At 38.4% G+C, this 72,089-nt stretch overlaps 1 protein-coding gene across 2 annotated transcripts; it reads left to right on the top strand.

Moving 5' to 3' along the window:
* The first annotated feature begins 40,293 nt into the window (after positions 1–40,293).
* Positions 40,294–69,707, top strand: CUNH4orf17 (chromosome unknown C4orf17 homolog). 2 transcript variants are annotated; one of them, XM_039225367.1, is made up of 9 exons: positions 40,294–40,534; positions 46,309–46,526; positions 54,511–54,720; positions 57,515–57,579; positions 62,751–62,894; positions 64,998–65,079; positions 66,470–66,656; positions 67,820–67,863; positions 69,329–69,707. In XM_039225367.1, the coding sequence occupies exons 2-9, from the start codon at positions 46,400–46,402 to the stop codon at positions 69,529–69,531; spliced, it is 1,062 nt and encodes a 353-aa protein (XP_039081298.1). In that variant the 5' UTR covers positions 40,294–40,534; positions 46,309–46,399; the 3' UTR covers positions 69,532–69,707. The 2 variants fall into 2 exon arrangements, with proteins under 2 accessions (XP_039081298.1, XP_039081299.1); XM_039225368.1 differs by lacking the exon at positions 40,294–40,534 and adding an exon at positions 43,512–43,538.
* The last annotated feature ends 2,382 nt before the right edge of the window (positions 69,708–72,089 follow it).

Raw genomic sequence — 72,089 nt, 5'->3', positions numbered from 1 at the left:
ATCCTACACACATCTGGAGATACATGTGAAAGATGTAAGAAGGAAAATATAGGTTAATAAATATGTAGTGGAGGTTTGTTCTCCTTGGTTATAAAAAGACTTTTTTTTTCTAAATAAAAATAATGAGATATAATTCTCTATTAAATGGACAATGACTTTTTTTGAGTATAGTTGACCCAGTGTTACATTAGTTTAAGGTGTACAACTTAGTGATTTGATAAGTTTATACATTACACTGTGCACACAAGTGTAGCACCCATCTGTCCTGTTATGTTGCTATTACAGTATCACTGACTATATTTCTTACTCTGTGCCTCTTATTCCTGTGACCTGTTCATTCTATAACTGGAGATATTTATTCCATATCTCCCACTCCCCTTTGCCCATTTTGCCCAATTCCCCACACCTCTTATATTCTGTATATATAGGTCTGATTCTGCTTTTTGTTTGTTTATTCATTTGTTTTTTTTAAGATTCCATTTATGACTAGAATCATGTGATATTTATCTTTTCCAGTCTGAATTATTTTACTTAGCATAATACCCTCTGGGTCCATCCATGTTGTCTCAACTGGCACAATCCCATCCATTTTTATGGCTACATAATATTCCCTCCCCAATCTGTGTGTGTGTGTGTGTGTGTGTGTGTGTGTGTGTGTGTGTGTACACCATTGCTTCTTTATCCATTTGACTTACATTGCTTTCCATATCTTGGCTATTGTAAATAATGCTTCAATAAACATAGAGGTGCATATATAGAGTAATTTTGAATTACTGTTTTCATTTTCTATGGTTAAATATCCAATGGTGGAATTATTGGATCATATGGTGGTTCTATTTTCAATTTTTTGAGGAACCTCCATACTCTCTTCCACAGTGGCTATACCAATTTGCATTCTCCCCAACAGTGCACGAAGGGTCCTTTATCTCCACTTTCTTGTCAACCCTTGTTATTTCTTATAATGTTGATTTTAGCCATTCTAACTGGTGTAGGGTGATATCTCATTGTGGTTTTGATTTGAATTCACCGATGACTAGTGATGCTGAGCATCTTTTCATGTGTCTCGACCATCTGTATGTCTTCTTTGGAAAAATGCTTATTCAGATCCATTGCCCATTTTTAAATCAGATTGTTTGTTTTTTTTGGTATCAATTTCTATAAAGTCTTTACGTATTTTGGATAACCCTTTATTGGGTCTGTCACTTGCAAATATATTTTCCCATTCTGTAGGTTGTCTTTTTGTTTTATTGATGGTTTTCTTTGCTGTACAGAAGCTTTTTAGTTAGCTTACTTTTGCTTTTGTTTCTCTTTCCTCTGGAAATATATCTAGAAAAATGTTGCTATGGCTGATGTCAGAGAAATTACTGCCTGTTCTCTTTTCTAGGATTTTTATGGTTTCAGGTCTCACATTTAGGTATTTAATCCATTTTGAGTTTATTTTTGTGTATGGTGTTAGAAAGTGGTCCTATTTCATTCTTTCACATGTAGCCATCCAGTTTTCCATACATCATTTGTTGAAGAGACTGTCTTTTCCCCATTGTATATTCTTGCCTCCTTTATCATAGATTAATTGACAGATCATATCCTCATGGATTTATTTGTGAAATCTTTATTCTGTTCCATTGATCTGGGTGTGTATTTTTGTGCCAGTACCATACTATTTTGATCACTATAGCTTTGTAGTATATCTTGAAATCTCATATCGTGATACTTTCAACTTTGTTCTTTCTCAACATTGCTTTGGCTGTCCGAGATCTTCTGTGGGTCTATACAAATTTTAGAATTATTCTAGTCCTGTGAAAAGTGCTGTTGATATTTTCATTGGGATTACATTGAGTCTGCAGATTGTTTTGGGTAATATAGGCAATGAGTTTTTACTTAAGAAAACACAGTATTGTCAGAGGTGTGGTGAAATGGGTTATGCCATTTATATCAACACCTTTGTAAAATAATTTGCAGTGTATATACATCAGGATACTTAAGAATGGTTTTTTTTGGTAGATGATCACATTTATTTCTTTTAGCAACTTTACTAAGATATCTTTGCCATATGAAATTTGTGTATGCTTAAAAAATATAACTTGATGTTTTAATATATGTATACATTGTGAAAAGTTCACCAGTCAAGTTAAATAACTTATCCTTCACCTGTACATTGTTACTATTACGTGTGTTTGTTTCAAGAAGATATAATGTAAAGCGTATTCTCTTAGCAAATTTCATATACACAATATAGTATTATTAACTACCATCACCATGCTGTCTCATACTTCCAACTCATTCCTCTTGCATAGCCAAAACTTTGTACCCTACTTAGGAGGATTTTGGCCCTTTCATCCTATAATTCTGTTTTAAAAATCTTCCCTAAGGAAATGTTAAATTCAGAAAAATCTTAATATATATTAGGGGTCATCACAGCATTACTTGTAAAGGAAAATATATAAACAGTATGTGTGAAGAAATATGTAAGCAGTAGAGAGAAATGATTAAATACATTGTGGTAAATGTAGAAATTAGAGTCATTTAAAATGCTTATAAATGGTAATAAATTTGGAAAGTACTTATATTAGGTTAGAAAAATAGTGAAAATATTTTTATATATGTGAGTATAAGTACATACATTATGGATGAAAAAAATGTGAGGAAAATATAAATAAGAATGAAATCAAAGGTAGTCTTTAGGATATAAGACTATAGTGATTTTTTTCTCCTTCACATTTTCTGATTATTCAAATTTTATAGAATGATTATGATTATGCATTGAACTATGTTCCCCTAAAATACATATGTTGAAATCTCAATCCCAAGTCCCTTGGAATGTCTCTGTATTGGAGATAGTGTTGTATGAGGTAATTAAGTTAAAATGAGTTCATTAGGTCAGTAGGGTGGTCTGTACCATTAGGACTTATATCTTTATAAGCAGAGGAGTTAGGACACAGGCATGTACTGAGAAGACCATTTGGAAACAGAGAAAAGACTTCATTTGGAAACCGAAGAGAGAGCCTTCAGAAGAACCCAACCTTGCCAACACCTTATTCTCAGTCTTCTTCTAGCTTCTAGAACTGTGGGAAAATCAATTTCTGTTGTTTAAGCCATTTAGTCTGTGATACTTGGTTAGGGCACCTCTACCAAACTGAATAATCATCTTTTGCTTTTTTAATTAAAAAGGAGAATATTTATTTAATAAAGAAAAAGAATAATCCCCAATGTAGAGAGAACCCTTCCTTTCATGAGCCACACTGAAACACCAGAGCAACTTGGGATATATATATATATATAACACTAATACAGACCACACTCTCGCACGGCTATCTTTATATCAAAATTATATGGCTCTTATGTTGTATCTTAAATTATATACTGTATTAATTATAATTATCAAATGCTGCCTTGAGGCTACTGAGTTCTCCATCATTGGAAATGTCCTAACAGTGTGTGCACAAACACGACAGTGCAGGGCAGAAGGGAAACAAATCCAGCCTGTGTACTAGCTTTCAAATGTCAAAGGGCTTTCATTTATTTTTTTATTTTGTCAAAGGGCTTTCATTTACTTGGGCAAATGCTTAGCTTTTCAGAAGTAGTTACTTAACCAATACAGGTCACTTTTTCTTCTTCTTTTTTGTTAAGTTTATTTAGTTTGAGAGAGAGAGAGAACAAACAGAGCAGGGGCATAGAGGGAGAGGACAAAAATGTAAATGACTGAGGCCCATTTTCTAAGTCTTCAGATGAAGCTGTTAACACCATGAAATATTTTTCAGACAAGTACGAACAAAACTTTCTTTTGAAAAACTGGTATGAGCTTTGCCCCAAATATCTCTCTTGATATAATATGTAATATATGATCTCATCAGCCAAATTAAACATACCAGATAAAAGCACTCTACTAGTTGATCGGGCCTGAGTGTGGATGCCATTGTTTCAGCAGCCAAATGCTGAGGAAAACCAGCATATCTAGCAGTTATTATTGGGCAAACTCATGCAAGTATAGTCAAACAGCTATTCTGAGTCTCAAACTACAAACCAAAGTAAACAAACTTTATCTCAGCAACAAAAGGTTGTTTACTTATGAACAACGGCAAAAGATACCAACGTGGGAGGTGCCAGTATAGACAGAAAAATGCTCAGTTGAGTAAACTCCCTCTTAAGGCTTTGGCATAATCTTACAGCACGTTCATCTAAAAAACAAAGTTTTATAAAAACTAGCATGGTGAGTGAGGTTTCATATCTGTATAAATCTTTATGGTCCTGGTCCCTTTACTAGGAGAATTGATTGGGGTGATGAAATGTCAGAAGCTGAAACTCAGAAGGTAACCTATTAAAGAAAAATGAAGGTTGAGTTAAAAAAGTTCACCATCATGTTGGATAATATATCACATTAGTCCTAGATTTAGGTTTGGAAAAGTTACCAGCTGCATGTCTCTTGTAACCCCCGTTAGAGTATCTGTGAAATTCTGGGCCCAAATCTCTAAGGGTACTGAATCTCCTAACTGTTGTGAACCTTTTCCACTGCAGAAAGTTTTTAAGAGCCTGTGAAGAAAAATGCTAATCTCAAAATACCCAGGCAACTCTAATTTGCTCAGGATAAGATGTAGGAGGCCTGGAAGAACTTTGAGAAGTGTGCTACAGGAAGCAGTAAGGGCTGGAGCCAGAAACGGCTGGTTCGGGGCCTGGAGCCTTGCTTGAATGTGTATGACCTCAGCTGCCACATTTGTAAAATGTTCATAATAAGAACTACATTGCATGATGGGCCGAGGATTAGTGGTGAGGGTCTTAAAGCACTTCCTACATTGGCTGGTTCATAATCAGTAGCAAAAATCATCATAATTACCTTGATTCCCATTGGTAACCAAGGGTTTGGATTTTTAAAATATTGGGACACTTGACATAAAATGACCAGGAGTACAGGTTCAGTAAAAACTGTTTTTGCAGGGGCGCCTGGGTGGCTTAGTCGGTTAAGCGTCCGGCTTTCGCTTAGGTCACGATCTCGCGGTTCGTGGGTTCGAGCCCCGCGTCGGGCTGTGTGCTGACTGCCAGCTCAGAGCCTGGAGCCTATTTCAGAGTCTGTGTCTCCCTCTCTCTCTGACCCTCCCCTGCTCACGCTGTCTCTCTCTCTCTCTCTCCTAGAAATAAATAAAACATTAAAAAAAAAAAAACCCTGTTTTTGCAGATATCAATTGCGGAGTCTCAGAAACCCCCAGAATTTCCCAAGAGTTTGAGGCTAAGAGTCTTCTGAACCTGAAGGTGCTACCAGATATTCAGAGGGAAAATATGATCCACACGTGGAGCGGGCATTCTGGTTTGCCCAGGACTGACGGGGTTCCTGGGACACGGGATTTTCAGTGCTGCAGCCAGGACAGCTCCAGGCAAATGGTCACTCTATCCTCGCTCTCAATCACCGCAGAGTCCGGAAGTGTGTGTGGTGTGCAAGGGGCATGTTAGCCTTAGGCGTCAGCCCCCCTTTCTCGCAGCCCTGATCCTTCCGCCTTCAGACCTCCAACAAGTTTCTCATCTCCCCAGTCTCAAAATGACAGCAATGAAGTGAAAATAGTCACCAGGGTCAGGAGAACCGGGTTCAAGTATCAGCTCCAACGGTAACTGGTAAGTGCTTCTGGCAAGGCTCTAAATGCTCTGACTTTCCAAATGAGAGGCAATTATACCTACTTCAGGGCTTGTCGTGAAGTCTAAGTGAGGTAGCGCGTGTGGAAATGCTTATTCAATTGTCAAACAGTCAGCGAAAGAAAATTACTATAAGCGATAAGACTAAAAGAGTAAGAAAAGGGCCTTTGTGCACACAGGCAAATGGACCCCAGCTTCTTGAGGCATCATTCTTCATGGCAGGAGGACTTGCCCAGTCGTAATGCTGAGAAGCTCACAGCTTCTGGTAAGCATACGGCTGCTGGTCACCCAGAATCAGTGAACACTGCTTACTTCTGCTCTGCTTTTAGCAAACGCCAAGCCTTCGGGATGGGACTTGATTCTGGCCTTTGTTCCTAAAATTTCCTCTCTCCAGCACTGCAGTCAGAGGTGGGCAGACAGTCGGATGAAAGCAGACACTCCTTTCAACCCCCCGTGTGGGGATGGGGCCCTGCTGCCCGCAGGGCCAGCATGGGGTTTCTGCAGCTCTACCCTGGTGGGTAGATTTCGCTAATCCCTTCTTCAGGCACACTGCGAGGCAGCTTTAGCAACTGCTGCGTGAGAGAGCGCTTGGCAACGTCGGTGACATTTTCTTCTGCATGCACACCCTGCCGAAGAAAAGAATCCAAAGCAGGGTTTTTCAGAATAAGGCAAGAGCTTCACATGTGCTAAGCAGAAACTCTCCCTTTGGGTTCATCTCACCAACTGAGTGTGCTGCTGCTGCTGCTGCTGCTGAATTTCCATTCGAAGAGGTCAAGAATTGAGTAAAGAAATAACCCAAGTTGTTTTGCCCCCCCCCCCCCCCCCCCCCCGATCTCCTCCTTTTTAAAAAGCACACAGAAAAATCAGTTTGGCTGTATATCTGGCTGATAACAAGTTAAAACATAACTCCAAGGCTCCAAGGCCTGGCAGTTCTTTACCGACATGAGCCTGGGGATTGTTTCTTACAGGGAAGGACAAGCCACAGATCATCACAGCACCTGGAAAGGGAGCTTGCCTGAGAGCTGGCAGGCAGGAGGCATGGCCTTGGGAAGGAGGCAGCCATGACTCTGGGAGCATTGCATGTCACTAAGTCAAGCTACTGATTTTTTCTCTCTTTTCTTCTATTTTGAGTTCCCCTAGGGCCTGTCTCAGGAAAACGCAGAGCAGGATCCTTTACCACTTTTTGTTTCATCAGCAGGGTCAAGTATAGCATATTCAAAAGCTGGCTTACCTTTGCCAGTTTCTCTCAGAGGACATGGATCAGCACTGTCACTTCTTTTTTATTTTATTTTATTTATTTTTTTTTTTAGGGACACCTGGGTGGCTCAGTTGGTTAAGTGTCTACTTCAGCTCAGATCATGATCTAATAGTTCATGGGTTCGAGCCTTGCTTCAGGATCTGTACTACAGCCCAGAGCCTGGAGCCTGCTTCCGATTCTGTGTCTCCTCCTCTCTCTGCCTCTCCCTCACTCGCACTCTATCTTACTCTGTCTTTCAAAAATAAATAAATGTAAAAAAAAAATTAAAAAAAGAAAATTTTCTTAATGTTTATTTTATTTTGAGAGAGACAGACAGAGCAGGAGTGAGGGAGAGTCAGAGAGAGAGGGAGACACAGAATCTGAAGCAGGCTCCAGGCTCTGAGCTGTCAGCACAGAGCCTGATGCGGGGCTCGAACCCACAAACTGCGAGATCATGACCTGAGCCAAGGTTGGCCACTGAAGCAGCTGAGCCACCCAGGTGCCCCTAGCACTGTCACTTCTATAGTGTGCCTGGAGAAAAATGGAAATGTACGCATATAAAATGCAAATTACCTCTAAGTGATAAAAGCAACAGGAAGAACTCCTAGCACTTTGAGGTGAAACAGTTAGGTGCCTGTCTCGTAGCAACCATGAGGCTTCTTCACTAAACACTCCTGGAGGGAAGAGCCCCAGGCTTTGTGCAAGACCTCTCAGACAGATTCATAGCTCTGCTTCTTTTTTTTTTTTTTTTTCCTGGCCCCAGGAATGAAGTTATGAGACAGGATGGAGCCATATGGCAGTTCTCACTGAGGACGAGACCCAGGGTTGCATAATCATGGAAAAGCTAGTGGCTAAATTGAGGTCTCAGCCATTGTCTTACAGGAGAGGACTAAACTGACCAGTCTGTGACTTGTTCTGGATTATTTCAAAACAAAGAACTTCTAATTTAGAAATAAAAAGGCTTAATTGTATCCAAAATAGAGTTCTTTATTTTCCTAGTTAAAAATCAATGCAAAACATTAAAAATAAATAAAACCCAATGTAGAGTCTAATAAAGAGTTTCTTGGCTTTGACATTTTGATGTTACTTCCATATCTGAGACCTAGTCTTAGAAATATAATTTGGATACTCAAATGGAGGAATTTTCTGAAACATTTCAATGCTTTCTGGAGAAAATGGAGCAGAATATTTTATATCAAAATATGCTTCAAAAGCGGAATTATGGCCAAAATTCTGCCAATGTGAAAGAAGGAGAATAGATGGCTTTCTTCCATCTGAAATTATAGTCTGAAATTTTACAGAAATTACCTTATTCAAATCACGCTCTGTACTTTTCTCTTTATAAGTGAATGTTCCTTCAATTAATATAGCTAATGTTTATTAGCTCATTAAATCATTATCTGATTTAATGTTCATAAAACCCCTACAAAGCAGATGATAGTAAATCCATTTTATTTTTTAAGCTTTTATTTAAATTCCAGTTAGTTAACCTACAGTGTAATATTAATTTCAGGCGTACAATATAGTGATTCAACACTTCCATACATAAACCTGGTGCTCATCACAAGTACACTCCTTAATCCCCATCGTCTATTTTACCCATCTACCCACCCCCCTCCCTTCTAGTAACCATCAATTTGTTCTCTATAATTAAGAGTCTGTTTCTTGGTTTGCCTCCCTCTTTTTTCCTCCTTTGCTCATTTGTTCTGTTTCTTAAATTCCATATATGAGTGAAGTCATATGATATTTGTCTTTCTCTGACTTATTCCACTTAACATAAAAGTCTCTAGTCCCATTCATGTCATTGCAAATGACAAGATTTCATTCCTTTTTATGTCTGAGTAATATTCCATTGTGTGTATATACATACATATATATAAAATATACACTAGATATATAATATATACACTAATATATATACACCCACACACACCACTTCTTTATCCATACATCAGTTGCTGGGCTGTTTCTGTAATTTGGCTCTTGTAAATAATGCAGCTATAAACATCAGATACATGTATCCCTTTGAATTAGTGTTTTTATATTCTTTGGGTAAATACCTAGTAGTACAATTGCCAGGCTGTAGGGTAGTTCTATTTTTAAGTTTGAGGAATCTCCATGCTGTTTTCCAGAGTGGATGCACCAGTTTTGCATTCCCATCAGTGGTATAAGAGGGTTCCCCTTTCTCCATATCCTCACCAGCGCCTGTTGTTTCTTGTGTTGTTTATTTCAGCCATTTTTACAGGTAAAATGTGAGGCCTCATTGTGATTTTGCTTTATATTTTCGTGATGACGAGTGATGTTGAACATCTTCTCAAGTTAGCCATCTGTATGACTTTGGGAAAATGTTTATTCATATCTTCTGGTCATTTTTTAATTAGGTTATTTGTTTTTTGGGTGTTGAGTTTTATCAGTTCTTTAAATATATTTTGTATTCTAACCCGTTATCAAATATATCATTTGCAAATATCTTCTCCCATTTTGCCTGTTGCCTTTCAGTGTTGTTGATTATTTCCTTCATTGTGCAGATGGTTTTTATTTTGTTATAGTCCCAATCGTTTATTTTTGCTTTTGTTTCCCTTGCCTCTGGAGGCATGTCTAGGAAGAAGTTGCCGCAGCCGAGGTCCAGGAGGTTACTGCTTGTGTTCTCTTCTCCAGTTTTTATGGTTTCAAGTCTCAGTTAGGTCTTTCATCCACTTTGAATTTATGTTTGTGTTTGGTGTAAGAAAGTGGTCCAGTTTTATTCTTTTTCATGTTGCTGTCCAGTTTTTCACTACTTGTTAAAGAGACTTTTTCCCATTGCATATTCTTTTTTTTTTTTTTTTAATTTTTTTTTTATTTCTAGGAGAGAGATAGAGAGACAGCGTGAGCAGGGGAGGGTCAGAGAGAGAGGGATTCACAGACTGAAACAGGCTCCAGGCTCTGAGCTGANTTCACAGACTGAAACAGGCTCCAGGCTCTGAGCTGACAGTCAGCACAGAGCCCGACGCGGGGCTCGAACCCACGAACCACGAGATCATGACCCAAGCAAAAGTCGGACACTTAACCGACTAAGCCACCCAGGCGCCCCTCCCATTGCATATTCTTTCATGCTTTGTTGAAGATTAATTGACCATGTAATGTGGGTTTATTTCTGGATTTTCTCTTCTGTTGACCCATGTGTCTGTTATGCAAATACCGTACTGTTTTGATCACTACATCTTTGTAATACAACTTGAAGTCTGGAATTGTTAGGCCTCCAACCTTGCTTTTCTTTTTCAAAGTTGCTTTGGCTAGTCAGAGTCTTTTGTGCTTCTGTACAAATTTTAGGACTGTGTGTTCTAGCTCTGTGAAAAGTGCTATTGGTATTTTGATAGGGATTGCATTAAATATGTAGATTGCTTTGGGTAGTAAAAACATTCTAACAGTGTTTGTTTTTCCAATCCATGAGGCTGGAATGTTTTTCCATTTCTTTGTATTATTTTCAATGTCTTTCATTAATGTTGTATAGCTTTCAGAGCACAGGTCTTTTCCCTCCCTGGTTAGATCGAGTCCTAGGTATCTCATGGTTTTTGGTGCAGTTGTAAATGGGATCAATTCCTTAATTTGTCTTTTGCTGCTTCATTATTGGTGTATAAAAATGCAAGAGATTTCTGTATATTGATTATGTATCCTGTGACTTCACTGAATTCATTTATCAGTTCTAGCAGTTTTTTGATGGAATCTTTCAAATTTTCTCTATATAGTATCATGTCATCTGCAAATAGTGAAAGTTTGATTTCTTTCTTGCTGACTTGGATAACTTTTATTTCTTTCTGTTGTCTAATTGCTGTGCCTAGGACTTCCAGTCCTATGTTAAATAACAGTGGTGAGAGTGGACATCCCTGTCTTGTTCCTGACTGTACAGGAAAAGCTCTCAGTGTTCCCCCTTGAGGATGATATCAGCTGTGGGTTTTTCATATACGGTCTTTATTACGTTGAGGTATGTTCCCTGTAAACCTATTTTATTGAGGGTATTCATCATGAATAAGTCCATTAAAATTTTTAAATGTTTGTTTATTTTTGAGACAGAGAAAAAGAGAGAGAGAGAGAGCAAGGGAGAGGCAGAGAGAGAAGGAGACACAGAATATGAAGCAGGATCCAGGCTCTGAGCTGTCAGCACAGAGCCTGACGTGGGGCTTGAACTCACAGACTGTGAAATCATGACCTGAGTCAAAGTTGAGTCCTTAACCGACTGAGCCACCTAGGTGCTCCTGAGTAATTATATTTTAGAGATGAGAGACAGAGACAGAGACACAATTTGAAACAAGCCTCAAAGATCATCTCAAAGGGAAAATGCTACTTGAGAGACATGAAAATTATGGGTGGGTTGTGGCCCTGTTTACAGCATAGCTGAATAAAGAGGAGGAAGAAGAAGAGGAGAGGAAAAAGAAAGGAAATGAGCTAGAAGCAGACACATGATCTGAGCCCTACACCCAAGTTCTACACTGAGCCATCATTCTCAGCTTGAAATGTCCTGTATGATAGCCCCCACAGCCGTACATCCAAGGAGCAGAGAGTAGTGTGAAACCTTTTTTGTTTGCTCACCCACACACAGAATCAGCCTCAAGAAGGAAGAAAAGTCTTTTGTATACAAATTCCTAGGCACACCCAGGCCAGTGTGGATTTAACAAAGTCTTGGGTAAACATATCCAGGTCATTATCCATAGTTGTACTGCCTTTTCCCATTTATTTATTTATTTATTTATTTATTTATTTAATCGGCTGAATCTTCTAAGAGCTGACCTACCCTCTATTCTCCATTGCCATCACTACTGGGGCCCCTGTAGAGCCCAAAATGCCACTCAGGTGTTATAAACAGAATTTACACTGGAGGCAAAATACACTAGGATTTGCATCTCAGATTTACTGGCTAAGAGACTTCCAGCCGATGACTTCTTATACTCTTAACTTTCTTTTCTGTCAAATGGAGAAAGTAATGTCTTTCTTATAGGGATACCACATTGAACAGTGTTTAAAAGTTCAGTCACTGGAGTCTGACATCTATTTGAGAATGTTTTTACCCTTGATAAATTCCGTAATTTCAGCAAGCCTTAATTTCATTATCTGTAAGATAAGGATAAGGCTAATAGCACTTACGTTGCAGAATTATTAAGAGAATTGAATGAGATAGTATGTATGGAACATTTGACATATTTCCTGACAAATAGTTAATGATCAACAAGTATTGGCTTTTATTATTATTACTGAAGACCAATGATAAGCCTGGTACAGTATAGCTGCCCGATGCATGCTAACTAGTGTTACTAGGATACAGGCGGCAAGCTTTGAATAATTTATATTGCACATTATTTTCTCCAAACTACCACTCTTCAGTATGTACTCAATAATGAAAGGCTAGCTTTCTAGTTCTTTTCTCTGTTGATAAACAAACCTGAATCTAGGTATATAGACTCGTGGTATGGTGACATCTCAAGCAAGCCCGAATGCTGCCTCGTGCCCTTATAAGATCTGACTGGGGAGAAAGGAGTGGGTTGATTATCGTCCCCTCAGAATTCATGTCTACCAGAACCTCAGAACATGACCTTATCTGAAAGTAGAGTCCTTGCAGAGATGATGTAAGTAGTTAATATAAGGTTATATTGGATGAGGGTGTTCCCTAAATCTAATGACTAGTGTCTTTATAAGAAGGCCATGCAGCCACAGAAACAGGGATTGGAGCGATGCTTCTACAAGCCAAAGAACACCAGGGATTGCCAACCATCTCCAGAAGCTATACGAGAGGCAGAGGACAGAATCTGCTTGAGAGATTCAAGAAAGACCTAACCCTGCCAAAATTTTGATTTTGAACTTCTGGCTTCCAGAAACCATCAAGTTTGTGTAATTTGTTAGGGTAGTCCCCAGAAACTAATACATGAGGGACCTCTAGCCAAAAGGGTTACACATCTCTTCTCTCCAGGCAGAGGCAGCAAGGAGTGGTGCAGAGGGTATATATATGGGGGTCCTGAATGTATCTAGACAAACATAAGACCTCCAAAAGTAGGCCCCAGAAGACACAGCAAAGGCAGGAGCATGTTCGGTTACATCAGTGGCCCATTAGGCAATGGAGGGTAGTTCTGTGCCATTAGGAGTGGGTAGCAGGCACAAAAGGGCAAGAAAGCATAACCACATTGATACTCAGAGATTGGGCTGCGTTCATACTCAAGGGTGACCCACCAGACAGCTTCAGAGGCTGGGTATCTCAGGCAACACGAACTCCTTTGAACTCCTTTTAAGTATAGAGCCAAAGGTGATTATCTTCTTATACTGCAGAGATAACACTGGCAATCAGAAGTTTGTGCTCAGAAGCACCTGAGGAGGTTGGCAAAAGTTCTGGAGCTCCGAAATAGGGACTGCAGTTTGTGTTTTAAAGAGCCTTTCCTGGTATTTTGGTTCAGAGCCAGGGTTGAGAGAAATAGCTAGTTCAGTTCATTTTAGCTATTAATGTGCCCGAATAAGAAACGGATGACCAGCCCATCATAAATGAGCAGCTGACTGATCCAGTGTGCCTTCAATACTGTACCATTTCAGGCCACGTGGAAATCAGGCATTGTGTGGACCCAGTGCGAACGGGGAACAGGACAGCTGGTGTTGGAGGAGCATCCGTGTCCTCTGGCTGTAGAGCACGTCTTTGCTGGAGCCCTGGATCTTCATCCTGGAATAATAACTTAGTGGTCAATGGTAGCCCCTATTTCTCTAGCACTTTTTGAGGTTTAAGGCATTTTCATAACAGTTATGTTAATTGTTCACTCCGCTTATCCTAGGATGTAATATTGTGAACATTTACAGCTTAATTTTGCTGAAGAGAGAACGGAAGCTTGTTTGCTGGTAAATGGCTATGCCGATTTGTAGAATGTGAATTCCACGAGTGGAAGCAATCTATTGCGATGTCCTGATTTATCAAGACAAACTTATTGAAAAGTCAATGCAAAACCTTCGGGGTTTTTTTTTTGTGTGTGTGTTGTGTTGTGTGTGTGTGTGTGTGTGTGTGTGTGTTTTGTTTTTGTTTTTTAACTTTCTAAGGGGCTTATTAAGTTAGGAAACGGGATGGTTCCTGCCTCCAAGTCTCCCTACCCTGGCGGACCTGGGCACAGACAAGTCTGTGTACAGTATAGGATGTTGCCGCCACCTAGTGGTGAGGTTTGCATTTAACCTTTGTTACTGGAATAAAAAATCTCTTGGAGAGAGGACAATAAGTAAAGTTGGATTCTCAAGGTCACTTTGAAAACAATCTAGAATTCTCCTCTGGCCTTCCAAACAACAACACTCTGATATGTCTTTCTGATAAGTTTACACATTATATAATCAGCTATTTTTTAACATTGGCACACCAGTGCTCCTGTCCTGTTTCCTCTCTTCACATCCTATAATTTTTCCTTAAAAAAAAAAATCTCAGAAACAAACTATCACCTTAACCTCTCCATATTTGTGAAATAGCTAATGTGAATATGCAAACGATAGAGAATGCTCTTTCAGCCTTTTTAATGAATACTTATATATCTGATGTATAGCACTTCTGGTGAATACAATCTCTCTTCACAGAGCCAGAAGAACAGTTCCAAAGTACTCTATTTTCTGTTCTTACAGAGCCATATCTCACCGTTAGAGAGATCACTTGATAAGAGTTGATAGTAATTAGATCCACAAGCTGGAAAACATAAATTTATTGTCTCCCCTTTTCTGTTTTGTTGATTGATGATCTGAAGTGAGGTCATCCATCCTAAATTTCCTAAGGAACTCAATAAACATATCTACTATCTTTCCCTTTTATTCAAATAAGGAGACAGAACTGTGACAAACAAATAGCTCATTCATGTTAAGTCTGAATTTTGCAAAGCTGTCAGTATTCTCAAGCTGAAAATGCAGATTTCTTTCAGTTCTTCTACACAAGGGATCAGTTCTGCCACTAGCTCTCTGTGTGACCCTGCGGAACTTGCTCACCAATGCTGGGTTTCTCTTGGAAACACTTGAAATAGACACTAAGATTGCTTCTTACTTACACACACACACACACACACACACACACACACACACATGCATACGCACGCACTGAATCCCTTGCTACTGTATCTTGTTTAAAAGCTCCATAGCCCTATGATCACCTTGTGCTGGGTTAAGTGGTGACCCCCCGAAAGATGTGTCCTTATACTAATCCTTGGGAACCTGTGTATGTACCCTTATTTGGGAAAAGGGTCTTTACATGTCTAATTAACTTAAGGATCTCATGATAATTTTGCAAAGCTGTCCTAAATCCAATAACAACTTGTCTCACAAGCACAAGTTAAGGAATACCTGGAGCCACTAAAAGCTGAAAGAGGCAAAGAAAGATTCTTCTTTTAGATAATTCTTATGTTGAGAATGTATGAATCTGAAGTGTCAGTAGGAGAGCCACCCTCCGGCCCCAGTGAAGGTAGGTAGGACCTGGACTGAGGATACAGGACAGATGGTCAGCACAGTGCCCTCTGGCATGCGTGCGCGTGTGTGTGTACATGTGTGTATGTGTGTAGGGGTGGGGAGACAGATGTAGATGAGGGGCTGGGACATATAGTGAGGGTGTAGGGTAAGGATTATACTGGTCATCAAGGAGCCAGGAAATGGCAAATTCAGTTTCATGTTTTCCTCAATTCAACTCTCTCCTGTTCTTCCCTACCCTTCAGTCATGTTTTGTTGAATGTTACCACCTAGTTCCTGTGCCCTGGGGAATTAGCGAAGATGTAATAGCTTCTTAGGTAAGAGCAGAGCCTTTGAGCCAGGATACCTGGGAATGAATTCTGAAGTAGATATTTACTAGCTGTGTGACAAAGTTACATAAACCTTTGCTGCTTCAGTTTTCTCTTCTGTAAAATAATGTAAAAAACAATGCCCTCCTCCTAGAGTTCTGTGAAGAATAAATATAAAGTGCTTAGGATAGAAGTTTATCCATAGAAAGTGTGATAGTGATCACTTTTTAAGTAGTACTGAGAACGTCTACACTCAGTGTGAAGCCCAATGCAAGCCTCAGTCCCCCAGCTGTGAGATGACAACCTGAGCTGAAATCAAGAGTCAGATGCTTAACTGACTGAGGCACCCCAGAAATCTTCTGTAGAAAACCACTTGCTGCTAATCCAAGGATGTGTACCATCTTACAAGAAATAGGAATGACTCTGCAGAGTAGGTACAATAGATGTCCAGTGATTGTTGAATTAATGAATGAGCCATATATCTTGCAAGGGGTATACCTGAAAACGTATTGACTGCATTGTAGTAATTTCACATCTGCTGAGTCTGAGGCTGCCAGTGGTTGGGAAGAATTTTAGCGTGTGGTAAATACAGCATTGATGGATATGGCTAAAGATGGGCTCCAGTTGAGTAGAAGGTTCACATAATCAGGATGGGGCTGACGGTCTAGGAGTGATAGGTTGAGTTATCTTGAATTTTGTCAAGAACAGTTCAGATTTGGTTTACACAGAAGAATAGAAAAAAAATTAGCTGTAATTGGCAAATAGTGCCACAACAATGAATAAATCCCGATAGTTTTCTTGAAAGACTTCATGTGCTTTTTCAACATCAAGGTGTTTAAAGGAGAAATATAATTTTACCACTGTAATATAAAAATGGAGACAAGTAGTACATAGGCTTCCAGAACAACATTTCAATAGCCAGTGCACTATGATATGGACAAAGTAAAGTTGTGCTATTTTCTTTCTTTGTTTGCTGTTTTAAAAAGGTTGGTTTTCTTTTAGTGTATATTCATTTTTGAGAGAGAGGGAGAGAGAGAAAACAGAGGAGAGGCAGAGAGAGAAGGAGACACAGACTCTGAAACAGGCTCCAGGCTCCAAGTGTCAGCACAGAGCCCCATACGGGGTTCGAACTCACGAACTGCGAGATCATGACCTGAGCCGAAGTCAGATGCTCAACTAACTGAACCACCCAGGCACCCCAAAGCTGTACTATTTTCTAAGACTCTTTGTAGATTCATTCTATATCTAATAGATTAGTTTTATATCTAATCTCAGATAATGGCCTAATGTAATAAATAGTATTCTTATTTTACAGATGGAGAGACAGGTCCAGGGAGGTTAGGAAAATAGCTCATAACATAGTCCGTGACAAAGTTGGGATTTGAATCCAGGAGTTGAATCCACGTGTCCTGAATCCAGAGAGCTTTTACTTTCTCCATTACACAATCCCACCAAGCACCCCTTAGATTATAATAATTTTTCAGCCATTTATAAGTTATGGACTCTACATTTATTATTCTTGATCTTCTTACCCTTTTCATTTCTTCAAACATTTGTAAAATTTTATATTTGTATTTCTATGTGTCATATGTACACATACACAAATACATACATATACATCCCCAGCCCCCAACACACACAATTGACCATTATTTGTATGCTGGAGCAGGACCACAGTTTCTTCCTGAGGAAAATTCTGGCTTTGCTCAGCCATATTATTTCTTTCTTTTTTTTTTTTTTTTTTTTTTTTACAAATAGTTTATTGTCAAATTAGTTTCTACATAACACTCAGTGCTCATCCCCAAAGAGCCCTCCTCCATGCCCATCCCCCCTCCCCCCCACATCCATCAGTCCTCAGTTTTTGTCAGCATTCAAGAGTCTCTCATGGTTTGCCTCTCTCCCTTTCCCCCACCATTTCCGCCCTTCTTCTCCCCCTTGTTCCTCCGTCAAGTTCCTCCTAATCCTCCTATACGTGCAAACATATGGTATTTGTCCTTCTCTGCCTGACTTATTTCGCTCAGCATAACACCCTCAAGGTCCATCCATGTTGCTACACATGGCCAGATTTCATTGTTTCTCATTGCCATGTAGTATTCCATGGTATAGATAAACCACATCTTCTTGATCCATTCATCTGTTGATGGACACTTAGGCTCTTTCCATGTTTTAGCTATTGTGGAGAGTTCAGCCATATTATTTCTATGGGTCACCTCAACTCAGAGGTGGGTGGCCTGCTGCCTGAATGTGAGTATTGCATAACTCTTCAGTTTCCACAACTGGATATATATCCTACATCTGGTTGTCTTCCCTCATTGCACACAAGCCTGCCCTCAGTCAGTGATACCAGCATCAGAGAAAGCAGAAGGATCTCAAAGTAGAAAGATAGGCTTGTCATGTCTTACTTTTACAGAACTTTTCTTCTTTTGCCTGAGACTGCTACAATAATTACAAAATGAACAGTCTCTACCTCCTAGGACCTAAAATGGATACTGACTCCTATTCTTTTAGTCTTCCCTTCCCCTAGCACGTGTCACTCAAAGATTTGTGAAGGCATTCTTGCACATCAAACCAATCATAGAAATTTTTAAAACAGGTATCCTCAAGTTTGAATGCAGTTTAACAATCCTTAGAGGGGCACCTAGGTGGCTCTGTCAGTTAAGGGTCTGATTCTTGATTTCAGCTCAGGTCATAATCTCATGGTTAATGGGTTTGGGCCCTGCACCACACTCTGTGCTGACAGCTCAGAGCCTGGAGCCTGCTTTGCATTCTGTATCTCCCTCTCTCTCTGTCCCTCCCCTGCTTGCATTCTGTCTCTCTCTGTGTCTCAAAAATGATTAAACGTTAAAAAAAAAAAAAGTCCTTGGAGCTATGGTTCAGGAAGATATGCCTGGAAATGAAGACTTTCTGCATTCTGCATTTAATTATACCCCTCCCCTTTTTCCTAGATGATAAGGAAAAAAATGTAAAGGGAACAACACCTCAAGGCACTACAGAAGTGAGTGATTAGAAGCGAGTACCTAATCATTGCTTACATAATTTTATGGGGCAAATGGAAAATACAAATATTTTCACTTGAAGGTTTATTAGGTTTAGACCCCCTAATTTGGATATTCTGTATTAGAAAGACATAAATCTAGAGGAAATAGAAAAATACTTGATTCAGGTAGAAAATAGTAACAAAACAAAAACTTATTTTGTGATAATTTAGAAATAGAGTATCTATAGGTTAGAAACGTAGGGATAGAGGTTATCTAAGAAAATCACACTGATATATATTGTTATTTCAATTTCAGTTCAAACTGAAGCCCAGTCTTGTTTAAAAATAAAATGTGTCTTATCAGTACAGATCTCTTTTCTGAGTAATGCAAGGCAATTCCTTCCTAATTTTTTTCTGTGCCAGATACATGAGTTCTCAGTGGGTCCAGATTAATCTTGCAGGCCATAAAATCAGACACAAGTTTAAGGTTACCATCTGTGCTTTTGAAACTTAAACAAAAAATTTTTTTAAATGTGCAAAAAATGGGATTTTGTATTGGGTTACATTTTTACACTACCAGGAAGACTAGTTACTAACGAAGCTATTAAGATGTTTTTAGTTTTAGAAACATTTACTTATGTTAGAAAACTATTTTTTAATTACATTTTTTGTTTTGTTTAAAAGAGTAATAGACAGTTGGTTCTCAAACATTAAAGGGCATTAAAAATCTCCTGGGGTTGGGGGAATCCTGCTTAAAATGGAGATTTCCAGGCTCTGTTCCCAGAAATTTTGACTCAGTAAGTCTGAGGAGTGGAGCCTAGAAAACTACATTTTTAAAAGCTTTTAATTGAATTATACTGTGCAAATAGAAAAGTGCCTGTCTCATTAGTGTATAGCTCAGAGAATTTTCACAAACTGAGGTCACACTTGTAACTAGCACTCAGTTCAACAACCAGAATGTTCCAGTGCCTAGAAGCCTTCTTGTGCTCCTTTCTCTTGCTCTCCACTCACAAGAATAACTATTATGCTCACTTCTGACTTGTTAGATTAATTTTTTCCATTAGTTTTGTCTGTTTAGTTTTTGTATTTCATGTAAATGGAGGATTGTACAATTTATATTCTTTTGATTCTGACTTCTTTCACTCAACATTATGTCCATGAGATTCATCCATATTGTTGTGTATAATCATAGGCCATTCATTTGCCTTGCTGTGTGGTATTCCATTGTGTGACCATACCACAATTTATGTATTCATTCTATTTTTGTTGGGTATTTGAGTAATTTCCAATTTGGGCTATTAAAACTGGTACTGCTATAAACATCGCTGTTTGAATCTTTTGGTACATTTGAATACCTTTTTTTGGAGATATACCTTGGAGTAGAATTTTTGAGTCATGGAGATAATCATATATTCACACTTCGTAGACACTACTAGAAAATTCTCCCAAGTGGCTATGCCAATTTATATTCCCACTAGAGAGTATGAGAGAGAGTTATTCCACAGCCTTACCAACACTAGATACTATCTACTTTTTTCATTTTAGCTTTTCTAGTGATTGTATAAAGGTGCACTTTTACCATGCTTCCCTCCCACGTGATTCTGACGTGGAGGGCATGTGGACTTTGAAACATGCTTATCTAGTTGTCACATATTAAACTGAATGGGGCTAATAAATATGATTTTTTTTTGCCTATGTTATTTCTCTAAAGACCATTCTTGCATTCTTGACTTTACTGTTGTCCACACCACTCCATCTCATTTTGTGCTCTACGTGGTTCACATATTTATATGACCAGCCCAGCTCACATAGGCATTTTAAGGTTAACTCTTGAAGACGTTATGAATCAGTCAACAAGCTTTTTATTTAAAAGCATCTATGTGTAGGGGCGTGTGGGTGGCTCTGTTGGTTAAGTATTTGACTCTTGATCTCAGCTCAGGTCTTGATCTCAGGGTCATGAGTTCAAGCCCCATGTTTGACTCTTGGCTGGGCATGAAGCCTACTAAAATAAATAACTAAATAAATGGGTAAATGCATGCATGCATGAATGAATCTATGTGCAAGACACTTTGTACTCTAAGTGCTTCTTGATCTTCAAAGAAATTATCTAAAAAGTCTCCTTCCTTATGAAATTTATAATCTAGTTGGATAGATAAAATATCCATAGAAAAGCAAAGAGCATTAAAAGGGATTTGCAACTACAATGGTAAGTGCTTATTTGCAATGTAATTTATTGAATCATTAATTTTTAAACTGCCAGGTAGAGGAGCTGTTTGTAGCCCACCGGATGGCAAGAGGCCATGTGGTCTAGAACCAAAATATCCACCTATCAGCCAACACCAAGGCTCTAGAAATCAATGTGAGACCCTGACGGATCTTCTAGTCCAGCCCACCCTTGAGCTAAATGTAGCCACATGAGAGAGCCCAGGTGAAACTGGCATGACCTCCCAGTCGACCTACAGGATTATGAGAAAAAAATAACTTGTTCTTGCTTTTAGCCACTAAAGCTTTAGGGTAGTTTCTTAAGCAGCAGTAAACAAGTGAAACACATGCTTCCTACCACATCTGATAGTAAGTGCAGAGAGCAAATTGCACAATAATATTTATAATATGATCCCTACTCCTACTCATGCCTCTGGCTACCACCAATCTGTTCTTGGTTATCTATAGGTTCAATTGTGTTGTTGTGTGTGTGTGTTTTTAAAGATTCCACGTATAAGTGAGATCATACAGTATTTGTCTTTCTTTGACATTTCATTTAGCATAATGCCCTCAAATTCCAGCCATGTTGTCACAAATGGCAGAATGTCTTTCTTCTTTATGGCTGAATAATATTCTATTCTATCTATGTACCTTACCTTCTTTATATAGTTATCAATTAAGAGACTCTTGGGTTGCGGGGCGCCTGGGTGGCTTAGTCGGTTAAGCGTCCGACTTTCGCTTAGGTCATGATCTCACGGTTCGTGGGTTCGAGCCTCGCGTCGGGCTCTGTGCTGACTGCCAGCTCGGAGTCTGGAGCCTATTTCGGAGTCTGTATCTCCCTCTCTCTCTGACCCTCCCCTGCTCACGCTCTCTCTCTCTCCTAGAAATAAATAAAAATATTTTTTAAAAAAGTTAAAAAAAAAAAGAGACTCTTGGGTTGCTTCCATGTCTTGGCTATTGTAAACACTGGTAAATATTTATTGTAAGTAATGAACACGTGTGTGCATATATCTTTTTTTCACCAGTATTCACATTTTAATGACTTCCAAGACTAAACATAGAATTGAGGAAAATTTTTGACCTGTTTTTGTTTCCTTTGCATAAATACCCAGAAGGAGACTTTCTGGATCATACAGAAGTTCTGTTTTTAATTTTTGGAGAAGCCTCCATACTGTTTTCCATAGTGGCTGCACCAATTTACCTCTCCACCAACAATGCACAAAGTTCCCTTTCCTACACATCCTTGCCAGTACTTGTCTCTTGTCTTTTTGATAATAGCCATGCTACATATTTAAGTTGATACCTCATCATGGTTTTGATTTGCATTTCCCCGATTAGTGATGTGGAACAGCTTCTCATGTACCTATGCATTATGTCTTCTTTGGAAAAATGTCCACTCAGATCCTCTGCTCATTTTTAATTGGGTTGTTTGGGGGCTTTTTGCTATTGAGCTTCTTTGTATATTTCGGATATGAATTCATTATCAGACATATGATTTACAATATATTCTCCCATTCTGTAAGTTTTAATTTTTTTTAATTGTTTGATGGTTTCCTTTACTGTGCAGAAGGTTTTTAGTTTGATGTAGTCTCATTTGTCTATTTTTGCTTTTGTGGCCTTTGTTTTTGGTGTCATATCCAGAAAATCATGGCCGAGGCCATTGTTGAGGAGTTTCTTCCCTATATTATCTTGTAGGTACAAGCTCATGTTTAAGTCGTCGATCCATTTTGAGTTAATTTTTGTGAGTGGTGTAAGATAGAGGTCCAATTTCATTGTTGTGCATGTGTTAGTCCAATTTTCCCAGCACCAACCATTCAAGAGACTATCCTTTCCCCATTGGGTGTGTTTGACTTCCTTGTCAAATATTAGAGGATTGTATATGTGGGAGCTTAATTCTGGGCATTCTTTTCTGTTCCCTTGATTTATGTGTCTCTTTTTATGCTAGTACCATACTATTTTTATTACTGAGGCTTTGTAGTATAGTTTGAAGTCAGCAGTGGGATACTTCTGTGTTTGTTATTTTTCTGCAGGTTTGCTTTGGCTATTCAAGGTTTTTTGTGGTTCCATACAAATTTTAAGATCACTTGTTCTGCTTCTTGAATACCATTTCTTTCAGTCTTCATGAAGACCTTATCTAGTAGATTTTATTATCCTTTATCCTTTGAAGGTCTAATGCAAAACAAAGTTATATAATTTTATAAGGCCAAACATCTAGTACTGGGAGAGCTAGGATTCAAATGAACATTTATCTGACTACAAAATCCATGCTCTTCATAGTAAATATGTTTCTTTGTCACAGCTCTTATTCTGGCCTGTAGCTAAGCCTGTTGAATTGTATCGTCTGCAGCCTTTGATCAAATTCAGCACATCACAGTAACACCTAATCTTGCTTTACCGTGTGTGGGGCACTTTCACATCCATCATTGATCTTGGCTGATACTGTGAATCACTCTGCAGAGACCTGAGAAACATTTACTTCCTGCATGAACCAGAAGCTGTGAATATGAGTGTTAGTTCAATAAGTCTGAGTTAGAGTGCCAGCTCTGACAAGGTCTGTGTGACCTTGTACAACTCTCTGAATTTGTCTGGGTCACAGATGTCCTGTGTGTAAGTTAGAATATTAAATAATGTGTGCATGTTACATACTTCGTTCTGACTTTAACTCAGATGCTTGCTGAACAAGGTTTTTGCTCAGGCTCCCTGTTCCTATTTTCTACTGCACCCCGCCCTGGCCTTCCCAGTCCCCAGTCCCCACAGAGTCTGCAGCGCCAGAGCAGCTATGAGCAGGAGACATCTGGGATGTGCCCACGGCTTTAACAAGATCAATGCAGTCTCAAAGCTTATGGAGTAGACCATGGGGGAAGAAGGATGTGGTATATAAATACACATTATTTAATACACTAACTTCCATACAAAATATCAACGTCGAGTGGCAAAGTGCCTAAGTCCAAAGTCACACGTAGCTGGCAGTCAGAGCTCTGTGCAAGGCCGCATGGCCCTGCTCGTCACCATGTGGAATTCTCACCATACAGAGAAAGCTGTGAGTGACATAAAGCCCTGAACCGCCATCAGGAGGCACTTTCAGAGCTACGGGCACACGGCATTCTCAGTTCCCACTGGCCGAGCAGAGCCGAGACCCCACGGCCTGTGAGGGCTCAGGATCTGCTAATGGGAAGCAACAGCACTGGGTTTGGAATCTGGCAATCTCGTTATAACAGCTTTGCTATCGGGGCAAATAGCATCCTCGCTCTGAGTGTCCGTTTCCTATTCTCTACAGTGTACATAGTAATCCTTATTTCACAATATATTTTAAAGATAGGATGCCATGATGGAGATGAAAAGTTTGGCATAGATGAAGGATGATAAATGGCGGCTGTTTGCTGTGCATTCTGTTCTCTCTTCTCCACCGCCTACTCGCTCCGGGAAAGCAGACTTCCAAGTCTGAACCAAGAGTAGCACTCGCACCCGGAAACCACCTCTGCAATTTTCCTTGCTTCCTTTCTCCTTGTCCGTTACTAGTTGGCTCTTCCCCCTCTCTGCCTCTGTTTCTGTCATTGCCTGTTCTTTCCCTGTCTCCTTAATTCTCCTGTTAAGGCCTTTCCTCCCTTTGCCCCGGCCTTGCCTTTCTCAGGCTTCACCCACCTTTATGCTATTATCAGATTTTTCTCTAGGACATTCTCTTTTCAGCCATCCACCATGCAGTATGCGCTGAGCTGCTATGTGCAAATCACAGGGAGGAGCAGGAAGATGAGGAAGACACAGGCCCCAGTGCTCAGAGGCTCCCACCCAGTGTGGAAGAGAGATGCACAGTCCCGCCTGCCCCAGCCTGGCCCACGCACTCACTCTGGGGCATACTGTCCTCCTCAGGCAACCCCTTCACTTTCTCCTGGTCAGCAGGTTATATGCCATTCTGTCCAGTCTCTTTCCCTTTTGTCACATGACTATTCAAAGCATACCTCTTCTATGTCACATTAATTTTTTTATCCCTTTCAAGATACTTCTTAAAAGTTTTGTTTATTTATTTTGAGAGTGTGGGGGAGGGGCAGAGAGAGGGAGAGAGAGAGAATCCCAAGCAGGCTCCGTGCTGTCATCATGGAGTCCAGTGTGGGACTCCATCCCATGAACCGTGAGATCATGACCTGAGCCAAAATTAATAGTTGAATGCTTAACCAACTGAGCCACCCAGGTACCCCTCATCTCTAAGATCTTAACTAGCTAATCTAATGAGCTAATTTCCTGCAGTGTGCCACTGAGACAGGGTGAGATGAGAGGACCTATCTCTCTGGAATGTTCTCACTTGTCCAAAGTAGGGATTATATATTTTTAAAACAACTTTATTCACAGTTGGCAAAACAAGGAAACAACCTCTGTGTTCATTGACGGATAAATGGATAAATAAAATGTGATGTCATATATACATACAATGGAATATTATTCAGCGCTAAAAAAGGATATCCTGCTATATCCAACAGTGTGGATGAGACTAAAGGACATCATGCTAAGTGAAATAAGTTAGTCACAGTAGGACAAATATTGCTGTTCCACTCTATGAGGTCTCTTTAAAAATCAGAGGCACCTGGGTGGCTCAGTTGGTTAAGTGTCCGACTTTGGCTCAGGTCATGATCTCACAGTTCGTGGGTTCAAGCCCCGCATTGGGCTCTGTGCTGGTAGCTAGCTCAGAGCCTGGAGCCTGCTTCAGAGTCTGTGTCTCCTTCTCTCTCTGACCCTCCTCTGCTCACACTGTCTCTCTCTCTCTCAGAAATAGATAAAGCATTAAAAATTAAAAAAAAAAAAATCAAACTTGGGGTGCCTATGTGGCTCAGTTGGTTAAGCCACCAACTTCGGTTCAGGTCATGATCTCATGGTTTGTGAGATTGACCCTCGCATCCGTCTCTCTGGTGACAGCTAGCTCAGAGCCTGGAGCCTGCTTCTGATTCTGTGTCTCCCTCTCTCTGCCCCTCCCCCACTTGCACTCTGTCTCTCTCTCTCAAAAAAAAAATAATTAAAAAATTTAAAAAAACCTCACAGAAGCAGACTAAAAGGATGGTTGCCAGGGGCTGCAGGAATGAGGGGGAGTTGTTACTCAGTGGGTATAAAGTTTCAGTTATGGAAGAGGAATATGTTCTAGAAAACTCTGTACAACATGGTGCCTATGGCTAATAATACTACTATATTGTGCACTTAAAATTCTGTTAAAAGTGTATTTCTCATGGTAAATGTTCTTACCATGAAAACAACAACAAAAATAGAATGAGGAAACTTTTGGAGGTGATAAATAAGTCTAATACTCTGATTGTGATGATGGTTTAATAGGTGTCTGCATTATGTCCAAACACCTCAGATTACATACATTAAATATGTGCAGGCGTTTTGTATATCAATTTTACATCAGCAGAGCTGTCATAAAAATCCATAATCCCTACCTTGGACAAGTCATATCCCAGCTTGTCCTAAATGTAATGTGACATCTTGTGTTGAATATTGAAACAGAACAAGAGGATATTAATGGGAAAACTTGAAATCAAAGTGAAGTCTGAAGTTCAGCTCATGGTAATGTACTAATGTTGGTTTCTTAGTTCTAACAAATGTACCATAGTCATGGAAGATTAGGGGAAACTGGACGCAGAGTATACAGGAACATTCTGTGCTATCTTTGCAATTTTTCTATGTATCTAAAATTATTCTGAAATAAAAATTAATAAGAATTATTAAAGTAATGAAACCTTTAAGAGTTAACTCACTATTTCCTTACTCTCCGATGAAAACTATGGTAAAGATATGTGAGTTGCAGGCATGGAAGCTCACAATAACGTGGTAATCTACCATCACTCCTTTGCCAACCTCAGTGCTTCCTCTGAGCCTCCTCTGCATCTCCTGGTTCAGAGTCATCTACATTTGCGGCGCACAGAAGCCTGACCTATGGGAATTCATGCAAGTATTCTTCAAATCTCTCCTTCCCATTATGAAAAAAAAAAAAATATATATATATATATACCAAAAAAGAAGTTGTGAACGTGAGTGGCTTCCTAATTCATCCAGTAAAACAAGAGCACTGGTTTGTAATTATTTTTAAACGACAAAGGAAACTAAGTAAAAATGGACTTATTCTGCAATGTTCTTGCTGTCTCCAAATCACTAGATATCAGCCAATCTAAAGGTATGTTGTATTTTCCAGCTCTCCTTTATACAATGCAGAATCCCTAGTTATTGAGCTAATATTAAGGAATTTAGTTAATCCTGAATGCTTGGAAACATGTCTCCTTGATCCCTAGCTCAGCTTCTTTCCCTAGAAAATTTAGAAAGCCTTTATCAAGCCTATAGTATCAGAAACATCTGTTGTAACAGTTATCAAATAATTTCTTTAAACTCCAAAGATCAGCTTGAAATCTGGTATCAGTGAAGAGGACTCTCTTTGTTCGTGTTCAATTTTGAAATATTAAGGGTCAATACCTGCCAAAGAGAATCCATGTGAGAAGTAGAAGGTTTTTGCCCTCCTCAAGGTGAAAGAGCAGTGCTGTCCAGTAGAACTGTAACGTGAACCACACAGGCAATTTAAAATTTTCTGGTAGCCACATTAAAAAGAGTATAAGGAAATGGATGAAATTAATATTAATAAAATTTTATATAACTGATATATTCAAAATGTTATCGCTTAAAAGCATAATGAATGCTAAAAGTTATTAATTATTTTATTTTATTTTTCTAATAGGTCTTCAACATTCCATATATGTTATATACTTAGAGCACATCTCATTGAGGACTAGCCACATTTCGTGTCTAAGCCTGGTGCAAAGGGCTTCCTTAAGGGTATTAGATGTTAAAACCCCCAGAACAGAATTAGAATGTGAGAACACATTTCTAAGTGTTTGTATCACATTTCCAAGTTACTCATAGTGTACAGGGCTTTAAACAGTTTTAGAGGTAATCATTAGCTGTGTTAGTCAGGCTGACTTGAGTTAGGCCATGACCACACGTCCTTGAGAACATTCAACCTCTCCAAGCCTCAGTTTTGTCCTGTATAAAATGAGAATAAAAATATCTAATAAGAATAGTATCTACTTCAAAGAGTTGTAAAAATTGAGAGAATCCATATAAAGTACTCAACACAACACTGACTCTGATTTGAAAAAAGTATTTGATACATGATATTACTATGTTATTATTATTTGGCTGAGTACAAACCATCTTCTCCGGTGCCTGTTAGACTTCTAAGTGGAGCTAGCCAGTAGACAGTTAAGCATGAAGGAAAAAACCCAAGAGTGGGATAATCCCCATAGAAGATGCATTCTAGGCCTTTTATTATAGTCAAATATCCAATGTAAGATATCATATTGCACTTAGAACAATTAATATTTTATGGATAATCTTTTTAAAATTTAATTCCAGTATAGTTAACATGCAGTGTAATTTTAGTTTCAGTTGTATAATACAGTGATTCAACAATTCTATACATTACACAGTGCTCGTTGTGATAAATACACTCTTTAATCCCCTTCTCCTGTTTCACATCCTCACACTCACCTCCCCTCTGGTAACCAGAGGTTTGTTCCCTATTGTTAAGAATCTCTTTGTCTTTCACTTCTCCAAAGAGGACATCCAGATGGCCAACAGACACATGAAACGATGCTCAGCATCCCTCCTCATCAGGGAATACAAATCAAAACCACACTGAGATACCACCTCACACCAGTCAGAGTGGCTAAAATGAGCAAATCAGAGAACTCTAGATGCTGACGAGGATGTGGAGAAACGGGCACCCTCCTACACTGTTGGTGGGAATGTAAACAGGTGCAGCCCCTCTGGAAAACAGTGTGGAGGTTCCTCAAACAGTTAACACTAGAACTCCCGTATGACCCAGCAATAGCACTGCTAGGAATTTACCCAAGGGATACAGAAATGCTGAGGCATAGGAGCACATGTACCCCAATGTTCATAGCAGCACTCTCCACAATAGCTAAAACATGGAAAGAGCCTAAGTGTCCATCAACAGATGAATGGATCAAGAAGATGTGGTTTATCTATACCATGGAATACTACATGGCAATGAGAAACAATGAAATCTGGCCATGTGTAGCAACATGGATGGACCTTGAGGGTGTTATGCTGAGCGAAATAAGTCAGGCAGAGAAGGACAAATATCATATGTTTGCACGTATAGGAGGATTAGGAGGAACTTGATGGAGGAACAAGGGGGAGAAGAAGGGGGGAAATGGTGGGGGAAAGGGAGAGAGGCAAACCATGAGAGACTCTTGAATGCTGACAAAAACTGAGGACTGATGGATGTGGGGGGGAGGGGGGAGATGGGCATGGAGGAGGGCACTTGTGGGGATGAGCACTGGGTGTTATGTGGAAACTAATTTGACAATAAAGTATTTGTAAAAATAAATAAATTAAAAAAAAAGAATAAAAAGAATCAAATCCTAAAAAAAAAAAAAAGAATCTTTGTCTTTTTTTTCTTTCTTTATTTGTTTTCTTAAATTCCACATGTGAGTGAAGTCATATGGTACTTGACTTTCTCTGACTGACTTATTTCACTTAGGATGATACCTCTACATTCATCCATGGTGTTGCAATATATACATATATAAATGGTATATATACTACTACTTTTATTTAATGTTTTTATTTATTATTGAGAGGCAGAGAGAGACAGAGCATGAGCATGGGAGGGGCAGAGAGAGGCGGAGACACAGAATCTGAAGGAGGCTCCAGGCTCTGAGCTGTCGGCACAGAGCCTGATGCAGGGCCCGAACTCACAAATTGTGAGATCATGACCTGAGCTGAAGTCAGATGCTTAACCGACTGGGCCACCCAGGCGCCCCGGTATATATACTACTTCTTTATCCATTCATCTGTTAATAAACACTGAGCTACTTCCATAATTTGGCTGTTGTAAATAATGCTGCAATAAACAGGGGAGAATATATCTTTTGGAATTAGTATTTTTGTATTCTTTAGGTAAATACCCAGTAGTGGAATTACTGGATTATATGATAATTCTATTTTTAAGTTTTTGAGAAACCTCCATACTCTTTTCCACAGTGGGTGCACCAGTTTGCATTCCCACCAACAGTGTACAAGGGTTCCTTTTTCTTTGCATCCTTACAAACATTTGTTTGTTTTGTTTTTGATTTTAGTGACAGGTGTGAGGTGATATCTCACTGTAGTTTTGATTTGCATTTCCTTGATGATAAATGATGTTGAACATTTTTCCACGTGTCTATTGGCCATCTGTATGTCCTCTTTGGGAAAATGTCCGTTCATATCTTCTGCCAATTTTTAATTGGATTATTTGTTTCCTTGGTGTTGAGTTTTATAAGTTCTTTATATATTTTGGATACTAATCTTTTTCAGATATGTCATGCAAATATCTTCTCCCTTTCAGTCGACTATCTTTTAGTTTTGTCAGTGGTGTTTTTTTATTTTGATGTAGTCCCAATAGTTTAGTTTTGCTTTTCTTTCGCTGGCCTCAAGAGACATATCTAGAAAAATGTTGCCATGACCAATGTCAGAGAAATTGCTGCCTGTGCTCTCTTCTAGAATTTGCATGGTTTCAAGTCTCACATTTAGGTCCTTAATCCATTCTGAGTTTATTTTTGTGTATGCTGTAAGAAAGTTGCCCAGTTTTCCCAGCACCATTTGTTGAGGAGACTTTTTCCTCACTGCCTGTTCTTTTCAGCTTTGTCAAAGATTAATTGACCGTATAACCATGGTTTATTTCTGGGCTCTCTATTCTGTTCTATTGATCTATATGTCTGTTTCTATGCCAGTACCATACTGTTTTGGTTACCCCAGCTTTGTAATATATCTTGAAATCTGGGATTTTGACACCTCCAGTTTTGTTTTTTCCTTTCTCTTGTATTTTTTGGAAGAGTTTGAGAAGAGTAGGTATTAACTCTTCTTTAAACACTTGGTAGAATTCACTTGCAGCCCTCTGGTCCTAGGCTTTTTGTTTGTTAGGGATTTTTTAAATTTCTGATTCAATTTCATTGCTATTAATTAGTATATTCAAATTTTCTATTTCTTCATGATTCAGTTTTGATAGTTTATATGTTCCTAGGAATTTATCCATTTCTTTTAGGTTGTCCAGTTTTTTGTCCTATGTTTTATAATATTCTCTTAAAATCCTTTGTATTTCTGTGGTGTTGGTTGTTATTTCTCATCTTTCATTTTTGATTTTGTTTATTTGAGTCCTCTGTCATTGTTTTTAAAAAGTGCATTTATTTTTCAGAGAGAAAGAGCACAAGCAAGGGAGATGCAGAGAGGGGGACAGGGGATCTAAAGCGGGCTCCTCACTGACAGCAGTGAGCCCGAAACAGGGCTTAAACTCATGAAACATGAGGTCATGACCTGAGCTGAAGTCAGACACTCAGCTGACTGAGCCACCCAGGAACTCCATCTCTTTCTCTACTTTTTATGAGTTTTTCTAAAATTTTATTAATTTTGTTGATCTTATGAAGGAACCAGCTCCCAGTTTCATTAATCTGTTCTATTGTCTTTTTAGATTCCATTTCATTTACTTCTGCTCTAATCTTTATTATTTCCCTCCTTCTACTGTTTTTGGGTTTTGTTTTTTCTTTTTTTTCTAGTTCCTTTTGGTGTAAGGTCAGGCTGTTTATTTGAAATTTTTCTTACTTCTTGAGGTAGACCTGTATTGCTATAATCTTCCTCTCGAAATAGCTTTTGCCGATCCGAAAGATTTGGGACTGTTGTGTTTTCATTTTCATTTCTTTCCGTGTATTTTCTACTTTTCTCTTTGATTTCTTGGCTGACTCAGTGATTGTTTAGTAACATGGTATTTGCCTCCCCCCCCCCCCCATATATTTGTACTCTTTCCAGATTTTATTTCTTGTGGTTGATTTCTAGTGTTATAGTGTTGTGGTCAGAAAAGATTCATAGTATGACTGTAATCTTTTTTAATTTGTTGAGACTTGTTTTGTGGCCTAACATGTGATCTAATCTGGAGAATCTTCCAGATGCACTTGAAAAGAATGTGTATTCTGCTGTTGTAGAATGGAATGTTCTGAATATAACTGTTAACGATCCATCTGTTCCAATGTGTCATTCAAAGCTACTGTTTCCTTGTTGATTTTCTGTGTGGATGATCTGCCCATTGATGTAAATGGGGTATTAAAGTCCCCTACTGTTACTGTATTACTACTGATTACTTCCTTTATGTTTTTTAATAGCCGTTTTATATATTTATATATGATCCTATGTTGGGTGCATTAACATTTATAATTGCAATATCTTCTTGTTGGATTATTCCTTTTATTCCTTTTATGATTATATAGTGTTCTTTGTCTCTTGTTACAGTCTGTTCTAAAGTCTATTTTGTCTGATATAAGTATTGCTATGCCATCTTTCTTTTCACTTCCATTTGCATGATGAATGCTTTTCTATCCCTTTACTTTCAATATGAATGTGTCTTTAGGTCTGAAATGGGTCTCTTGTAGGCAGATTATTGATGGGTCCTGTTTTCTTATCCATTCTGTCACCCTGTGTCTTTTGATTGGACTATTTTTTTCCATTTAAATTCCAAGTAATTATTGATAGGTATGTACTTTTTACCATTTGGTTCATTGTTTTATGGTTGTTTTTGTAATTCTTCTCTGTTCCTTTCTTCTATTGCTCTCTTCTCTTTTATTTTTATTTTTTAATTTATTTTTGACAGAGAGAGAGAGAGAGAGAGACAGAGAGAGACAGAGTGTGAGCAGGAGAGGGACAAAGAGAGAGAGAGACACAGAATCTGAAGCAATCAAGCTCTGAGTTGTAAGCACAGACCCCAAAGAGGGGCTCGAGCCAAAGGATGCATAACCAACTATGCCACCCAGGCGCCTCTGCTGGCTTTCTTTAGTGATATGCTTGGATTCCTTTCTTTTTATTTTTTGCATATCTATTACTGGTTTTTCATTTGTGGTTACCATTAGGTTTGTATATTAAGTTGACAATCATTTAAATTTGAACCAATTCTAAAAGCACTTGATTTTTTACTCCTCCCTCCCACCTCCATGTTTCAGGTATATAGTGTCATATTTACATCCTTTTAGTTTATGAGTCATTTGACTGATTTTTATAGATATACTTGATTTTAGTGCTTTTGTGCTTCCTATCTTTTTTACTCCTACTTATGGTCTTTCTGTTCCATTCAGAGTCCCCTTTAACATTTCTTGTAAGGCTGGGTTAGCAGTGATGAATTCCTTTAACTTTTGTTTGTCATGGAAACTTTACCTCTCCTATTCTGAATAATAGTCTTGCTGGGTAGAATATTTTTGGTTGCAAGTTTTTATCTATCAGCATAAAATATATGCTTTGAATGTATCTTTGAATATATCATGCTACTCCCTTCTGGTCTGCAAAGTTTTTGCTGAAAAGCCAAAACTTTATGGGGTTTTCCCTTGTACATATAATTCTTTCTTTTATCTTCCTAATTCTAGAATTCTCTATCACTACTTATTTTTTTGCCATTTTGAGTACTATGTGCCTTGGTGTGGACCTCCTGGGGTTTATTTTGTTTTTCTTCCCCAGATTCAGGAAGTTGTCAGCTGTTACTTCTTCAAGTGAAATTTCTGCCCTCTTTCTTTTCTCTTCTTCTGGGATTCCTAGAATGCAAATGTTACTATGCTTGTTTGTTGTATGTTGCTGAGTTCCCTCAGTCTGTTTTCCTTTTTTATTATGCTTTTCTCTTTCTCCTGTTTAGCTTGATTGCTTTTCATTCCTCTGTCCTCCAGGTCACTAATCCATTCTGCTTCCTCTAGTCTACTATTCATTCCCTCTAGTATATTTTTAATGTCAATTATTGTGTTCTTTTTTATGTTTTCAGTCTCTTTGTTGAAGGTCTCATTGAGGTCCTCCACTCTCTTCTCAAGTCCAGTGAGGATCTTTATGACTATTACTTTAAATCTCTATCAGGCATATCATTTATCTCCATTTCATTTAGGGTTTTTTTTTTCTGTGATTTTGTTTTTTTCTTTCATTTGGGACATTCTTCTGTCTCCTCATTTTGTCAAACTGTGTGTGTCTGTTTCTATATTTTAGGAAAGTCAGCTGCATCTCCTGCTAGCTAGTGGCCTTATGAAGAGGTCCTGCAGTGCCTTATGGTGCAATAGTCTCTGCTCAGCAGAACCTGGCATTTCAGGGTGCCTCCTATGTGTGTTGTGTGCATGCTGCTGTGTCACTGAGCCACATTTGCCTTCAGTCCATTTGTCTGCATTGGCTTTTTTTGTTTGTTGTGGGCAGTGTTTGATCTTGTTAATGGGCCAATCTAGGACCACCCTGTGCTTGAGTTGGGTCAGATCAGGTGTTTGCTAGAGATGCAGTAACAGCAGACTGTAGGGCACTTTCCCTGTGTTGTTCTATAAGAAGCTTCTGTTGGTGGGCAGGGCCTGAAGTCAGACCAGGTGTCTGCCCCCACCTCACTGCTGGGGCCACAGTCAGACTACTGCATGTGGTTATCTTCTCCTCTCCCCAGGGCAGAAGTCACCTATATATCATCTCTCAGCTTGTCTATCAAATATTAACTATCCTAAATGGCCCCTGGTATTGGTATTGGTGTGCTTTGGCCCCTTTCGGGGCTGCTTTGCACACTGCCACATTCGTGGTACCACACTGGATGGACCCCCGCCAAGGGTGTGTTGGGGCAACAGGTCTACAGGAGAATCCAGAGGTGAGGCACATTGTGGTCACAAAGTTTGTGCTAGTCTGATGTGGGAGGGGACCTGTAGCCACTTTGGAAAACTCTTACCCAGGCCAAGTTGGAGGTGTAGGTCTGCAGGAGAACGTGGGAGTGGGGATTGGGTGGGGCACATTGTTAGCAAGTTAGGTGGAGAATGTTTGCACTGTGCTGGTTCCCATAGGTGTCTGTGTATCTGGGCTGTGTGCTCACCAGCTCCTTTGTTCTTGGAGAAGTCTCCCAAAGATCCCTATCCCGCCAGCACACTTTCTGAGATTAGTAAACAAATCTCCCTCCCTTAACCCCCAGGCATTCTTCAAACTGCTACTTGTATGCTGGCAGGGATGTTTGTTGTGCTGTCTACTTAAGGAGAGGTTTTCAGTTTCTATTGCCCTCTGGCAGAGTCTGCTGAACTTTAAATATTAAAGTTCCAGGTGTTAAGCTCCACTGATTACAAAAATTCAGGAAGTTAAATCCTGTGGTTCTCAAAACCACATGTTTATAAGGATTTGTCTTCCCAGCGTGGGTCACTCATGCCTAGGGTGCCTGGTGTGGGGCTTGCTCCTCTCTCCCCTCTGTGCCCATGGTGTCCCTCCCTCCCATGGACATTCTTGCTGGTCACTTTGGCTCCTAACCATGTCTCTGCCCTTTCCACCCTCTTCAATGTGGCCTCTTCTCTACATTTAGCTGTGGAGAGTCTCCCCACTCTTTGGGTTGCTTCTGGATTATTTACACTGCTGTGGATGTTATCTAGGTTTATCTCTGTGATGACGAGCATTTAGGATACTCCTCCTCCACCATTTTCCCCAGAATTGACCTTGATGGGAAAATCTTAATTCTTCTAGGGACATGACAATATTTGATGGATAAGCTGGGAGATAATATATAGGTTTATGTGTTTGAGTCTGTGTTTGAGATATAAATGTATAGAAGTTAGAGGAGGGATTAACTTCTTTTTATCTAAACATGCTGACCTGAATCAAGTGAAAGTGGAATTTGGCAACCAAACCTGGGAATGTCTCCTTGTTTGAATTATGCTCAAGTTAGGATTGGGTAGGAGTTGCTGCCTGGGGTTTTCTTTACAAGGAGACACAATGACAGAATAATATTCTAGATCCCCTTTCTCAGGATTAACCTGGCTGGAATGGCATCTGGAACTAAGTTTATAATAGATAATCAATTTCCAGTATAATGAAAAACAGGAGACCACAATAAATTTTACATTTCAAATTAAAGTGTTGATTGTTGTCTACTGGACAACACCTCCCTCCTAACTTGGTACTTTGCTGAGGGTCTCAACTTAAATATCACCTTCTCAGAGGGGCTTGTCCTGGCTGCCCTGTCTTCTTCACAGGACCCCATTCTTGTCCTTCAGGGCTGTGGCACATGCCTTCCGTTTTGACTGACCCCCAGTATTTGTTCAGGGCAGTGATAGGTATGGCTAAAATGCAACAATTATCAACCTTCCATGGGACAGAGACTGCAGTGTGGCACTGTCCTGGCCCAGGAGCATAGGCAAAAGCTGCTGAGGATGACTGGGAAATGGCTGCTTTCTCCTCATAATTGTTGACTCCAGGTTGCTTCCTTCTTTACGGAATCCAGATACCAGGCTTGGAAGGGCAACAGCTCCCTAGCACCATGAGAACAAAACATATAGGTAAAGACTGTTGGAGCAGAAAGAGGGGGAAGGGAAAGAGCCTGTGTCCTATGACATCTCTCTGGAGATCATCATCTGAGCTGAAGTCAGACACTTCACTGACTAAGCCACCCAGGTGCCCCCCTATCAAATAGGTCCAAAGAAAACCCAGCCTCTGGGTTGCATCACTGATGTTATCAGTAGTGTGTTGAAGCCGAAAAGTCCTGGAATTGTAACGGGTTTTGTCATGGGTCTTGGAATTATTAGGAAGTTGTGAAAACACCGTGAGGTGCTGCACCGGCCTAACTTATGCCCTATCTCTACTCCTGGTCCTTTTTACTGGACCATCATTGCTCTCCCAATGAGCTGCCACCTGAAAAATTTTAAATTTCAAGTGGAGGCAGTAATCACTTCTCCCAAGAAACTGGTTTGCTTGGACAATTGTAGATAATCTCTCAAAATTAAGAGGACAGGGATTGTCCGATCATGAAAGATGATATTCAAAATATCAAACAACTAGTGTGGCATGGATACCAACCAATTAGGAGGGCCATAGCTGATAACAATCAGTACTTCCCACACCACCAGCTGAATTTCAACTTGTTTGGCTTGCTGCCCAAGGACATACAGGCAGCCCAGAATTGTAACACAACCCCAAGAAGTCATGGATACATTTTATGATGGAATCCTGTGAACCATCTCCACAACCTGCCTCACTTGAAGAGATCACAGTCGGCTGCATGAAATAGATACTGTTTTTATAATTGTGTATGGACTATGAATATTCTTCCTAAATTTCGTTTTACTGTATTAATTTTCTATTGCTACCTAATACATTGCTACAAACTTAGCAACTTAAAACGCCACCAAGTTGTTATCCCACAGTTTCCGTGTGTCAGGAGTGTAGGCATGGCTTAGCTTTAGCTGGGGTCTCAGAATAGGCTCTTATAAGACTGCAGTCCAGGTACCAGCTGAGTTTGTGGTCTCAGCTTCGGCTTGGGGTCCTCTCCCAAGCTCTCAGCGTTGTTTACAGATTCATTTCCTTGCAGCTCATGATAGAACTCATGATAGCTTGCTTCTTTAAGGCTAGCAGGAAAGCTTGTCTGATCTTAGGGAAGACCTAAATGCCTAAATCTCCTTTTAAAAATTAGGTCAGGAGTGCTTAGGTGGCTCAGTCAGTAAGGAGTCCGACTTCGGCTCAGGTCATGATCTCACGGTTCCTGGGTTCTGAGTCCCCGATTGGCTCTGTGCTTACAGCTCAGAGCCCGGAGCCTGCTTCAGATTCTGTGTCTCCCTCTCTCTCTGCCCCTGCCCTGCTCACGTTCTCTCTCTCTCTCTCCTTCAAAAATAATAAACATTAAAAAAATTAGGTCAGACTCACTTCCAAACAACCTCTTTTTGATGAACTTATAGCAATTCTGATTAGGGATTTGAATTATATCTGCAGAATCTTTTGATCTTTGCCATAGAATGTCACCTAATCACAAGAGTGACATCCACTGTATTCACAGAGTGCCCACAATCAAGGGAAGAGGATTATACAGGGTATGTACACTAGTGGGGAGGAAATGTGGAGGCTAATTTAGAATTCTTTCTATTCTACTTACATCAGTACTTTTGTTATGCTCTGGTGATCACAAAGTACTATTTTCTAAGAATGCAGATACTTGTTGCAAATTTAGGGCTGAATCATTATTTCCAAAATTGACAGAACAAAGTATAGAGTGGGCAAGACACCAGATGAAATGAGTTTTATTCTTATATTGTTTTCAATTACATTTTTACCTTTCATGAATTATTTACATTACTTTCTTATATGTTAAGCTGACACCAGTGGGATTCTTATAGAAAATGCAAAATGAGGATAAAAATGAATAGGTCTAATCCATTCACAGCTCCAGCATGTGGCCACACTGCTTGTATACGGAGAAAATGGACCTGATGGAGTGTTCTGCATATTCACATGTGTATTAATGTGCTAGGGCTGCCATAACAGAATACCACAGATAGGGTGGATTAAATAGCAGAAATTCATCTTTTGATAATTCTGGAGGCTAGAATTCCAAGGTCAAAGTTCTGGCAAGGTTGGTTTCTGGTCTCTTTCCTGCTAGTAGACAGACCCCTACTTGCTGTGACTTCACATGGCCTTTCTTTTATCTGTGCATGGAGAGAGAGAGAAAGGGAGGGAGAGAGAAGAGAGTTTTCTGGGGTCTCTTCCTCTTCCTAAAAGAACACCTGTCCTATTAGATTTGGACTCACCCTTAGGACCTCATTTAGCCTTAATTACCTCCTTAAAGGTCCTATCACAAAATACAGTCACATTGGGAGTTAGGGCTTCAACATAGGAATTTAGGGGGACACAATTCAGCCCATAACAATACTCAAAATATCTGTGGACAGTGAACAACCTGGGAGATTTCCTGTTATGACTACCACAGACGGTGTTTTTAATTCACTAGTCGCCATTCAAATATGTATGCATATATTCCAAGAAATCTCTCCATCCATTTTCTACCTTTGGCTTGGACTGACAGTCTGTTTGTTACCAAGGCAACAAAGATATATGTGTGCCCTGAGCGAGGACAGCAGAGCAACCTCTGTCCCTTGGTTCTGACAGAATTACTGCAAACTGTGCCCAAAGAAACCAGTTGTATCATTTTTCCCAGTAATGAGACAAGGATGGTCCCATAGGTCTTCCTAAAGGGAATACAACAGAACCATGTCACATAGCCAGGGGTGTGTCTCCCTCTAATGGACCCTTCACTGTCTCTAATGAAAGGTGCAACTGCACAGAATGTCAAAACCTCTTCCACAGGGGTTAGGTATAAATGTCAGGATCTGTGGTAGAAACTGTTGTTTACAACCCAATATACCTTATCTCACTCTTCTTTTGGTAACTGAGCCCCTAGTTTAGAAATCAGTGACAATATGCCCTGTGAAGAAGCTAATTTTCTATCCCCCCCTTGCAGCTGGAAGTGATCAATGCACCTAGATTATTGTCTGAGACTCACGGAGAGGCTTTTACGGAGGGAGCACATAACCATCATATGTCTTTATCTGCACTTTTCCCCCTCTCCTTTTCTTTTCCGCCTGGACTATGCATTTGATGGCTGTACTATAGTAGCCATTTGGGTGACTGGGACTTCAGGAACCAGCGTGGATAAGAGTTGAGTTCGAGTAGGGAAGCCACATATCAAGGAAGAGGGACCAAAATGTGGAACAAGCCGAGGCCTAAAATGACACCATGGGGGTTCCATACCATCCCTGGACTATTGGACTCTCTCGTGTGAGGGAGAAATAAGTCTCTATGACTCACTGTGCAAAACAAATTCCCAACTGATACAAAACATAGCATGACATCTCAAAATGTACCTTAGAAAATCCTTTGAATTATCCATAAAATACAGTAAAATAGTGTGGCACAAATCCTGAATGGGCTATAGGCAAGAGGAGTTATTTAGCCTTTAATTCTTGGGGCCAATTAAAAAAACAAGACAAAAAAAAAAAAAACCCAGACGGAATTAGGCTGTATCCTTAAATTGTGTTAAATTAGTATTTGCCCTTTAGAAATTATCTACATTGATTTCAGAGACTGATTTAGAAATTAAAAATCATATGTGGTTTTTATAAGACATATGAAAATATGTCTTATAAGAAAAATATTGGGAAGTACTAGTATATATAATCCTGAGAGCTGAAAGACACATGTGTATATATGCACATGTGTATGTGCATGTATGGAATTACTATGTATGATTCCACATTCACTTTTGACAGGGAATGCTATGACTTTAACTGTATTATTTAATGTTTCTTCATGACTTTTAATTAGCATTTAACCTTGTTTTCAACACTATTGAGCAAGTGGACATGCTGACTACCAAGCAAGATGACTGGGATAGCTTTTAAATGACCCACATTTTCTCCCCATAGTTTTGAGTGAGAAGTTTGATTATATCTGCATAGTATGTGTTTTTCAAGCAGAATTCTGGGGAGAAGTATCAATAAATTGCTCTTAATTTTTTGTCTTTCTCTTTCATTCGATTCAACACTATTGTATGTCTGAAACAGAAAAGTCACTGCTGCCGTGGGGTTTTGTCAAGCTGTGGGTAAGCGGAGCTCTGAGAAGAACGTGGGGTGGGGTGGAGAGGTTCTGGAACTCAGATTTCCTTAAGGAATGTTACCACGTTGCTAAGCTTTGTAGTGTATCTTAACAACCAGGGAGGCTCGTGAGCTCCTTGGAGCAACAGTGGGAAGAAACTGGAGGGAGATAGTGATGTTCTATTGGAAGCATTGGACATTAGGCTGTCTCTGTCAATTAAAAACTCCCAGCTCAAGTGCAGAGATTTAAGGAAATCAGTGACAACTCAGCGTAGACCCATTATGAGGCTTGGAGTGTATCAATAGCCTTGAGTTCCTGTCAACCAGATCACCTTCTTTAAAAAACTGCCCTCAGGTATAATTTTAAATTCATCATTAAAATAATTTTCAAAAAGTTTAGGTATGGTTTAGTTAATGGATCTCAGGTTTATCTTCTTTTCAAGACTATGTGAAGGCCAAATAAATCTGTTTTGTGGTAATGATGTATTATCTTTTAAAGCAAACCACGTATATTTGAGGAGATCATACTAATAAAATAAGCTAAGCTTTTGGGATAAAGACATTTGTGCTGCGGATAACATTTAACTTAATTTAACAAGTACTGAACATACACTATGTGACCGGGACTGAGAATACAGAAGTTAGACTAGACCATTGCCTACTTGATTATGATATCCTACGGAGAGAGGAAAATAAACACAGAAATGTGAAAAAAAAAAAGTCAGGGAGTAACATGGGCTTCCTCACCTAAGAAGAGTAAGGAGTAGACAGAGATCCAGGCTGGGAAGATGGCGGGAACCACTTCAGAGAAGGGTAAAGAAGCCTTAGGAGAAAGTCTTCTTTAGGCAGAGCAATGAATGCAGTGAAGATCCAAGTGGCATGCATTTTAGGTGAGGCGATCTGCAAATGCAAAGCGGTTCAGTATTCATCACCTAAATACCAATCTTTATGTCTCTAGGAATTCATTGTAACTTATAGCTGTTCATTGATCAGATGTTGTATCCTCTTGTTTTAAACATACATTTTACGTAAATGTTATTTTGGACTAAGATTATAAATATTTAATTCAGATTTGCATATTTTAAAAGTAACGATGACCAGAGTTAGGATTACATGATTAATCATAACTCTGAAACCCTGGAATTTGGAGATTTTGTGTCATGTCGTCTAAATAAAATTCAGTGATTTGGTAATATATAGATAGATTCAAAAGGCTAGAGGAAAAGAAATATTGCTCCCAGAAGCACTTGCACAATTCCCTGGGTGGCCAGGGTAGTTTTAATTAGATTTTCCATCAGCTACCACTGTACAGGTTTTTCTCTTCCTCTTCAGAGTAAAAGCAGAGTGCTGGCATCACAAGTAGAAAAGAATTATAAATGGAACTTGGCTACTTTTACTCAGCAGATCTTTTTGGGCATACCCTCCAAGTCAGCAGGGCTCTACTGAGGTTTTGCTACACAGGAGTGAGGCGAGACCCAACATATCTACTGATACTAACTAAAATGCTCATGTTTGGAAATTGTGTAGCTTTTAAAAAGAATTAATACAAAGAAGGGTAAGTTTTCTAACACTGTGGGCATTTAGTTTCAATGACATGTACCTACCTGTTTGGAAAGATTGGAGTTAAAACCTGTTTTTACAGCTCCTCTGAGCAACAGTTAATGACACACCATAGTTGGGGTGATTGAAATTTTTTGTAGTACTTTGCTCTACCACAACTGTGCAATGCATTCTTCAAAATCTAAACATGGGATGATGATGTCTTTCCTCCAAACATCACCTGTCCTATGCATCAGTTGGGGAAAGCAGGCTGAGAACTGCTGCTGTATATTATACAGCAAATACCTACTAAGCTAAAATAGTGGAAATGTGTGTGCGTGTGTGTGTGTGTTGTTTTCTTTGTGGTGTTTTTTGTTTGTTTTGCAGTTAAAAAATACCTATCATTTATCACAAAACTGTAAATAATCCATGGCACATTACAGAAGTTATTATAACTGATTTAGTCTTACAGAATCCATCCATAATATGTATTGACCAATTCTGCATTGATGGGATTCTCTAATTTTGGTTTAGGAAAATGTTTAGTCACTTGATTTCTGATTCTCTAACAAAGATTATATGTTTACCAACAGGTAAATAATTTTCTGGTCCTCTATTAATTCCTTATTTTAATAAACATGCTCTTTTCATATTTCTCTTGCCTTTGGGGGGAAAAATCTAACATCTCATATGAGAATGAATGATTCATTGCTTTTGAGTTTATAAATCTTAAAAGATTATAGTCCAAAATCAATGCTTATAATATAGAGAAATCTTAATAGAGAAATATTATTCTAAACCAATTCATGAACTTTGGAAAGATATCCACTAAAATCAATGTGAAATTAATTATCAGTCAATTAAAGAGTATTAAAATCAATATAGGCACAGGTGGAAGAGAAAGATGTGGGCCATTATTAATAGCAACTAAAATAGTTTTGCTTTTCTTCAAGCTTGTGGTAGTTTCTTTTTTTTAAATTAATAGACTTTATTTTTTAGAGTAGTTTTTTTTTTTTTACAAATAGTTTATTGTCAAATTAGTTTCCACATAACACCCAGTGCTCATCCCCACAAGTGCCCTCCTCCATGGCCATCCCTCCCTCCCCCCCACATCCATCAGTCCTCAGTTTTTGTTAGCATTCAAGAGTCTCTCATGGTTTGCCTTTTTAGAGTAGTTTTTAAGCTTCCAGGAAAACTGAGCAGAAAGTACAGAGAGTTCCATATATCCCCCTGCCCGGTCTCCCCTATTATTCACATCTTCAGTGGTGTGATGCATTTGTTACAATTTATGAATCAAAATCATAGTAGTTTACATTAGCATTCACTCTGTGTTAAATAGTTCTGTAGCTTTCAACAAATGCATGACGTCATATATCTGCAACTACAGTATAGAACAGTATACTACAAGCTGGGTTCACTGCCCTAACAATCCCCGGTTCTCCATCTACTCATTACTCCCCCACTTCCCTCCTGGAACTGCTGGCAACCACGGATCTTTTTTACTGTATCCAGTTTTGCTTCTTCCAAAATGTCATGTAGTGGGAATCATTCAGTGTGTAACCTTTCCAGATTGGCTTCTTAGCAATATACATTTGATGTTCTTCCATGTCTTTTCATGGCTTGATAGCCCATTTCTTTTTACTATTGAATAGGATTCCATTGTATGGAGGTACTCCAATTTATCCATTCACCTATTGAAGGACGCTTTGGTTCCTTCTGTTTTTTGGCAATTATGAATAAACATCCACGTGTAGGTTTCTGTGTGGACATGAGTTCAGCTCCTTTGGGTAACACCTAGGAGTGCAATGACTGGATCTATGGTAAGAGTATGTGTAGCTTTGTAAGAAATTTCCAACCTGTTTTCCAAAGTGGCTGTGTCATTTTGCAATCCCATTGGCAATGAATGTGAGTTCCTATTGCTCCACATTCCTGCCAGCATTTGGCATTGTCAGTATTTTGGATTTTAGCTATTCTAATAGGTGTGTAGAGGTATGTCATTGTTCTATTTTGCAACTCATTAATGATAAATGATGTTGAGTATCTTTTTGTATGCGTGCTTATTTGTCATCTGATAACCTTCTTTGATGAGGTGTTTGTTCACCTTTTATGCCTAGCTCTTAATGTGGCTATTTGTTTTCTTAATGTTGAGCTTTAAGTGATCTTTGTTATTCTAGATTCAAGTCCTTTGTCATACACGTGTTTCAGAATATTTTCTCTCAGTCTGTGGCCTACCTTTTCATTTTTTTAAAAATGTCTTTCACAGGGCAAAATATAGTTTCACTTTTTTTCAGGCTTGAAACTTTAATACACTTATTTTTTTCATCATTAGACCCCTTGTTAGAACATTCCAAAGTACAACTTTGTCCTGAGTTTTCCATTTATCTCATTTCTGAAAATTGAAGTTTAAGTCAGACGTTCAGTTGTACATAATGTATATTGGATTTTGTAAAATTTTAATGATATATGTGGACAAAATAGCATGTAACTACATATTGCCTTTATCTCTTTAACATTATTTCAGAACCTCCAAAAGAAACCATAAAAGCCACAACATCAGATAATTAAATTTTCTGTAATCCAAACGAAATATAAAATATCTTTTAAAATATAAAAACAAGATGAATTTCATACTTCTTGAAGGCACTGTAGTTTTTATAAGAAGAGAAAAAGTTTTCTTCATTGTCTCTTTATTGACATTTAATACCAGAATTTGAAGTATATCATTACCCAAATGAGCCTAATAAATGATTGATGAGGGGAAGACACACCCAGTAGAATAGCTGAACATTCTAACCGATATCTCAGTCAATCCTATCAGGTTTCCCATGAACAAATCAAAATCTAGGAAATAAAATAATTGATCTATGGTCACTTAGCTTGTTAATGACAAAGCTGGGACCGTACATCTCATTTTAAAGTTTCAGTTCAGTCTCCAAAGTTTCTTTCCACCCTCCAAATTTTCCCCCAATACAGATAAAAAATGAATTTGCCAACTGTTGTGCAAAAGGTACCACACAGAAAGAATAAGTAAGTCTATAGTTTGTGTTACAGAAAGATGTTAGAATTAACTCCTCTCTGTTTATAAGGAACAATAGGAAAATATTTTTGATTGATAGATAATAGTACTTTATAAATTCAAATATTTTAATACATTTTATTTACCTTAGAATAATTTTAGAATTTATGAACATTAGGTATTTGTAGCAACAGGACTGATAACTTATATATCGTACACTCTGAATGTATACCATTGAAATCTTTAACACAGAGTCTTTGGTCCAAAGAATAGTTAATGAACTAAAAATGTCTGCCCCAACAAAATCTTGAGAACAATTTCTAGAATATGGACATATTTTGATACTGAAAATTATTCTGACCAGAAGGACACCCTGCCATGGTTATGTATGCTTCTCAGTCCTGCTATGATGAATAAGATAGCCATGTAAGATAGGAAATATACAACAAACACCAGAAAAAAATCCTCCTTTAAATTTCAAGATAGTATGTCATTATTTTTAAGTTTATCTTTTTTTTTTTTTTTTTTGAGAGACAAAGAGAGTATAAGTGAGGAAGTGCAGAGAGAGAGGAAGAGAGAGAATCCCAAGCAAGCTCTGGGCTGTCAGTGCAGAGCCCAATGCTGGGTTAAATCCCACAAACCACGAAATCATGACCTGAGATGAAATCAATTGGATGCTTAGCCAACTGAGCCACTCAGGCACCCCAGTAGTATGTCATCTTTAAGAAGTTTAACTCTTTCCTATGTTCCTAATCCAGAACTTTTTTTCCCACATGATTGTAAATTCCCTAAGAGCCATAACATTATCTTTGATCCCTTAAGCCTATGACATTTTAGCTATCTAATAAATAATTGCTGAGTGATTGAAAGAAAATCATTAAATAAAACTGGAAATTACAAACAACAACATGCCAAATGTTCTCCAGTTTATCATTTGTAGGTGCAATGTCATACTTTTATCAGATTTTTTTTCTCATTTTTTTTCATCCTCTCAGAAGATGATATAGATTTAAGAAGGTGGTTTTCTTGGGGTACCTGTGTGGTTCAGTTGGTTAAACCTTGAGCTCTTGATCTTAGGGTTGTGAGTTCAAGCTCAGCATTGAGCTCTGTGCTAAGCATAAAGCCTACTTAAAAAAAAAACAAACCTGGTTTGCTTAAAGTGTAGTATGAAGGTCTTCATATGTATATTATATTATAATTTGAAAGGTGTATTGATGTAAAGCACATTTGTGGGTATTTTAAAGCTATCATTGCCATTTGCTGTATCAAAATTGATAACCTGTTAATTATTTTTATGTTGGTAAGCTAACAAAGTGACCTTAAATGTAATTAAATGTAGAACATATTTTAAGCTTCTCACAAATGTTTTCAATTTTCCAGCAAAAAATTCTTTGGTTCCACCCATGCCTGTGTTCAATTCAACGTTTACAAAAATTTAATCTGAAAGTAAAAGAGCCTCACATTGCTTTGGCAGGGGAAACAATTCAGCAGTGCAAGCAAAGAAGAAGAAACTTTTGATGTGTAAGGAATGTCAAGAACCCCTCATCAGAATGATTGTTGTTTTATGATTTCAGGGTTAGAGCATCTCTGGAAGTGAGGTTACCAGGTAGAACCCCAAGACATTTTGTGGCAACAGTGGAGAAGGGCAACCAACATTCCAAGAACATGAGCCTCAAGTCCCCAATGTCTGCTCCTCAGTTTGAAAGCAAAGGCAGCCATATTATGGCTAGAAATGGAGGTTGTTTTCTAGTTCGGCACACCCCTCATCCCAGAAGGGTCTGCCACATCAAAGGTAAGGTGACTCAAGGTCCTAGAGTGCTCCCCCTCTCTACATTTGGGCTACTTGATGATTCTGGTGGGTAAACCCAGGGATGCTATTCAAAATATTTAACCAATGGTGAGGCACAGGTTTTGACCATTGAGACCAGATGCCAGCATTGGAGTTAGAGCAGAGGCTTACAGCCATCCTCTGGGCCAGGCATCAACACTTGGGTGTGAAAGGGACCCGGAAGGGTGCCAAAGAGCTCACAGCAGCAATTGGCCCATTGGTATAAAAGTATTTGAATGTATTAACAAACTGCATAGCCATCCTAGCATCTACATGCTAAATATGGAGAAACCTATAGTTTATCCTCCAACCCGTTCTTTCTCTTTCTCTCCTTCTTTCTTCCTTTTGTTCTTCCCTCCTTCCTTTCTCCCTCCCTCCCTCTGTCTTTCCTTCCCTCTATCTTTTCCTCAGGCCTTCCCTCCCTCCTCCCTCCCTCTCTTTCTCCCTCTTTCTTTCTCTCTTTCTTTCTTTCTTTCTTTCTTTCTTTCTTTCTTTCTTTCTTTCTTTCTTTCCTTCCTTCCTTCCTTCCTTCCTTCCTTCCTTCCTTCCTTCCTTCCTTTCTTCTTTCTTTTCTTTCTTTCTTTCTTTCTTTCTTTCTTTCTTTCTTTCTTTCTTTCACATTTTAAAATTTATTTTCTGTAGCACCATGTACTCCTAATTTTCTCCCTATCTCTGTGACTTCTCCTTCCCAGCTTTCCCCCCCTGATTCTATAGTAAATGCTGGAGTCCCTCACAGCTCAATCCTTGGTAATTTTCTCTCTTTAATATATTCTGTGACCTTAGTCAAATTTACTCATTTACAAGTTTCAAATACTGTCTATAGGCCAAGTACTTTATATGTATCTTAGACTCCATATTCAGTTGCCTACTTGACCTATATATGTGAGGCACTGGATGCTTAATGGGTACCTGAATTTTGCTCTTGAAACAGAACTCTTGATCTTCCTTCGAAGATGTGGTTTTCCAACTAGTCTACTTTAACTAGTACATGGCACTATTTGGGCCCTTCTTGAGCTTCCTTCCTTCCCTCTTGCAACACTTTCCTTGATCTTGTCACTTTTTCTTCTAAATATCTTGCACATTAAACCTCTTCTCTCCATGGCCATGGTTACAGCTCCATTCTAGGCCATTATTATCTTTTGGTCTGATACTACTTTTGCAATTGGTAGCCTCCTAACTGCCCTACTTCCACCTCTGCCCTTATCCAATCCACTCTCCATAGAACAAGAAAGATCATATTAAAATGTAAATTTAACTGGGGGCGCCTGGGAGGCTTAGTCGGTTAAGGGTCCGACTTTCGCTTAGGTCATGATCTCGCGGTTCGTGGGTTCGAGCCCCGCGTCGGGCTCTGTGCTGACTGCCAGCTCAGAGCCTGGAGCCTGTTTCAGTCTGTGACTCCCTCTTTCTCTGACCCTCCTCTGCTCACGCTGTCTCTCTCTCTCCTAGAAATAAATAAAACATTTTTAAAAAATGTAAATTTAACTGTTTAAATATCCTACTCAAAATCCTTCAGACATGTCCCATGCACTTAGGAAAATGACTATCTTGATGTAGACTAAAATGTTTACTATGATGTGGCCCCTATTTTGACTCATTTCCTATCAATACATATCCACCCATCTTCCCTATATATAAGCCACACTGGACTTGCCTCAGTTCCTTGAACATATAATAAGACCTTTCCAACCTCTGGATTTTAACTCATACTATTTCTTCTTGCCAAAAAACTCCCTCATTATTTCTTGTTTTTCAAGGTTGGTTTAGATGTAACTTAAAAGAGACATTCTGGGCTCCACATCCTCAATCTAAATTAAATTTCCTTATGTTATATTTTCATAGTACTCTGTCACAGCAATTGTCTTAGATCAGGTTCTCTGGAAATAGACTGTGGGATGGAGATTTGTGTGAAGATTTATTGGGGACTGCTGTTAGGAACAACACGTATAGGAATCAAGGGAAGCAGGATTGGCAGACGTTTAGCTTGATGCAGATACAACAGAGGCCTCAGTCAGCCCCATAAGGAGCAGTGCATGGCTTTGTAGATGTTTCTCAACTTGAGAGAGAGAGAGCAAGGCTTTTGTAACCTCCATCAAACACTCATTGGTCAAGTCCCCATTGTGCATGAGAGCCATCTTCAGCTGAAAGCAATTCTCAGGGAGGGAGTCAGCATGAGCCATCAGTAGCTGACAGATCTGTCAGATGGATGGATGAGTGTGTGGGTCCTGAAGGCATGGTTTTGGGTAGATGCACCTCCACAATTATTGAAGCTTATGACTAAATATTTTTATTTGATTATTATCAAATACCTTACACCAATTTGTGAGCTCCTCGAAAAGAGAAGATATATCTGTTTTACTCACCGCTTATTTCAGTTTCCCAAAGAGTGGCTTCCACATGGGAGGTGCTAGGTAAATTTTTGTGGAAGGAAAGAAGGGAGCTTAACTTACATCCAGATAAAATTTAGAGTCTCTGATAGATTTTAAACAGAGTTCATATTCTACCTCAGCTATCCAGTTGTGCGTCCTTGAGCAAGTGATTTCATTCTTTAAAAAAGTCATTCTAGCTGTATTATAGAAAATGGAAGAGGAGCAGAGGCTGGGAGATAAGTTAAATGATGGACTCAGTCATCCAAGTAAAAGGGATAAAGAATGGGCCAGGGCAGGGAGTGAGCAAAGAAGTGGAGGCTGAACTTTGGAGCAGAGCAAGAGGAAAGCTCAGATGAGCAGTACAGAGGAAACCACCAGAGGGTTGTGAGATAAAACAAGATTCAGTAAGAATAGCTGGGGGTGATCATCAAAAACAAATTCCTAAAGAAGATCAGGAAAATGAAAGCCAAGAGAAAGCAAACAGATATTACAGTAGAAGTCACAGATGACCTTGAAATCTATGGTTGTGGCAAAATCTGATGACAGAAAGGTTTTTTCAAAATCCACATGAGAAAAACATTGCATTTAATTGAAACTTTTTTTCTATGAAGGCAAATACTACCAAATTGAATGTAATATTTTTTTCTGACTTTTAAATACTTGAAAGCACTTGATATATAATTCCAACATGTTATTTCACATTCTTCCTTGAATATCTTATACCTATAACTACAGCATAAAACCATTGGCAGGCATGGGACAGAGTTTTGTGCCTTCAACCCCCCTACAATGTCTACCACAAAGCCTTGCTTATAGTAATATATGTTCACATATAAATATACGTTTAATTGAATAGAAAATTTTCTTGGAAATCTTTCAAGGATATCCATGCACATTCTAGAAAGCCTAGTAACTGGAATTGTATGATAAAGAGAAGAGCAGCAAACTGCTTTATTTTGGCCATTAACAGCCATGTGCTTTGAGCCCATACTCAGAACAAGGACACTACAATGATTTTCACTAGTTTTATGCCAAAGATAATTTTTATAGTCCATTTTACCAATATTCAAATGTTCTAGTCCATGAGATCTAATGTTATTCCTACAGATAAATCCTTTAAAAATTAAATCATCAGTAAGTTTATTCAGTCTAAGAAATGTCAATTTAAAGTCTCTATTTATGGTACATATATGCACTCTACTAAACACAATACAAGCCAGTTCCTGCTCACAGTGTAGTTGGAGGAGATAGGGACACAAGGAATAATTATAATAGAGTGTGTTGTGTACAATGATAGAAGTATGGTGAAATTTGAGATGTAATACAGAGACAGGAGAATCACTGGAGTGTCAAGAATGCATTTCATGAAGGTTTGATTAAAAGATACATATAATAAACATTAAGGAGTAACAATTAGCAGGACTTGGACCTTTATTGGATTTTGGGAATGGAATAAAAAGTCTAAAATTACTAGTTTTTTTTTTTTTTCTAGCTCAGTTGATTGGGTGGATAGTGGGCCAACTACTAGTCTTGAGCATATGGGAGGTAGAACATATGTAGAAGGTAAGATTAAAAGCTTCATATCAAACATGTTGAACTTGATGTGGCAATGGAACGTTCAGGAGTAAATGACTAAGTAGAGAAATGGATATAAGGACTTGGAGCCTAAGGGCTGGGGGAATCTATAAAGTAGATTTGAAAAGCAGGAACATATAGGCTAAAGCTATAATGCTATTGCTCAAGAAAGCAAAGAAATCCCAATAGAACCCTGAAAACCCCAGGGATGTATAGACACAGAAAATCCAGAGAAAGAGACTGAAAATAAAGGGCAGAGATGCTGGGTTATAAAATGTTGTCTCTGAAAATGGAAAGAAGTGATTTTAAAGAAAGAGGGAACATTGGCTTGGCGGAGATTTTTAAGCTGTATTCTGGAGTCTTAGAAATCTGGGCAGGAGACAAAGATGGAGTAAAGTGTGTTTGAACAAAGGACACAATAGCCAAAGAAATTTGAGTGTCACTACTGCATGGCAAAAGGCAGTATATTTAGTCACGGGATTTACTGAGGCTTTTCTTGTTTCCAGAACTTTGGCTAAAGACAAGTTTCATAATCATTTATGCATGGCTTGCTACAAGGTGATTTAAAAACTGGCCCTACCATGGTAGCTTATCCCCGTTCTCTTTTGCTTTAGAGAAGAGTAAAAGTTCATAAAAGGAAAGAGAATGAGGATTTCTTTGACAAGACTCATTGGGGTGCTGTGTACTTCCCCTCCGCTCCATAAGGAGCAGTAGTAGCTGCCTTCACCTGTACCTTCAGGGCTTTCCAGGGAACCATGTATGGAGACTGGAGTTTCCAGAGAGGAGACAGAGATCTCACTGGGTAGCTAGATCCTTGCCTGTGCAGTTCCTGGTCTGCCCTATACTGTTTCTGCAGTGGAACAGGGGGAGACTATTGTTGGGGTGAACTTGTTGTGCATCTTCTAAGCTATGCAAGACAGAGAATGGTGTCAGATTCTCTTCTAAAATCTAAAGACAAGAGCCGACTGGAGGTGGCTGAAGCTGGCTATGTCAGTGGCACAAAGACAGGGATTAAGTTGCTCTCCCACAGAAGACTAGGCAAAGGGCTTTGTTTCCTGTGGGCTAGAGTGGACACTCAGGAGGAAGCTGGCCAAGAACTGTCCTACAGGGACCCAGCCCAAGAGGACTAACTGATGTACCAGGACAACTGCACCAAAAGAGGCCGGTGACAGTTCTCCTGGTGTGAAGGTGGGAAGGAAGAGATGTTAGTAATTATCTAGTAGGTACATTATCCATGACCGTGAACAGTATCAGAGACCCAAGCAAGGGTCTCCAAAGAACCCACAAAAATACCTCCTGAGAGAAAGAGCCAGCATTTCTTCTCTGCTTCACAGATCCACTTTCACAGATGCCTCAACACTAAATTGAAATCATTAGGCAAGTAAGGCTTTGTGTCCCTTTAGCCATTCCTTCATCCTCCACCCCAGCTTCCAGAGGGGCTGGAAGCAGTGACTGGGGAAGGGAGAGTGAAAGAGCAAGGTGGAGGAAAACCAGACCACACCCCCACTCCCCTGCTGGTCTGTGGAGGCTGGGTCATCCTTGGCCAGGATGATGTGAAATGGAATACTAATGCTTTTACAACACTACCTTTGCTGATAGAAAATATTTGGCATCCTTGATGGAAAGTTTTGTGCAGGATAAAGATTATTGCAGTTACTTGTTATTTTTAAATTAAATTCTAAAATAACAATTTCAAACCTTTTCGTTTTAACACTTTAACTTATAAATTTTATTATTTTACTTATAAATCTAGAAGATTTTAACAATCACTTCAAAGGGTGTCTGTGATTAATATTTAGTCCCATTTACAAACTTAGTCAAAAAAATACCTTTAAAAGTTTAAATGTCAATTACTAATTAAATAGATTTGATTTCTTTTTAAATATATCACATCCTTAACAACTGAACTCTGGCCATGCTATAAATAACTCCTGTAAATAAAGTAAATTAATCTTATAAATATGGGAAAATACATTAGTTAAAGTATTTCTGTACTGTTTACCAAGTTAGTAATATTCTCATACTCTTCTGCTTAAATATTACATACATTTTCAATACACATGCGGAATGGTTTTTTACCAAATGTAACACATGGATAAGGAGAGCATGTATTTTTATTTTATCATTTCTATCTTTTATTTGAAACCTTCCCAATATTAAGCACACGCATCAACTAAGGAAACAGTTGCCGTGGACAAAAAAATAAAAGTAGAGTATGTTCTCATTAAACTGGGGCTGCATATTAGAAAATTAGGTGGGAATGTGATAATTGAATCTTCTCATAACACTCTCCCAAAAGGTGGGTCCTTCATAATTAGAAAAGTAACAGAAATTTGACGCTCTATCGGGGGAGAGGGGGGCGGCTGGTCATTCCTGGACCCAAAACTCCATAACCCAATTCTGTATATTCAAAGCAGTTAATGAAACTCCCACTAATATTGTCCTAATCCTCTTCACTGCTGGGTTGAGTTTTACATTTCTGTGACTAGCTTTTAATCATTTAATATTATCCCATTTGACTCTGAAACCACTTGAGTGCCATTCCACTTTTTACATTTCTATGTAGTTCTTTCCCAGCTCTTAGATAGAAAGAATCTGAATTCTTCATTATTACATATTACTGTATTTTAATTAAAGGAGAGAGCAGAGAAAATAGGGATTTTCTTGATTTGTCCCTGTGTTAATCTTTTATTTATTTCATTTGGTAGACAGTTTTTTGCTATGTACCTGGGCCGATCACTATCTCAGGTGTTTAAGATAAAATGGTAAGATGTGATGCTATCTTCAAAAATGTTATTCTCATTTCTATTTGGAATCAGTTACTATCAGTAAAGTTCTAAGTGTCAGACTCAATAAAAGCTTTATATTTGGCTGTTATTCATTCATTTGATAAATAATCATAGAACACCTACTTTGTGCCAGGCACTATTCTAGACAGTGGGAATAGAGGAGCAAACCAAATAGACAAAATACATGCTTTCATGAAGCTTACATTCTAGGATAGCTCAGCCCAGCAATGTACAAACAGATATGATAAGGGACAAATGCTATGGGAAAAATAAAAAAGTATATGGAGACAGAGTATGAAGGGGTACATTTCACACAGGGTTTTCAGCAAAGACCTTTTTGATGTCATTTGACCAGATAGATAAGAAGGAGGGGACTGAGAGTACTAGAAGGAAATTTAGAAGAAAATAAGCAAAAATTTAAAAAGACACTATCCAGAAGCTTTCTGTGCAACTTTTTAGAAACAAGGCAGACGCCTATTACTATCTCTCATAATTCACTGATTAACATTGAGCAGTGTCCTGTACACCTTCATTTCCTAAGCTGTCCAATACGTCATGACGTAGTATTTATGCCAAAAAGAAGATCTGTCTATAATTCAAAATATGACCCAAAAGCAAATAGCTCTTATAGGAGAGTGAAGGGGCCTAGAAGGCTTGGACATGAGGAAGGAGTTTGCTTTTCACCACTTTTTCCTTCCCTAACTTTCCTCACAATATACCTCATCCTGCCTTCTGTTCCTAGCTTTTACAGCTGTCTATATCTTCTGCCAGAAGGTTGTTAAAAAAAAAAAAAAAAAAAGAGCCAGTATATATCTTTTAGGAGGCCTTGTTATATTGAGACACTATGATGCTTTCAAACATCTAAATGGCTGTTCATGAAAAGGGCTAACATAATCCTGCTTATTATCAAAACTTAGGAAATGAGAAGCCTATCTGGGATAGAGGCAGATCTATTCCACTTGACTCTCAGACTAAGATCAAAGATGTGAGCCTGGTTCTCAAGGGGAATGAGATGGCAGAACATTTTAAGGAAGCATGTATTGCTAACATAATTTGCTACACTGATCTTCAAAGAATATCCACCTAGCACTCGTTCATATGACTTGAGGTCTGACATCTTATGTACAATTAATCTGATTGGGAAATTGCTGATCATTCACAGAGTATCTTCCAAAAACCTAATCTGGTTGTTTGGTCTTTTTATCCTTAATCAACTAGGTTTGAATAACATTCCCATCTGTACTGTGAACGATGATGACAGCTCACTGGGAACATTGTGGGATGTTGGCCCGTTCAACCACTTAGAGAAGGATGAGATACCATTTCCCAAATGCAGTTACCCACCCGGCACGGAGACCCGGGAGAGTCCTGTCAGAGGAGCCTCACCAGCTTCAAACCACGTCAAAGTGCCCCCTCGGCCTCATTCTGGTGAGTCCCTTGCGGCTAACGAAATCTTTCCTGAGGTCTCCTGCAAACTAGCAGAGATGGTAGGGGGGATAGTCTACATGATTGCTAACATAACAAATGCAATTTTTTTTTTTTTTACAAATAGTTTATTGTCAAATTAGTTTCCACATAACACCCAGTGCTCATCCCCACAAGTGCCCTCCTCCATGCCCATCCCCCCTCCCCCCCTCATCCATCAGTCCTCAGTTTTTGTCAGCATTCAAGAGTCTCTCATGGTTTGCCTCTCTCCCTTTCCCCCACCATTTCCCCCCTTCTCCCCCTTGTTCCTCCGTCAAGTTCCTCCTAATCCTCCTATACGTGCAAACATATGATATTTGTCCTTCTCTGCCTGACTTATTTCGCTCAGCATAACACCCTCAAGGTCCATCCATGTTGCTACACATGGCCAGATTTCATTGTTTCTCATTGCCATGTAGTATTCCATGGTATAGATAAACCACATCTTCTTGATCCATTCATCTGTTGATGGACACTTAGGCTCTTTCCATGTTTTAGCTATTGTGGAGAGTGCTGCTATGAACATTGGGGTACATGTGCTCCTATGCATCAGCAACAAATGCAGTTTTTAAATATAGCAGCTAATATAGCAGCAGCAATTTCTCACTGTGAATCAGGTTGTTCATTATAAAAATTTTTTACTCATTTAATCTCATTTCAGTAGCCCGAGACATATTTGGTGTGGTCCTAGTCTCTAATTCCAACAAAAGTAGCTAAGAGATACTAAAAATGAATGCTTACTCAACATGATAGAGAATGTACTGCAGACAAAAAGTGAGTCGGGGAAATGCTGTAGGGATGGGATTACACGTTTACATTTTCCCCCTGCTGGATGACCAGCTCCTGAAGGTCAGGTCCCAAGGTTATTGCCTTCTGTGTTGCTGGTATCCTTGGTATCTCCCCAGGTCCCAGGACAGTGTTTGATCTTCAGTAAAAAAAAAAAAAAAATTAATTAATGTTTATTGAATTGAAATGAAAAGAACACCATGATGACTATAATTAACAATACTGTCTTATATATTTGGAAGTTATAAAAGTAGATTTAAAATTTTTCAGCACAGGAAAAATATTGGTAATTTTGCAAGGTGATAGTTAACTGCACTTAACTTTGGTGATCATTTTGCAATATATTCATATATCAGATCATTGTGTTGTACATCCTACACTAATATATGTTAAAAAGCACAGTATGGCAATGTCTAAAGGGCTAGGTAAAACAGAAAGAACTCTGGATATTGGAAATTGTTTCTAGTTCTTCTTCTCTTGTCCTATACAGTTAGATGCTATTACTAAGAGTTTCAGGGCACCTGAAAATTGTCTGTATAGTGTTGTAAAATATATTCTTTTTCAAAAAATGACAATAAGAGGCATCATTAGTAGAGTACTTCCTATGTGATTCCACTCTAAGGTCTTCATGCTTGTTAACTCATTTCATCCTTTCAAAGAGTTCCTCTTCCTTCCTTTCCACTAGAAATAAAGAATAAAAACTCCACACATTCTACCTACTGTCTGGTGCTCCTCCCTCTGCCATAACCCCCAGGAGCTTAACAGTTACATTAGCAGAGCCCCCTGATGGGAATAAGTGTTGCCACCTTGTAAGATGTGTATTTCAGATGTGGGGCTAAAGTCATCATTTTGGTTGCTGTCTGCTCTCAAGCGTGACTGGAGACATGCGGATTTCCTGTTACAATATCCCAGTGTTCAGATCCTGGATGTATGGGTGTCAGATCAGCAGATACGGTGGCTTTCAGATTGCAGGAGTGTTCCAGTGCCTAATATTTAGCCTCGGTGATGTCGTGACAGCAACTCAAGTGTCAGTGGCATCCTGACTCCCCTCCCCCCTCATAAAGGCTGTGCCCCCCTGGGTGGGCCAGGTGCAAGGTGTTCTTGAAGTGATTTGTGAGGGTCAACACCAGAGTTCACTGCTCCAGCCCTTCCAGTGATACTGCACACACCGAATTCCCTGTCTTATTTACATTTTTGCTTAAAATAGAGAGTAGATTCTACTTTCCACAGGTGAACACTACCTTAATAGCCACACCACCCATAACTTTGTTCTCCCTACTTCCTGTTCTCTTCTGGAGAGAGGTAACTTTACAATGTTTTTATTTCTTCAGCTAGAACTAATGAATTCAGTTACTGTTGGGAATATGCACAAAATCTTTTTATCTTTTAGGAAATTGTGTTGACTATGGCTTCGGTAAAAACGATAGCATTGTTTACAGAGAATATAGCTTTATTTAAATTAATGCAAAATGAAGTTAAGCAAATATTTAAATAGTTTAAAGTGAGTTAGTTAGAGGACTATGAAATGTGTAGGGTTGAGAGACTGTTGAAATAGCAAACATAATTAAAAATGTAACTCAGCACACATCCTCTTTTTGTGGCCACAAGGCAAACAGCACACATACAATCTCTTTAATTAGGGAAAGTGACAGCTGTTTGGACAGGAAACAGAGAAAAACAAGTCCTATACCTAAATATGTACTTTTAAAAATTAGTTTACCCAGATCAAGAGAACTCTTCCAGTCTTTCTTTATATCATCTTCCTGGGCATTGAATTAGTTCTACAAATATTAATACGCTTTTATTATGTTATTCTGGTATAACTCTACCTGCAAGTTTTCCAACGGATCCCTGAGTTGACTTTAATTGAATGCAGATAATACTCTCATTTATTCAGCAACTGACGTAGATGTCACGTGGTAAAAATTTTTTCAGTTTGATCTAAATATATTTTTCTGCCTTATTATTTCAGAGCCCTGTAGAAAAATCAAGGAGTGCTTGAAAACTTCCAGTGAGAATCCCTTAGCAATTAAAAAGGTAAAGAAACAACTATTTACAGTTACCTATTTAATTTGACTTCTGTCATTCCCTCTCCTTTTCTTCACATGCCTTTCTGAAAAGGCATATTTCACAATATTTTTATAGCTTTATTTAGTTATAATTAACACAATATAAAATACACATATTTAGAGTGCACAATTTGATGCATTTTGACAAATATATATCCTGGGAAGCCACCACTGAAATCAAGAGAATGAACATACTAACCACTTCCCAAAATTTTTTCAAGACCCCGGCCCTCCTACATGCAAATATTTATCTGCTGTCACTAAAAATTAGCATGCGATTTTTAGGATTTTATATAAATGAAATCATATAATGAGTTATTTTTAAAAAATATGGTTTCTTCAGATTCTTTACCCTAGAGAACAAACTGATGGTTACCAGAGGGAAGGTGGGGTGTGTGTGGATGAAATAGGTGATGGGGATTGAGGAGGACCCTTGTGATGAGCACCAGGTGACGTATGGAAATGTTGAATCACCATATTGTACACCTGGAAGTAATGGTATACTGTATGTTAACTAATTGGAATTTAAATAAAAACATGAAAAATGGTTTAAATAACTCAGCATCAATATTTTAAGATTCATCCATGTTGTTATGTTCATCAGTAATTCATTTCTTTTTATTGCTGAGAAATACTCCATCGTATGGGTTCCCCATAATTTGTGTACATGCTTACCTGTTGATGGACATTTAGTTTGTTACCAATTTTTGCCAAAACTGATATGAACATTTGTGTACTAGTCTTTGTATGGATATATATTTTCTTTTCTCTTTGGGTAGATACGTAGAAGTGGAATGATTGGGTCTTATAGTAGGTGTAGGTTAAAATTTTTAAGAAATTGCCAAAGTGTTTTTCCAAAGTGTTTATGTGATTTTACATTCCCGCCAGCAGTGTATAAGTTTCTTTTCCTCCACATCCTGCCAAAACTTAGTGTGGTTCGTATTTTTAATTTTAGCCAATTTAGTGGGTATGTAGTGCTATGTCATTGTGGTTTTAATTTGCATTTCCCTGACGGCTAGTGAAGTTGACATCTTTTCATGTTCTTACTTCCCATCCTTATATCTTTTTATGAGAAATGTATGTTCAGTTCTTTGCCCACCTTGTAAATTGGGTTGCTGGCCTTTTTATTACGAAGTTTTAAGGTTCTTTATATATTCTAGGTAAAAATTCTTTTGTCACATATACATTTGTAAATTTTTCTTCTAGTCTGATGCTTACTTGTTTTTTGTAACAGTCACTTTTGAAAAACCAAAATTTATAACTTTGATGAAACCCAAATTAAAAATTTTTTCTACCATAGTTTCAAATCCACATGATGTTTATCTATCTGTTGTGTCTTATTGCAAAGACTAACCTCTAGCCCAAAGTTGAGTAGAAGTGATGAAAGCAGATAACCATGCCTTGCACCTAATTGTAGGGAAAGAGCTTATGTTTTTACCATCGAGTATGACATCAGTTTACTTTATTTATAGATGCCCTTTATATGGCTGAGGACATTCTTTTCCATTCCTAGTGTCCCGAAAGCTTTTATCAGAAATAGGGGTTGGATTTTGCTAAATACTTTTTCTGCAGCTTTTTGATCTGGTATTTTTCTTTTTTAATCTGTTTATACGGTGAATTGCATTAGTTAACTTCCAAATGTTAAACTACCCTGGCATTGCTGAGGAAAAAAAAATCCTGTTGGTCATGATGTGTTATCCTTCTTACATATTTAATTTCTAAAAATATTGTTTAACATTCTTGTGTCTATGTTCATAAGGAATATGATTTTGTAGTTTACTTGCAATGTCTTTTCTGGTTGATACTAACATAATACTGACTTCCTAGAATAAGTTGGAAACTTCTCTTTAAAACTCTGAGAGATTTTATGTGGAATTGGTGTTATTTCTTCCTTAAAAGTTCTGTAGAATTTGTCAGTGAAGCCATCTGGACCTGGAGTTTTCTTTGAGTCAAGATTTTTAACTACAAATTCAGTTTCTTATTTTCACAGGTTTAGACCATTCAGATTATCTGCTTCTTTAGTGAGTTTTGGTAGTTTATTTTGTTCAAAGAATTTGTCCATTTCATCTAAGTTGTTGAATTTACTATATGAAGTCATTCATAACATATCCTTTTAATGATTATATGATCTGTAGAGATGTTTTGTGTCTCATTTCTGACACCGGGAATTTGTGTCTTCTTTTTTTCCTGATGTGTCTAACTAGAGGTTTGTTAGTTTTATTGATCTTCTTAAAGAATAAGCTTTTAGGGGCACCTGGATGGCTCAGTCAGTTAGGTGTCTGACTTTGGCTCAGGTTATGATGTCATGGTTTATGAGTTCGAGCCCCCACATCGTGCTCTGTGCCAAGAGCTCAGAGCCTGGAGTCTGTTTCAGATTCTGTGTCTCCCTCTCTCTCTGACCCTCCCCCGCTCATGCTCTTTCTCTCTCTCAAATATAAAATAAAATATTTTTTCAAAATTAAAAAAACAATAAGCTTTTCATTTCATTGATGATACCTTTTTGTTTCTATTTCATTGATTTTTCATTTGTGTCTTAATATAAGATGAAAGCTTAGGTCATTGATTTCAGACATTTTTCCTTTCTAATATGAGCATGGATTAATATAATTTTTTAAATAAACACTGCTTTGGCTATATGCCCCAAATTTTACAATGTTGAGTTTTCATCTTCATTTTCATTCTGTTTAAAATACTTCCTAATTTCCTTTTTAATTTCTTCTCTATCAGTTACCTAAAACTATGTTATTTAATTTCCGAATATTTGGAGATGTTACAGATATCTTTATGGGATTGATTTCCAATTTAATTCCACTGTGGTCAGAGAACACACCTTGTATAATTTGAAACTTGTTATATGGTCAAGAATATGGTCAATCTTGATCAATTTTCCACGTACCCATAAAAAGAATCTCACTCTGCTGTTGTTGGGTAGAATGTAATATAAATGTCAGTTAAGTTGGCTGATACTCTCATTCAGGTCTTCTAAAGCATTACTGATTTGCTGTCTGCTTTTTTCTATCAATTATTGAGAAAGAGGTATTGAAATCCCTGACTACGGCTGTGGATTTCTATATTTCTCTTTTAATACATATCAGTTTTTCGGAGTCCCAGTGGTGCAATTGGTTAGTATATGGTACTTATGTCAGTTTTTAATCATGTATTTTGAAGCTTTCTTATTAGGAGTATAACTATATGGGTTTGCTATGTCCTTTTGATGAAATGACCCTTTTATCCTTATAACATTACTAATTTCAATCCTCATTACACTCTTTGATTTGAAATCTATTTCATTATAGAACTATTCAGGCTTTCTGTTTCTTCTTGAAGTGATTTTGGTTATGAAATTATTAATTGCATTGAAACACTCAGATTTATTGATAATGTTATACATAATAACCTTATATTATATTTTAAATATATGAAACATCTGTAAGATATACCCTTTTACCTTTCAGTTTTGTTAATCAATGTCTTCATTTCTCAACAGAAGTTTATCAATTTTATTAGTATATCAAAGAACTAACTTGGGGCTTTTTGTAGATCCTCTATGTTGTATCTTTATTTTCCATTTTGTTGATTTATGTTATCTTTTCCTTCTCTCCATACACACACATTATTTTATTGTTCTTTATCTGACTCCTTTGGTCTTTCTAATATATATATTTTAGCTATAAATTCCTCTCTGAGGATTGCTTTCGCGGCTTTTGTAATTTTTGCTGTCAGCATTAAGATAAAACGTTTTTCTAATTTGCACTATAATTTCTATTTTGCCTCATGACTTAGTTGCTGGATATTATGTATGAAAGTTATTTGTAAGAACTGGAAGCTTATGATAAAAGGATTTTTTTTCCCAAAGAGAACTTTGTGCTTGCTTTTGTAGGAACCCAGAGGCCCCCCCCATCCTAGACCAACTTAAACCAAGTTCAAACCTTGATCTCAGGTTATATTTCTTCAAGGGCCATTGCACTTCTAGGTTACCTCTATCTTCAAGATGTAGTCCTTTGTTGGCCCTTATTTGGGTCCTGAGCTTTGAGTCTTGTCTTTCAAGACCTTTTAAACTGTCACAAGAAAAGTTTTTACTCTCTAAGGGATCTCTGACAATGACCTCAGGCCACAAATGGCTGCTGTACTTACTACAACTCAAGACTTCTCACTTCCCCTTTACTTTGGCCTATTAATTCCTATTTTATTCACTCCTTGACAGTTTTAATTTTCTTTCATTTTAATCTGCCTTTTTAGTTGTGTCCAGTGGAGAGTTGAACCAAAAAATATATATTGTTATTACCTAAAACAAAGAGTCTTATTATATAATAAGCTTTAAGAGAGGAATGCATCTACGTACAGTATAGCTTTACTTTCACTAAATGACAATAGTTCAGTAGTGTTCAATCAATTCCAATCATCACAGTCCTCCATTGTTGACATATTCAGCCACTCGCTTCTTTGTGTCGGAAATATCACTCACTTCTGAAGGTTAAAAGCCTTTCTTAGAATAAGCACACAGATCTAAGGCTTCTATAACTCTTCTTGAAAGTAAAGCTCTTATAGCCTTTTTCAAAATTTTTAAATTTCAAAAAGTATATTTACCTCCCAGTTTAAGTAAACAGCCTTTCTATTTCCTCTTCCAGTTAACCAAGCCAGGGATGTAATTTAGTTGACGTCTAATTCTCCAGCTCTCAGTTGCTGTTCAGCAGAGCAAGGAGGCAGCAGTTCACATCATGTAGTGTCTTCATAGGCACTGCATAAAATCTTTTGAGTGACTTCTTCCCATCATAAAATAAAAATCTTCCTAACTTAACAGAAAATCTCATGTGATATGAGTTTCCTGGTATCTGGAGCAGCAAGATACATAAAGGTTACACATTAGACATTTAAAAATTATTATCTTGATGTTTAACCAAGGGTTGAAACCAAGGGTTTAATATGGCTTCACCAAGAGAAAATACTATCTCGCTATGTGTTCTGTCTCTAAATGAAAATATTTGATCATGAGATTTTTAAGGGAAGGTTGAAATTAACCTCTCTTTACTTTCATGTATGTCTCTTATTTAGCTACAATATTTCTCACTCATTTTATATTCAACTTTCCTATATAAGCGGATACAAATGCATATTGATTATATTATACCTTTGATTTAGGAACAAATTAAGGTAAAAAAGTCACTGTCACCTCCAAAGGCATGCTCCACTGCTGGCTCCTGTTCTTCAGAGGTGATGAGTACCAAGACTGACGTCAAACAGAACACTGTTTGCATACCAAACTATCTGGATCAGGAAATCAAAGTAAGAGGCAGATTTTTTAAAGCCATAACTTGGGAACAGCATCAACATAAAAAAAGTCACATTATTAACATCCTTAAACCTCTTTAGTGGTTCTCCTTTGACAATTGAAATGATTTAAACCACTTAGCTCAGGGGTGCTGGGTGGCTCAGTGGGTTAAGCGACTGACTTCAGCTCAGTTCATGATCTCACAGTTTGTGAGTTTGAGCCCCATGTTGGGCTCAGAGCCTGGAGCCTACTTCAGGTTCTGTGTTTCCCCCTCTCTCTGCCCCTCCTCTGCTCATGCTCTGTCTCTCAATAATAAATAAAAACGTTAAAAAAATTAAAAAGAGAAAAACACTTAGCCTAAAATCCAGGGCCTGCTTCTACTTTTATTTCCAGTCTTGTCCCTGGAATCTTGTCACTGTTACAGAAACACAACCTTTGGTTTAGACATAATGAAGAACTTGGCCTTTGCCGAAAAAGCTCAGCCCTGTTCCTCCTGTGTTTTTCTTTATCATCTTCCTAATGCTTGAGAGGCACTACTTCATGCCATTAGATATTCATTTCCTTCATATATTTTAAGGCAGAGGTTCCTCCAGTGAACATTCATCTCTCTCTTATCTGTGGGAAACTTTCTTCTTAAACCTATTCTGCCCAGGGTTTAAATAAATAAACTTAGTTATATTTATAGTAACATGTTGTATCAGACTACTGTAAGGTTCTTTGCAGCCACAGTTATCTAAGAGAATGACATATGATCAAGAATAAACCAATCAGCTGATATCTGTTTTCCTTCTTTAGATCCTTTTGGTTACCTTCACATCGCCAAGCTGTAAGACATGCTACGATAAATTAAGGGTGAAAATACTGTAATGATGACTTAGATAGCAGTTATAAATAAGTTACTGTAGTGGCAATTACAAATAGCAGAGCACACTATAAGGGTTGCTATTGAATAATCCTGATGAGGAACTATTTGAAAAATAAAGCATAACAGTGGCACTGGGTATAATTATGCTGATGATTAAAATCGGGAAGAATAGGGGCGCCTGGGTGTCTCAGTTGGTTAAGCGTCCGACTTCAGCTCAGGTCAAGATCTCACAATTCAGGAGTTCAAACCCTGCATCGGGCTTTGTGCTGACAACTCAGAGCCTGGAGCCTGCTTTGGATTCTGTGTCTCCCTCTCTCTGCTCCACCTGCTCATTCTCTGTCTCTCTCTCTCTCTCAAAGATAAACATTAAAATTTTTTTTTAATTGGGAAGGAGAATAAAAGAAAGGGAGGAGAAGAGGATAGAGTATCTGAGGACATGAGTAGAAAGAGGAAGATGGGTTTAGTTTTATATAATATGGGGGCAGATGGATACATAGGACTGAGTTTCAGATATGTCTAAATTCTAAGAACAGACACAAGTTAGGGTCAAACTGGAAACATCATTACTTGTGCTTAATGTTTTGTACTCTATGCTTATTATAGTCCATTTTTATTAGAATTAGAATAATTATAATTATTAGAATTATTTCAATTATTGCATATATTTATCTCCTCTATCTTCCACACTTCAGTCCTTAGCTCCAAATTGGAAACAACAAAAACAAAAACAAAAACAGAAACAACCATGTCAAGGAAGGATACTGACTGCCCAAAATGAATTATATTCCTAGCCCACCAGGCCAACCACTGTGTTCAGAGAACTGAGGAAAATTGACTCCAGTTAGATTCACCCACTATGGTACAGCAGGGATGCAGTTCTGTGACTGGAAAATCCCAGTTAGAACCCCATGGTGCAGTGAGAAAGGTCCCATTCCCCAAAAAGAAAGAAAGTGAATTGCTCCTGCAGAAGATGTGGATACTGAGCAGACAAAACAAAAGTAACACTGTATTGCCTGACCCAAACTATTACTTGTATTGAAGATAGATTTTTGTTTTGTTTTGTTTTGTTTTGTTTTGAGATTCCACTGTATACTCTTTGAAATCTGGTTCCTAGGCTAAAATCCCAATTGCCTTAATTGAACATTGTGTACAGAGTGACACTGGGACGATGAAATTGTGGAGACAATAAAGGAATCTTCTAACACTTATACCACTTATTTGCTCACTCTGTAACTCTAATATTCTCTGTCAGATTCTGGCAAAGCTCTGTAACGTTTTACGTACTGATTCCCTGGCAGAAGTTCTACAGTGGCTGGTTCATGCAAGCGCAAAAGGTGAGATAGCAATAAGCATTTGCAAACACTAAGCTCAGTTTATCGTCAGAAGGTGTCAATGCGCAATACGTGAAGTTTTCTAATCCTGGGTTTGCAAAGATAATGTTGCAGTATTCTTTCCCTGGTACTTCAGTATCAGAGTCTCTGTAGTCCTCCATAACTGACTGTATGCAACTGGTCATTCAGTGCCCCCAAATTTGGTTATGTCCCACATTAAACTGCTTTGGGTGATGTGAAACACGTGTGTTCAGGACTGCTTTGGGCTTCTTCTCCTAAGTCCATACACCGAGGTGTCTCCCAGAGCATCTTTTCTGGCCTACACTGAACCATGAACACAGAGCCTGTTTCCTTTCTCTGATACAGGTGGCAAGAGCACAGTCTTCCAAGTTCTAGATTCTAACAGCTCTGCCAGTTCCCCACCCAAACCACCAACTCAGTCATCTCCCAGCCTCCTTATGGGCCTGTATGGCCTGTTTCACGAAAACATATGCGAGTCCCAGGCAGAACAGCCACAAAAAGCATAGAGTGGCTTCCCTCAAACCTAGCTGGTCATCAGATTGACTGAGGCAAAACTTCTGAGGTGGGCAGGGCCTGGGAATTTGCATTTCTAACAAGTTCCCAGGTGCTGATAATGCTGGTCTGGGGGCTACTTTTTGAGAATCTGCACCAATAAAAGGAAATACGGATGTGTTAGGGATAGACTAATATTCTTAAATGGGGAGAATTTTGGCAATAGTACTTTACCCAGGAATTCAAGACTACTACTTGGCAAGCAATTAAGAAGTATTTGGGGGCTAAGAGTCTTTAGTTACTATTATTTTTTTTCTTTTTAAGAATGTGACTTAAAAATATACACAAGTAATTGAGTGCTTATTGTTGGTGGGAAAAACCCAGATGAACCAGAAAAAACTGCAAGAAAAGAAGAACAATAATCAATAAAATGATCACAGACATCATTTCAGTGACTACTTCAGTATATACCTTTATAGAGGTCTTGTAACTATTACTTGACCATGAGTCTGTAATTGTACAAAACGGGATCATATTGTACTTATTACGTTGTGTAGATATACTTTCTTTTATTTGGCAGCAGCATGAAAGGCTGGGTTTTGTACTCAATATTTAAAAATAATTCCACTGCCATTCAGGGACAAGTGCCTCAGTGAGCTAACTGTTTGGGGCACTTGATAGTATCACAGGTCAACAGAAATCAGGTTGATGTGAACCAATTTTTCTGAAGAAACCTTGACTCATGAATAAATGCCTACTCAGAAAATGGATGACCATACCAAGCCTTTCATACTAGAGTGCTGGATAAAAGAACCAATCCCGTGTTTCTAGCCAACATGCTAATTATAAACTTTCTGCCCACCCCTGTTCTTTAAATCAGAAAAAGAATGGATCTCAGCTTTGATTCATGCTGAACTGGCTGAGACAAATTTGTTGACTCAACCAAGAGACATCTCAGCAGAACCAGCAACGGAGAGTAGGAAGCCACCCAAAGTTAAATCCCCCCCCAATTTACCTGCAAAATCTAAAGAACTGACCAGATCAAAGGAAAGACACCAACCCACCAGGTAATTAGATATAATGGCTAAGTGAATATGGTACAGAAAGATTTTCAATTTTCTTTTTGTAACCTTTCAAGACACTAAACATTCTGATGTTCTAAGTCTCTTCTTTATTCAGCAAAGGAGCACCATGTGTATTTGTTTTCTTTCATTTTCATAAATGTAATATGAGAATTATTCTAAATCCTATTTTAGCCACGCAGATATGTAAGAAAATGTAGGGTTGTTTTTTTTTCATTTGCCCTAAACATGGAAGCAATAAAGGAAACTGAAATTGTATTATTATTGTATATTTTGTTAAATGCATATCACACAAGTATCACTTTTTTTGTGTAGAATAATGCTAGATTAGAATAAATTGCTTTACTTAATTTTGCTGGCACACACCTGGAGGCTGCTAGAGGGGGAAAAATCTATTATAGGAATTGGAAATTATTTTAGTAGAAATTTTTCTTAAACCTTATAATTTCAATGACAGAAGAAAATACATACTTATGTGTAATACCATGGTGTAAGAATGTGGTGAAATATTATATAAGTCAGGAGAGAAAGTCCTGTTGCTTCAAATTAAAAGTTGTGTAGAACTTTAAGTTGAGAAAAAATAAATATTCAAAACCCAGGTTACTTTAAAAAACCATTGAGGGGTGCCTGGGTGCCTCTGCCGGTTAAGCATCCGACTTCAGCTCAGGTCATGATCTCACAGTTGGTGGGTTCGAGCCCCGCGTCAGGCTCTGTGCTGACAGCTAGCTCAGACCTTGGAGCCTGTTTTGGATTCTGTATCTCCTTCTCTCTCTGACCCTCCCCTTTTCACGCTTTCTCTCTCAGAAATTAAAAATTAAAAAAAAAAAAAACAACAACATTGAGACAGAGGAGAATTTTGTATTGCAGTTTGTGTCCACTTAAATTTTTCCATAAAATTGGAAACTGGGAAGTAGGGTCAGTCTTTCTACCTTAGTGAATAATATATGATGTACTGTTTAGATATTTACTTAAAGTCAGAAGAATTTCTAATTGGAAAGAACCTTTAATACCGTCTGCATTGAAAAACAAAGCATTGGGATAAACTATTTAAGATACATATATACTTAGATTACTGATGACTGTGCAGTCTGTAGAAAATACTTGTTTGTATCTGAGAATTTCATTTTCTCTTTCTCCAATTGATTTAGAGTGTCAAGTCAAGGACCTGAAGGAAATAAGGAAGTACCAAAAGGTTAAGTACAGTTTGTGATAATTACTCAGTTGGTATAGAGAAACCAGTAAGTATCTATCTATTTAGGGACACAGACGAGGACAGGGACCTATGGTTTTAAAAGCAGTACAATATAATGATTTCCAGTTACTCTTAAGGGACAGTGTGTGCTGAGTTTATCATTGAGATACATTTGACATAAACTTAACTTTGTTTTGAAAGGCAAAGTGCCCCATCAGGGACAGACACTCTGCACAACGAGACAGCAGGATACATAGGTTTGGTCAGGCCAATCCAGGAGAAGCCCTGCAAGGACCTAACAAAAGGACAATGATCTCAGGGTTTTGGTTCTTCATAGGTTAACTGCGAAGCTAAGTGATTTTAACTAGAAACCAAGTCAACCATAGAAAACAGTAAACTGTCAATCAGCCACAAGCTGATGCTCTATGTGACAGCTGAAGTACAGTAGAGAGGAGAAGTTCTCTGTCCCCACCAGACGCCCAGCCACAACCTATGGTTTGGACCAACAAGAATAAAGAACTGTAGAATGTCCTACTCTGGTTCAGAATAGTCCCAACTGAAACATCCCTGTGGGTTTGGCAGCTCCTAACTTAAAACAAGTGTAGCAACGACGACTATAGAGCAAAGACCAGGAGTATGTCTACAAGCCTCAAACAAAAGTCTGTCCTATGATTTCTAGATGTTTTCCTTATCCTAGGAATAATATGGTAATCAGAGTTCTTTGAGGTCACTCTAAACCCAGTGACTTTTGTTGGGGTTCATTAAACCCCAAAGAGGGTCCATGTGTTAATAGGCAATAAGAAATATAGTTTAGAAGTTAGAAAATACTCCCTTACTCTGACATGCCAAGGATGATCTGTTGTATCTGACTCCTACCAAACTCCACACCCTAAGACCACAAAGTCATGACAGTGATGGCTTCTATTACTCAACTTCATGTCTTACCTGTTAGCCCCCAATATATTTTACCCTATCTAGATAGTTGGAGAATGTTTGTATAAGAAGCCCCAATCATACTTGTCCCCAGGGGTGATATTCAGCGTCTCTCCAAACCCTTATTCCTGCTTGGGTCTGACCATATAGGTCTTGGGAAGCTCTTATGAGTACAGTTGACTTGTTTTAATCTGCTTGTCTATTTTCTTTTTTGTCTACCAAGACCATAGATTCTTCTCCTTTCTCTCCCAGTTCCCATCCTTACCTGTTGTCTTTACAGCTCACCAATTCTAATTCATTCCTACCAAAATAATGTTTGATTTTAAGAGGATAGAACATATCCCCCCTGTTATAGAAAAAAATTATTCATTAAAAATGAGCAGGTAGTAAGAAAGATGAGACTGTGTTCTTGGATATATTTGATTTGCCTATACGTCATATAGTTTTTTTGTACATCATTTGCTACCAAAACACAGCAGAAGCTATATTTGATGTCTCAATTTTGGTCTTATTTAGATTTTTTCTATTTCAGAGGCTGAGTACAGGCCTCCATTGTTTATAAGAAGAAATAAGATGAAAATGCCTGTTGAAGAATATTTCAGCCAACCAAAGTCTCCTCCCAGGCCTAAAACTCAGGAAAGCATATCAACAAAGCCAGTGTCAGCAGGGAGTATACAACAAGGATACAATCTTTCTCCCCAGAGAGCATTTTATCCTTTAACATTCCAAAGGTAGAAATTCTGGACTGTGCTATTTCTTTCACAAACATGATCTTCACTCCATTACAACATCAAATTATTAAAAAAAATATTTTGGTATCAAAGAATCAATAACTCCTCTATTTGGTGGCACATGTAAATCTCAAAGCACCAGTGTATAATGCTACTAAATAAATATTAGTGGAGACAGTATTTCTGTTTGTAGTTAATTTTAGCACAATATGTAAAAGAAGCATATTTATTTATATACTATATTTCTAGTCTTGCACTAATTGTATTAGTACATACACACAGGGCCCTGATGCTAGAAATAAACATCCATAACAGAATTAGGCAGCTACAATTTGACACATGCTCCCAACTCTTGATAGAGAAAAAACAAAAATAAATTTTTAACATCTGAGCTAGTTTTCACAATCTATAGTGTTTCACTGCTGTTGGAACACTGGGTGGATTCCACAGTGATTACGGAAAAATGCTGACCTCCTCACGAAAAAGATATAAAAATTATCACTAATTTATGAGCCAGAAAGGAACTAGTTTCGACTCATTGCTAATTGTGAATGATATTAACAAATTTACTAATACTTAACTTTTTTGTATTTATAAAATAAACCATTCTTGGGCCATGGCTATTATTCTTTCAGTGTATTATTGGATTCTATCTACCAATTAGCCAATCTTTTAGAATGTTGCATCGATATTCAAGAAATACTATAAATTTTGTGTATGTGTGCATGCATACGTGCAATCTTAATGACAACACATATATCACATTTAATGTGTGTCAAGAATCATTCTAAACACTGTAGATATAGCAACATTTAATTTTCACAATAACTATTTGAGATAGCTACTATTGCTGTCCTCTTTTTTTAAATAAGAAAACGGAGGTGCAGAGAGTCATATTCATTGGGCTAGGGTAGATAGTTGTAATCAATGTCATCTTTAAAATACAGTAGAGGATTATTTCTCAAATAATAATCAAAGTGTTCAAAGTGTGTGTCCGTAGTCAGCAGGTGACCACTTTACTTCGTGATTCAGGGGCCCAGGATCCTTCCATCTTGGCTCAACCATCACCCAGGGTTTCACTGTCAACTGCGTCCTGCTAGCAAAAGAGGAAAAGGAGAGTGGCGGAAAGTCTTGATTTCCTATGGCTGCTGTAATAAATTACCACAAGCTTGGTGCCTTAAATCAATACAAATGTAATTCCTTACGGATCTGGGGACACGGGTCTGAAATAAATCTCACTGGGCTAAAATCAAGGTGTTGGCAGGGTTATCTTCCTTTTGGAGGCTTTAAGGGAAAGTGTTTCTTTCTTTCGTTTTTTTTTTCTCATTTTTTTGTTTGTTCATTTTTGAGAGAGAGACAGAATGCAAACAGGAGAGAGTTAGAGAGAAAGGGAGACAGAATCTGAAGCAGGCTCCAGGCTCTGAGCTGTCCACACAGAGCCCAGTGCAGGTGTTGCAGGATTCTCGCTCAGAGAGTCGTGACACCGAGGCTTTTCTTTCCAGGAAGCAACTTTATTTTGCCGGCACCGCTCAGTTGGGTTCGTACCCAAAAGAACTGAGCGGCCCACATCATATGGCTTAGGTTTTTTTATGCATTTTCTATTTCTTTGTCTCCCATATATGGTAATACACATAAACATGCAGTCTGATTAAGTTGTTTCAGTTTACAGGAACATGGGGGATGTAGGCAGCAGGACTCATATCTAGGTGACCTTAAGGTCTTCTCTTCTCTCTTCTTCAATTTTTTTCTTTCTCCTTAGGGAGGGGTTCCTACCACATTCCCCCCTTTGATGCTCAGACCCCTCTATTTTGGGTCAGAGAGCATCATCCTGGCTTAGAGGTTTATATTTCCATAACATCATTACATGAGCAGCCGTTTTTCTCTCAACTATAGTCTCAATGAGACTGGAGACTGATCATATAATCAAGGGAGCCAAGCAGGGTACGAGCAAACATCCTCCCAGAGTTAGGAGGACAATACCTATGAGGGTTTTGAATCCCCCGAAAGATGAAAACCATCCTCCAAATAACTCTCTGGGGTTCCAACCATTCCAGGTTTGGACTGGGACATGAGCAACTTTTCTTATTCGATCTGTGATCTCCTCTATGACTTTTCCCTTATCATCTATTTTTAGGCAGCAGTTGCTCAGGTTGAATTTTCCACAAACACCACCCTCAGAAGCAAGCAGGTAATCTAAGACCAGGCGATTTTGGTAGATTGCATTGCGCATTTTGGTTTGCTGCTTAGCAGGTAAATTAAGAGCCCTAGCAGTTTCATTGGTTACAATTTCTACAACTGCTTGTAGCCTAATTATGCGGTTTAGCATATAAATGGGGGTGCGGTAGCCCCAGGACCCATCCTCGGCCCTCTTAGCAGGGCCGTAATAATGAATTATTCATTCGGGAGGCCATTCATTTTCCTTCCAGTTGCCAATTTGCAAGGAACACTGCTTTCTTTGAACTTTCCTATCTCCATATATTTGAACTCCCAGAAGTTCTCCTTCTGCAAGTGGGCGTAGGAAGAAGGATGGGCGAATAGTTCCCAGCACACATGACCCTGACC

This window comes from Hyaena hyaena, unplaced genomic scaffold (assembly GCF_003009895.1).
Source record: "Hyaena hyaena isolate Hyena2069 unplaced genomic scaffold, ASM300989v1 scaffold_2099, whole genome shotgun sequence".
NCBI lineage: Eukaryota > Metazoa > Chordata > Mammalia > Carnivora > Hyaenidae > Hyaena > Hyaena hyaena.
The sequence above is the reverse complement of the archived record's forward strand: the minus strand, read 5'-3'. Positions and strand labels throughout refer to the sequence as shown.

Excerpts from the sequence above, each read along its gene's own strand:
- CUNH4orf17 (XM_039225367.1), top strand. The coding sequence starts at position 46,400 with ATGAGCCTCAAGTCCCCAATGTCTGCTCCTCAGTTTGAAAGCAAAGGC. Across the intron at positions 62,895-64,997 it reads ATCTGGATCAGGAAATCAAA|ATTCTGGCAAAGCTCTGTAA; the intron begins GTAAGAGGCAGA and ends ATTCTCTGTCAG. Across the intron at positions 66,657-67,819 it reads GAAAGACACCAACCCACCAG|AGTGTCAAGTCAAGGACCTG; the intron begins GTAATTAGATAT and ends CAATTGATTTAG.